The sequence below is a fragment of the Chionomys nivalis genome, chromosome 3 (genome assembly GCF_950005125.1).
Source record: "Chionomys nivalis chromosome 3, mChiNiv1.1, whole genome shotgun sequence".
NCBI lineage: Eukaryota > Metazoa > Chordata > Mammalia > Rodentia > Cricetidae > Chionomys > Chionomys nivalis.
In genome coordinates, this window is record NC_080088.1 from 31,489,623 (window position 1) to 31,561,711 (window position 72,089).

The 72,089-nt window shown below is 37.7% G+C and overlaps 1 protein-coding gene across 3 annotated transcripts; it reads right to left on the reverse strand.

The window, feature by feature from the left end:
- Window positions 1-9,135: 9,135 nt before the first annotated feature.
- Window positions 9,136-49,751, reverse strand: Vgll3 (vestigial like family member 3). 3 transcript variants are annotated; one of them, XM_057765868.1, is made up of 4 exons: window positions 49,239-49,751; window positions 37,297-37,414; window positions 27,665-28,192; window positions 9,136-11,046 (listed from the first exon to the last, which is right to left on the reverse strand). In XM_057765868.1, the coding sequence occupies exons 1-4, from the start codon at window positions 49,362-49,364 to the stop codon at window positions 11,003-11,005; spliced, it is 816 nt and encodes a 271-aa protein (XP_057621851.1). In that variant the 5' UTR covers window positions 49,365-49,751; the 3' UTR covers window positions 9,136-11,002. The 3 variants fall into 3 exon arrangements, with proteins under 3 accessions (XP_057621851.1, XP_057621850.1, XP_057621849.1); XM_057765867.1 differs by having other exon boundaries at window positions 37,297-37,579; XM_057765866.1 differs by having other exon boundaries at window positions 37,297-37,582.
- Between the last annotated feature and the right edge of the window lie 22,338 nt (window positions 49,752-72,089).

Consider the following 72,089-nt stretch of genomic DNA (forward strand, 5'->3'; position numbering starts at 1 on the left):
TGTTTCACCAAATACCTTCCAGGCCTTGGGATGAATGACTATCCATGTTATATGCATTACACATTAAAAAAAATTATCTGTATACCTTTAGCCTATCTCCATTTAAGAATATTGTATTTACCTTATCCTATGTACACTTTGGAATGTTTTCATTCCCGTTTCTCTGACAGGTTTTACCACATATTTTGAAAAAGTAGAAAAATTCATCAACTTTATGGCATAGGATAGTGCTAAAGAAATGTCACTTTAGTATAACTACGTGTAACTTTAGAGTTGAGGCAATAGTTGGCCATTTTCCAACTATATCCACATCTAATACAATAACCTACATCCTAGTATATGAATAGCTTCTGAGGACACTTGAGGACAAATGGAAAGTATCCAGATTTAGCTTGGCAAATGGAGAGACAGCATGATATAATGGAGAAGCAAGGAGCATAGAAATGATTTAGCCTGCGGAATTACCCAGTGCTAACTCTGTGTTACACAAGTTATTTAAGATCTCTACTCTTCAATTTCATTGCTTAAAATGGGAACTGGGGAACAGGCTTTGGGCAGTGCTGTTGAGGACTCAATGGGGCTTTGTAAAGTCCCAATCTGGGAATGCCTAACAAAGCCTATGATTCATAATAAGTCCATTGTTGAGCCAATTTTATGCATTGTCCTATTAAATTCACATATTCAGTCTGTAATATAGGTGTTTCCTTTTCATTCTGAATGATGAGAAAGTGCACCTTTTCCCCACAGCAAAAAATTAGCAAGTAAAAGACCCTATTGAAACTAAGTTATTTCACACCTGCTATGCTTTTGACAAACTGGGATCAGATGACTGTATACTTCTTAATTCTTTGTTTTAGTACATCATCTTACTGTAGTGTGTATTCACAGTGTGAGAAAAGAAAGGTCTTCAAAAGTATTTTCTTTAATATAAAAAACAGAATAAAAATGAATTTTTAAAAGATTTAACTTTGTTGTATGAATGATTTGTCTGTGTATATGTGTGCTTGTCTGGTGCCAGGGGAAGCTGGAAGTCGGTGTTGGATCCCTGGAACTAGAGTCACAGTTGTGAGCTACCATACCAATGTCCAGGAGGAAATATCTCCTCTGCAGAAGAGCAAATGCTTCTAATTGCTAGGCCATCTCTCTAGCCCCTAACTTTGTTGTATTTAATTGACGAGATTTTATTCATCAATTAAAGAGATCAGAGATTGGCAGTTTCAAATAAAAAAAAAAACTTCAACAAAAATAAGTTGCTTTTTAAAAATATTTGCGGTTGATCCTATAAGAAAAACAACCCTAAACTTTCAAACCAGAACGTTGAAGGAATTGGTTCTGCATCCCCAAATTAGAGAGAATGTTCTGCAATCCCAAAGTCTATTAGAAATCTAAGTGGCTCAGAAATGTCAGATTGCCCGTTCTCCCAAAGCATTGTGTACCCAGTTGTGCTTTAGCCCCTTGTATTAATACATCCTAACTTGCCATGCGGGTTGTTTTTTTAATGTCTCTGACAGCAAAGACATTCAAATGTGATGTTAGAAGGAACCAGGGGAAGCAGCATGGTGCTCTGGAGGTTTGCATTTGATCACATCTAGGTTGAGCCCTGGCTTTGTCACTTGCACTTGAATGCCCTTAAAGGCAATGACTTAACTGAAGATTTCCATAAGAGGGAAGCCCAGTTTAGGAAAGAGAGAAAGCAGCACACTGAACCATGGGCTTTTTTTCTTTTTTAAACTTTATAATTCTCCAAATAGTGACCCTTAATATCTTCATTTTCCAGATGACTGCATTAGCAGCTAAGAAAACTAACAAAGAATATTCAACTTCTAAATAAGTAACATTGTCTAAATTCAAATCTCCATTTTATTTCATTAAAATTCAATATCAATCTTCATAGTGCTATTTGTGAAGATTCCTTAGTTTCAAGTGGTACTCATTATTACAGACAAACTTGGGGTTATCTTATCTTATTTTTTTAGTTCTCCTCTCTTTGTATTTCTCAGTAGTCCCCCCCCCCCCCCGCCTCCCAAACTACTTAGTTTTCTTTCCATCAATTTTCCATGACATCTAAACTGAGGAAATACAGTGTTGTGATAGCAGCATACTGGCGTGGGCTCTGTTTCTAGGGTCTAACTGTCCCTCTTCAAAGTCGTAGCCTTTTCCTCCACCATCCTTCAACAAAATGCTTTAATAACAGACCCACATTTTACAGCTCCTCTGAGGTTCCCCCCCACACACCCCGCCCCCTGCTCTTCAGGTTCTCAGAGACAGGCACATGTTTACTTTCACAATCAGTTTAGTGTCTGATGTCACAGAAGGTGATGACACACTTAAAATGGCTATTCTGTGATCGAAAGTTTGGACCATCACTGCCGGAAGGCCACTCACAACAGGACTTTCTCACCCACTCTGTGCTGTGACAAGCCTTAATGGAATCTGGCCTGCGGAGTGTCTGGGTTCTGTGTGGGGTTGGTGTCAAAGCAAGTCCAAGCAAGTTCTCCAAAGTGCAGCCCTTACAACATCGCTAAACTCAAAAACATTCCTTCAAGGCACCGCCCACCTTTCCCAGCGGGAATCCAGGGAAATGATCCTCTTGGAATTAGCATGTAAGCGGGAGAGGGTGTTAGGTTTGTGCTGTGAGAAGATTCATGGGGGAAGGGCAAAGCCAAGATGGGAAAATGAATGCCATTACCACCAAAATATTCTTCCTAAGGTTGAGGGAGTACACCCTGCAGCTGTTGAACATGGCTGCACTCCTCAACATACTTTGCATATTTACACACACCAAGTATTTCCAAACAGGCTTGTGTTTGTTTAAAATCCCCCACTGAGATGTCTGGTAAATCTGTCATTGTAGAAAGCTATTTGTTTAGTGAAGTTTACAAAGCTGTGTTCAAAATCACACATGCACTCGCACGCACACACACACACACAGGCACACACACACTTGTGTACACTTCTATGTGTGTGTGCATGCATGTGTGAGCATGTAAGCTAGAGAGTCACTGTCATCAGCCACATTGTAAAGAGATTTGAACTAATCTACTTATCACCTCATACTTAGAAATGGAATGACATAGAACCGAAGACAAAAGAAATGGAGAAAATAATTAGTTGAAACTAATTCTTTTTTCAGATTAAAATTCTGTACAAAACAAAATATATATTAACATTATTGCGTAATTCTTGGTTTTCCTAAACTGTCAAAATTGAAGTTTCTTAATTGCTATTATCTTTATCTTTGATGTATAAGTTCTTTTATCCAACTTTCCTAATTGACAAAGTAAAAATTGTATATATTCTATGTATACAGGATAGTTTGATACACACATCAAATGGTAATTACTATGGTCAAATTCATTAGCACATCCATCATTAAAAGTGTTTTGGTTTTTGTAAGAAAACCCAACACTACATGGACTTCTCATGTAACTAATTTCTTTTGGAAATGTAAAACACCACAAAACCACACATAATCACATAACTCATTCGAAAAAGGCCAGGGAACTTTCAACAGAAGAAATCGAGCAGTTTAAAGCTGTATTTTGCTTTTAGTAAGATACACAAGAAAAGGATAAAGTATCGTGCTTAAAGGGGAACAGATTTTGTATTTTTTGGCAACATATTAAATCCTCTGCTGCTATATTTGGCTCTCTGTAAATAGCGGCTCGTACAAGGGCAAGGCAAGGATCAATGCTGGTGTTCTTCATTCAGCCACAGCCAAACTTGGTAGGAAAGTAGAGCACTCGTATTTGACTGTTGTTTCCAACAGACTTGCAGCTCATTTATTGATCAGCCACATACCAAAGTGTGGATTTCTACTTTGCTCATTAAAACTATCAAAACATGCTTGCTTTTCTGAAAAGTTTTCCACTGCTTAAGTGATAGCAGATGGAATGACTTTATCTAGACAGAAGTGTTAAGACTTCACCATGTCAATGCGGTTATCCGTCACTATTTCGTCAAGTGATATGCTTGGGGAATAGGCACAGGATGGGCCTAAGACCCGCCCCCAAGCAAAATAAACCGTTATTGGTTCTTAGAGAAAACCCTTCAGTAAGAAACTACCCTCACTCTAGGACTGTTTTCCACTCCTTTGAGCTCTAGTTGTGACCTTTTGGATTCATCAACTCCACAATATGTCCCCAAAACATGAAACATTTGAAGAAACAGCAGAAATGTCCCTGATATCCTATTATCTAAAGGGAAGACCATATCTCACACAAACACTGAAGCCAAGATTATGCTCTGTTAATTTCCGATGAAGTAGTAAGTCCTCTCTGGTTGCAAACTGATTTAAAGAAACCCACTGAAGACAATAATAATTGTGGTAGAATAAGATGTGTTTACATTCTTTCTCCCAAATTTGAGAACATTTATCTCATGCAGACATAGGGGCTATGAAATATCAAACACTCTCCTGAATTCTACCAGTAGAATTAATTTGCAACCACAACAGGACCTTACCTTGCAAAGAGGAGGTAGAAGAGAATGTGTGAGTAGCACCAGGTGAGGGGGACTGGTTTTGAGTAAGGAAGAATGGTCCAGGGCGGAAGGACTGCGGATACAGAAAGCAGATGTACAGATGTCCTCTCGGAGTATGGGAAAAGGCTGCAGTCTGTGCTTTGTAGCCCAAGACAAAACCTGTATTAGATTAGAAGCCCAACAGGTGCAGAACTGTAAAGCAATCTGTTTGTGTTGTCTTAAGTCATTATTTTTAGTTATGTTTTTGAGCAGCCGTAAATCGCTCTTATACTACCCTAGTCTAACTATGCCAAATGATTTGACCTGCGTTGCTGGAGGATACTGATTGCTTCCCAAATGTGCACTTCCATATTAAAAAACAATTAATAAGAAAAACGAGGGTCTATGCAGTGAGCATGAATAACTTCCTTCACAATACAAACTCTTAGAAACTTCTTCTCCAGGGCCACTTCTTCCATGTCAGTCAACTGTAGAAGAGTTTTGCTGTTGTTGTTGTTGATTTGTCCTCTGATATTGCTTACAGAAAGTTCTATGCTGACAAATGTGGAAACATGTTTCCCAAAGCGTCAAACAAATACCTTAGAAGCATCATACTGAAAAACTTCTCAAGACTCCTGCTGTTATGTCATTAATTCATTTCGCTTGCTCTTCCATTATAAACATCTGTTTCATAATCCACTCCAAACTGTAACAAATAAATGTCATGGCACTGGAAAGTAACCTCATAGTTTATAAAATCTAAGATGCAATTTTTGAATAATATCTACATGTTTTGAAAACACAGAGGAAACAGGTTTATTTACCAGAAGTGCAGACTCAATCATTAAAGTCACATTAAATTATTTATTAAGCAAATTAAAGAAAATGTCATCCATTTTTCTTACAAAGTCTTCCATGATTTTATATCAGTGACACAGATAGGAGTCCTGCATTTGAAGAATAACAGCAAAAAACCATATGGTTTTACAATAATAAAGTCAAAAGTTTTAAGAATTATACGTTATTCATTAGTTAACAACAGCATAGCCAAGATTGCTTGGCTTTTCTTTCTGGAAATGTGAAATCAAGGTGGAGTGATTTCTCTCAGAACAAATCTGGAATCTCACTGTATACCAATGCTGTAAGATATGAATTCTATTATCAGTTTTCAGTCTACATATCAAGTGATAAATATAAAGTTTATCATATTGTGTATCTTTTTCTTTACAAAAGTATTTCACCTTACCTAGGTATACATGATGAAAACAAAAGGAATCCATGTTTCCCTTTAAATATATGCATTCTTAAATGATACAAAGAAATCACATGAACATTACCCTATGTTGTACATTTTGAAAAGTACCTATATGGAATAGTATTCATAAATCAAATAGAATGTCCACAAGTATACATCTCCTACACATTAAACCAAGTGTGTAAAAATCAGTACCTTTGGCTCTAGCCACAGCACAGAACAACAACAAAATAAATTTACTTCTATCAGTATAAAGAGAAAAGTTCACATCTTAGGCCAAAAAGAAAACCTCATTAAGGAATTTTATATTCAAAAGGAACTAATCTTATTCTAAAATTTAGTAGTCAGAAACAATTCTAAAAGAAACTTCTTGGTGATGGTGTGCCCCTTTCCAGAAGAGGAGATGTCCCTGTTGTCTTTCACAACATAACAGAATTGGTAGATTACATTTAAGTCTATTAGAATTCCCTGCGGTTTAAAAGGCGGATTTAGAAAATATCATTGGATCAATATAAACTGGTCAAAACTTCAAGAGTATTTCCTTGATTAATCACTTCACATCACAAAAATGTTTCAAGCAAATAAAAGCTCATAGCAAAAATTTAAAAGTTAAGACATCTAACTATGACTAATTTTACAGTTTAAAATTCCCAGAAAGCACTACGAATAAAACTACTATGCAATATTCTACAAGTTGGATCTGTGACCTAGTTCTCGGACCATGTGACCATGGCGATTAGCATTGGGAAGCTATTTGAAACCAAGGTTCCCTTGCTGACTCCCTTCATCCCCCAAACACCAAAGTCATCCTTCTTTCATGGCTTGTATATGTGTGTTCAACTAGTTGCTGACACAAATAGCCTATTCTTTCTAAAATTATTTTAATCAAAGTTTTTGCCTTGTAACGGTGGATTGAAAGGATGCTTCAAACTGTAGATTTTTAAAGAGATTCGGTTTTAACTTGTCTCTCTAGCCTTAACATTATCTGAAAGATGTCCGTTATGCATTCTGAAGGGAAGGGTTTAGAAAAATAGACACCAAACAAGCTTAATCTTTGGTGTCTCTTGCACGTTAAAATCACAGTGACTTCATATTTGGTTCCATGCAGCTTCTGCTGTCCTCCCACAGTTGGGAAGGTGATCCATCACAGGGTCCCTGACTGCCGTCAATACCCCTTTGTAACTGCAAAGACTGAGTCAACTCTTCCCATCCTCAATAACCGACACAGTGTCAACATCTGCTTCCAATAACGTTGGTTCTTTTCCCTCGAATAAAGTAAATCCGCTGACTGAGATCGTAAAAGGGGTGCTCCCCCCTCCCTTTCCATGAGAGCAATTTTTTTCCACCATGTTGTGCAATTTTCCCTCCAAGGCAAGTAAAAACAAGGAGTGGGGGAGGGGGAGAATAATTGAAAGGAAACATTCTTAATCGAGTGCCACGGAAACACAATGTATATCTGACAAATACAAGTTAGGCAGCTTGAAGGCAAAAGGCACTGTCCTCCTCATTTCAGAGACAGCAATGTATGGAGTTGTGAATGACTATGACTCAGACTCATCCCACATACCACTAAATGTTTAATTAACTTTCCTTCTAAAACACCATATTAAAAATTCAGAGTTAATTAAGAACTCAGCAATTTTTTTTCTCCTGTAAAGAAGAGAAAAAGATTCTCTTTGCCATGACTCCTTAGAGAAAAGCAGCCACTGGTTTACTTGACTGCTGAAGAATGAATATGCAGCATGAAGAAAAAAGAAAGGATATTTAAGAGTTCAACTTAAAAACCAACTTGTTGAACTGATGTTCATTTGTGGAGGCTGTCAGTTACTTGAACTATACTATAAGTCAGGTACATCTGTATGTTTTCAAACTTTCACAGCCTTCCTTACTAGGTAGCATTATCCCAGCTTTATCATGAGGTAAATAAATGTCGTTCCAAATCACACAATAAGTCATGGCTAAGTCAGAATTCGGTGAAGAGCAAGTTTACACTAACTCATCCTGCTCCCCCACTCTCCTCTCAGTCGAAACAGTAACATGTGTCCTTGTCTTGTCCATCACTTACTGCCACTCCCACTGGCTAATTCAGCAAATACATTTCACACAGGATGCGTTTCATAAGGGACAGAATGCAATTTCTAACGATACAGTGTTTGTCACTTGAAATTACAGTTACAACCTTCAGCCACACAGTGAGCTTAAAACTACTTCCTTTCCCATTTTCTGTAAGCTTGGCAATGGACAAATAGTGTTTGTAAAATAAACAAGGAACTCATATAGGCATCCTATAGAACATTTTTAATCATATAAATTCAGGAAATGTATTCTTCAATATTTTTGCAATTCACTAATTCTCACTCTATACATTTTTGGGCAATGTTACTATTTTGTGGAGGTAATATAATGCAAATCTTAAAAAGAAATAGATACGAGAAAAGTTGAAAAAGTTAAAAAATTATCTTTCTTTGTTCATAAAAATTTTAGACTCTAAACTTTAGAGGCCCTTTACAAATTCACAAAGAAAGATCATATATCCTGTGTGGATTCATATAGACAACATTATGATGTTTCTTGGATTAGATAGTCCATTAATGGAGTAATAGATTATATATAGAATAATAAAGTTTTCCAGTGTCATGTTTACAGGCTTTCAGATAGACTGAAAGAAAAATAAGTTGTAAAATAGTCAAAGGTAGAGTGGGTTTAATGAAGTCAGAGGGACAGCTGGTACCCACCTTTCAACAAATCAGCCATACTTTGAAGTGAAAAATCCATATTCAGAGTATAATAGCACTTTACATGCAAATGAATTCAGATTATTTATTTTGCTATGTTATAACTCCCTTTACTATTTCTGGTTGTTAGAGTAACGTCAAAACGTTGAGTGATGCTGAGACATGTTTTCCTCTCCTTTCACTAGATTTTGATGTATATCTTTGGTGACAGTGTGCCACTCATACCCATGCCTACTCTTTAATGGAGGGAGAGCACACATCTTCGATGCATTTAGAAGATTCAGATTTTCCACTTTCCTTAGACCTCGAGACAAATAATGTTTGGCTCACAGTTTAGAGAGGATAAGAGCAAAAATCACTAACTGTCTGCTTTCTCTTTCCATCCAATTTGATGATAAAGAAAGAAAGAAGCAAAGAGTTAGCCCTCTTAACCTCACCTTAACTAGGAAAATCCAATGAAAGAAGCTCATTGAGTTCAAGTGTGGCACCGCTCTAAAAGGCTGCAATGTAAGTCAGTATGTTCCAAGACAAGATGAGACAATAGCCAATGAATCTCCTACCTGCGTGTTGCTGAGAGCTTGGGTCTCAAAACTCAGGAGGACTCAAGCCAAAATGAATTTGACAGATTCATTCAACTCTGTGGTCCACATGTCTGTGCAGATAACAAAATCTTTTTTTTAAAAAAAAAAAAAAATCAATGTCCAGACAAAAAGAACAGAATTTAATGAGGCTACTGTCTGGATATTTAAATTATATATCAGCAAGTGGAAGTTACTATAAGTCTAGACTCAAGTGGGAGGTGGGGGAATTTGAAGACTGTGTTAAAGAAAACCAAGATGAAGAAATGGTGGAGTCTGTAGATACAAGCAATGATATGGGATTATAATGCAAATACAGAAGGAGGAGAAACTAATGCATTTGATACAGCCAAGGAAAATGTTAGGAAAGGAGTTGTGAGGATTCTGCTGAACCACTTGTGTCGTTAATGTGTAAAGTATTCACACCCATGATGTACACAATTAAAAACAGAAAGTAGCACGTTTCTCAACATTCTGTTTTGTGTGGATTGAGAGAGATGAGAAAATTATCAAATACAAACATCTGTATCACACTCAGTTCCTATTTAACCAACGGCTGGGAGCAACTGAAAGGAACAAGAGACTGTGTCTTTGATTTGCCAGTCACCGCTATCTTCATAATCGTAATCTTGGCTTAATCTTCTCTCTAGGTTAATAATCCCAACACTTCACTTTTTTTGTGTGTGGCCCATGTGAGTTTCATTTCTCAAACTTTCAATTTTTAACTCAGTTTCTGCAATTAATTGAAGTATAAAATTAAATTCATTGCCACTCTGATTTTTCTGCAATTTTTCAAAACTAATTGTACTTAAAAGAAAATTAAAATCTTGCACCATGCTTCAATTAAATCATTACATATAGAATACATTAATTGTCAGTTTACAATGGAGAGGAACAGTCAGTACTTTGTCACGTGCCTTCATCCTTTCCTGAAGCTTCTCATTTGAATTCACTACAGGAAATAAATTCATTCAAAGTATGACTTTCAAAACTTCCATAAATGAATGGTTAGAAATTAGGAAAGATAGTCACTGGTATCCACAGGTATCATGGCTAAATGCATTGTTTTTCCTGTATTGAACAAAGGTGTGCATAAGCTCTTTTCCCAATTATAAAGATTGGATGGACTATAGAGAGATGACTTTTTGTTCATTAAGCTAAACTATCCTGTTAGTCAACCTCCAAGAACTCTTTGGGAGAAATAAAAGTAATAAAATATGCTATAATCTGTGGCCCTTTAAAAGAAACTGCCTTTTCAAACTGCATGTATATAACTGCAAACTAAGGGAGCTATAATGGAATTAAATCTTCACTGAGATTCAGTATAAACCCATTGCTGCACTAGTTTGTCTATGATAGCGCCACTGCTGAGAAAGGCTGAAACCCTTGAGGTACCCTCGGAAGCACAGACACAGAGTATCCCCGACACTTTAAAGAGCTGCACTTCAACACGGTTTTGACCAGTGCTTTTCTGAGAGCAAGTTCTTTAAACAGAACTCAACAATTGTTACAGTATTAAAAAAAAAAAATTACATCCCTCAAAAATATCCCCTCCATGCTAAACCAAAGTTTTTGTATTTCTACAAAAATAGAAGAGAAAGCTACAAAACGGTTTTCCTGAAGGAATGAGCATTTCATCTGTTGGCTCATCTTCTGACAATGTGGCTGGTTCAAACAGAAAAAAAGAGGAAACCAACAAAAACTAACGCAGGTTCTGGTAAAGGCGAGTAAAACGAGACGTTGCACAGCTGACAAAGGCTCAGATGAGGGAAAACAGACAAAATGCTTCTCTTCAATGATTAGGACCCACTCTGTTTTGTCCAGGAACAGTTCAAATCTAAAGACAATGGTCTTATACGTTCTCTTCTCCATCCATTTTTTCTGTGTCCCATTGCTGGATAGGAAATTGCAATGGCATCTTTTCCCAGTGTCCCTTGGATTCAGGTTGCAATATCACTTGCTAATACCATGATTCAGTACCAAGCTGATTCTTTGCTCTTGTCCTGATGCTGAAGACCTAAAAATGATGAGAATGGAAAATAATGAAGAACAAGCATACACACGAAGCATTCATAAATGTTCCTGACCTGCAATAAACTGATTACAGAAAGTGAACCCCTGGCAATCATGAGAAATGATTTAAGGACAACCTGCTCTCTAAAAAGGCCTAGGAGTACAAGATGTGGAAAGAACGAGTACTAGAACAATGCTGTTAATGCAATAGAAATTCTTTGCTTCTTTTTATTTTCTTGGATTAGGAGTGCATTATATTTAGAAACTGTACCTTAACTTCAAGAGGAAATGATAACGGAAGGGAAAACAGACATAAATAACTTGAGGAACATTTGAACAATCCTTCAGTTAAAACTTCCAGCAACCAGTGCAAGTAGACTTGTGGACTAATATTTTCAGGTGTTTTAAAATGTATTTCGCCGGGCGGTGGTGGCGCACGCCTTTAATCCCAGCACTTGGGAGGCAGAGGCAGGCGGATCTCTGTGAGTTCGAGACCAGCTTGGTCTACAGAGCTAGTTCCAGGACAGGCTCCAAAGCCACAGAGAAACCCTGTCTCGAAAAACAAACAAAAAAGAAAAAAATAAAATAAAAAATAAAATGTATTTCATTCAGAGGGACATCATTAAAGTCACATATAGCGAGTGGTTAAGTATGACTAAAGCATGGAGTTTAGTAGCATTGCTAAGCTAGTAGGCCCTAGTGTGACTAATACAACCTATAACCTATTTGCTAATTTACTTCTTTCAGCATTCTTCCCATCACAAATTCAGAGTGGCTCAGGAAAATCTCAGGGGCATTGCAAGCAAATGAGATTACATTAAGCATAAAGCAGATATGTGAAAATGTCAGAACTTGAACTGACAGGTAAAATAGGAAGTTGATGAAAGAGAACATTTAGAAAAATGTGAATCTGTCTTGGGACTACTACAGTCATTTAATTTCTGATACAGTCAATTAGCAGGGGATTTCCCTCCAAACTCACTGGACATCAAGTTTCATTTTGTATGGATTTTTAATTACTTTTTAAAATATAATTGATAAACACATACAAATATATTGAATATATTTATTAATATATTTTGATGTACATATATGTTGAAACAGTTACTATAGTCAGTTATCATGTCTATCACCTCTTTCAGCTTCCTGTATTTTTATATCTGAGGCAAATAATTTGGAAGAGTGAATACTGACTAAAGCTTCTTAGGTCATTCAGAACAAACTACCAAAATGTGAAGTGAGGCCTCAAAATGTGAATGTGGGTAGAAAGAAATGACAATTGTTATATTTGTGCCAGGATCTCTGGCTATTTTCCTGGCCCTTTGTTTAAAGGTGATATCAATTTGGACTGAATATTAGAAACTGAAAAAAAAAAAAAACAATGATCCAGGATAGTTTTACATTTTGATTGCTACTATAAACAATATTACTTGTCCCTCAAACTATCAAAAAATTTTTATCATATAAAGATATCATTATAAACACGGTCACTGGATGCAGATATTAAGACATCATTCTTAACATAATGTGACAGAATAAATAAAAGGAACACAAGAAGCACATCAGAATTACAAGGAACATTCTACACAGAAGAAAGAACTTGAGTATTGACTGAAGGCAACATGGGTTTCAAAAGAATGGTTTATCATTTTCTAAGATTACTGGCGTTTCACTTAATGCACAAATTTTACTCCCGTTACAAAGACGAGGAAGAGGATGATAAAAGAGAAAGAGGGAGGGAGGAAGAAAAAAAATAAAAAGATCAGGAATGTATCACAACCCTCATTTGATTTATTCATTTTCAAATAACGTTATGGGTAGAAAAATTTGCAAGCTGACATAGTCTCTGTGGGGTGACTTGTATAATCTAAGCCACCTTTACTGACAATTTGCTGACTACAGAAATATTTTTTTCATTATTAATACTTCTCATCTTCTACATGACATAGTATTTCCAGAGCTGAAGACTACATCAATCTATAGAATGTCAACACTGCAAGTCATGAATACTGCTGTAATCACTGAGTGGTCTAATTTTTTTTTCTTTTAAAATAAAGACAATCCCTAGTTTGATGTGCAAAAATATATGACTTCTTCAGATCATGCAAGCATTTTAAGCCAAGTATGGAATTACTTAAGACGGACTTCAAATTTTCAACCAGAAGATCAGGAATCATTTTCTCATTATAAGTGCATCTCTTCCATGTTTGATTCCATGTCTCTATGCCACTCCAGAGTACAGTTCTTTTTTAAAAAAAAAAAATCCATCTGCCAATTCATCTATAAACTCCCAGGTATTAAACAACCATTAGATCCTGGTGGGTTAGCTTCTTCTTAGTGGGAAGACATAAATCAAATCTTTGCTTTAATTTCCAGGCATCATTTTCTGTAAATTTCAAAATAAGCATAATTTTGCAAAGAAGAGTGACAAAAGCCCTACTAATATGCTGCACCATAAATGCCGGACCATTTTCCTAGTAAAGACAGTTACAGTGGTGATTTGGGACACTTAAGAACCAGCTACTTAGTCTTTGGCCAACAAAATGGAGAGAAAATTGTTATGATCCTTGTGTGGTCTACACACAAATCACAATTTTCCAAAAGCTTGTGAGAAGAGGCTCTCCTCTGCTACAAACTTGCTCCTATGTTGACTCCTTTGCTCCTCCAATGCCAATCAAATCTATATGGAATTAGGTCTTGATACTTTCTGAGACATTCACTGGCTGTCAGAAATCACCAGATTTTCCTTTCTTTGTGTTAGCAATGCCATTTTGGTTCTCTTCTTCAGTCCATACACTCTTTTAGTAGAAGGGAAAATAAAAAGCATGAGAACAAGGCTAGCTAACATTTTTAGGAGTTGGGTATGCCAAGCTTTGGGCAGGAAACTACACAATCTTCTCAGTCATGCTTTAACAATATGTATTTTACTCAATAAGAATGCAGTGTTGGGGAATATAATTTTAAGGTGTGTTACTTTTGTTTACATTGCATTTGTTTAACTCTGTGAAACCATGTTACTGTGCCTCTCTAAAACACATGATGGTCTAATAAAGAGCTGAACGGTCAATAGTGAGTCAGGAGAGAGGAATAGGCAGTGCTAGCCAGCAGAGAGGATAAATATGAAGAGAAAGCTTGGAGAGAGTTCTGGGAACAAGAAAAAAAGGAGAAAGACTTCAGAGGCGAACTACCCAGCCACCCAGCTACATAGCCAGACAGGGAGTAAGAAGGAAAGAAAAGGTATATAGGAATAGAGAAAAATCAAAAATACCAAAGCCTAAGATAAATGGGATAATTTAAGTTAAGAAAAATTGGCAAGAAACAAGCCAAGCTAAGGCCAGGCATTCATGACTAAAAATAAACCTCCGTGTGTGATTTATTTGGGAGCTGGGTGGTGCCCCTCCCGAAAGTCAAAAAACTAAAAGAGTAAAGAGTAAAATGTCACACAACAATGCAGAAACTAGGGGAAGTGATGGCCGCAGCAGGTTTGTAAGGAGGTCTTCTCATGTATCAGGGACTGTATGTAGTCTTAGTGACAGGATATATGTGCACCTAATGTGAACGGTATTGGTTACAAGCAATGGCAGTAGGACACTAGCCATAGTCTACCTAACCCCTAAGTAAACAGCATCTCACAAAATCAGAACACAAAAATGCTAAACAGTTCTTACATACCCCTTTGAACTCTTTAAATCCGCATATGCCCCAATTCTTCTGAACTGACATCAAGACTAAGATGAGGTTCTTTTAAACAACTACATTAACTTCACATTTGCCCCTAACACATAAGAATTACATTGTAGTTCGTCATGGTACAGATCATTTTGGTGTAATAGGCTGTGTGACATCAACTAATGGATTCTTCTGTGTTTATTTGTGGTGTAATTGTTCCAGATCCATCCACTTCCCTGGTGGGAACTTTTCAAAAATAGAAAACTTGTGACTTATGGCTTTTTGCTTGTTTATTACAAATCAGAAGTAAACCTGGAAACAAAAATATTACATTACTGACATCTGAGTTTGATTGTGAGATGTACTTAGGAAAAGAGCCTGAAAGAAACTAAAAACCCAGAAACACATTTTCTCACTTCAGTTCCAACACCAACACCACCTGATCACCACAGAAAAGAAGAAAATATCCATACCCAAGCAGAAAAATGGAGCAATTAAGAACTCGAGAGAAAAATGGTCATGATAGAGCATCGCAGTTTGCTTTTATTTCAACGTCTGTGAGTCTGGCAGTCTGTCTGTTCAGGATCTTAAAACAAATGCTACAAACTGGGCAGCTGATTGACAGCAGAAGTTCACCAACAGCATTCTAGAGAATCAGGTCTAAGACCAAGACACGAGAAGAGTAGGGGTCGAATAAAAGCTTCATTTCTGGTTTCTAGAGGTTCCATCTCACTGTATCCTAATGTGGACGTGTGTGCATGCATGCACACACATGCATGTGCCTATGCATGTGTATATGCATGTGTATATATGTGTGTTTTCTCAAGCCCTTCAAAAGAAAATGGATCCCATTCCTGAGGACTCAACATCTGTCACTTACTCTATCCTCCAAAGGCGCACCTGATACCAATACTGTAAGAATTATGATTTCAACACAAACTTTGGACAGGACACCAACATCCAAGTCCCAGTGCTAACTGAATCTTACAAGGAGGTTACTGGGACCAACATCCCCACAACTGGGAAAAATAAAAACTACTCTAAGTTTCAAGAGGTCACAGTTTCACAGGTTGGTGTGTGGCAAAGACTACGGATATAAGAAATCAGAACAGCAACTATGTGTGTGTGTGTGTGTTTGTCTGTCTGTCTGTGTGTGGTGTGTATGAATGTATATATGTAAGCATTAAATGTCTAAAGTCTTTCCTGCCCCAACTTCTTTTCAACTCCAAGGTATTTTATGAAAATATGCTGAAGCTTCCAACAACTCCCATGAAAAATACAGAAGTTGACTCAGAGGGGATCCTATTAAATCTACTGGAACTTCTACACCCTCCAGTGGAAGAAATGGATGAATGTCTTGAAGGGATCACAAATGCAAAGATGAGCTTGCTGCCAAGTTTAATAAACAATAGAGAATGCATAAAGGAAAGGGGGAGGGGGAAAGGTTTGAAATCGGGCAGAAGAGAAATGATGTGGCAACAATGAAGGGCAGATTGCAAATGACTAAGTAGATGTGTGCATAGCTTTCTGGAACTAAGAGCTAAAGCCCATGAAGAGGATGAAGGAGTAACTTGAAAATTTTCAACTGTAAACAAACTTTAAGTTGGAGAAACAGGAAGATCCCTAGATATTTAAAGAATAGCTAGGCTATGCAGCACAGAGTGTGGAGGTAGGCACAAATTTCCAGCCCTAGCAGAGGAACTATAGACAACTGATAGCTGCCCGAAGACGGTTAACTTCCTTTAATGGTGTGTCCTCTGGTGGTTGGTTCTGACACACTGCAGAGGATGACCATACAGCTCAGAGTGTGATGGTGGAATGAACAGGTACGAATTTTAAAAATGACAACACAAAGTTGGGTGGGTACTAAATGAGATGAATCTTGAAGGTGATGGAAGAGGGAAGTGAATATGGTCAAAATACAATGCATGAAAATAACAAAGAGTTAAAAAAATACTTAAAAGAATGTCTGGACGAAATAGGGTCTCTTTGTCCTACTGTTAGGAAGAAGTCATAATAAAATGAAGTGAAAAGTTTACACTGCTGCAGATCTGGGTTTTGGGAACTCTCCGACTGCCCGTCATACACACTAGATGGACATAGCCCACTTCAAAGGAAGCATGGACATTTGAAAATGCCATTAACCACACTTCTTTAAATAAAATGCTTCCATGTTTTTGTCGTCGTTTTTGCTAGAAATCAAAGAAATAACTATACAATGGAAAACACACTATTGAAAAGAGGAGAGAAATTAGATATAAAACCCAAAAATGGGGTAAAACATATTATGACCTTAAAAAGAAAGAATTTAAGTATAAACTGTTCATTTCACAGACATTAAGAGTTTACATACAAGTCATTTACATAATAATACTTGCTATTAGATTAACAAGCTGGCAACCTATTCCTGTATTTAAAAATAAAATAAACAGCCAGCTCTGCTATGCTAAAAGTAAATAATACTTATTACAAGCTTAAATACATACAACATTGTGTTGGATGCTGTGCCAAATACCCAACTTTCATCCAGTTGACAGAATGACAAATGACCACAGAGACATTCCAGAGACAGTCCTATGCATTTCTATGACTTTATAAAATTAACACTGTAAATGATAATACAACTGCATCTGTTTGCCTGGGGCTGGGGTAATCAGGTTAAATATAAGTTAAGACTTTCTAAATAAGATCTATGTGAACATAGCACCTTACTATTAACCTTGAGGAGAGATGGAGAATACAAGCTGGAGCTACCCATCTGGAGAACTGTAATGTGATTTCAGGTGGATAGCAAAACAGAGCTAGTCTCATCATTGTATTTCTTTTATAGCTTCTAAAACAAATCGTGTTCATCTTCAACCATCTCAGAATTCTTATTTTAAAATCATGATCAAAGGGATTTAACGAGTAAAAAGTCTAAGTAATAGTTTCTTCCACCGTTGTGCTCAATACACTGAAGGTATATTTACGATCTGTGAGATAGTCTTTACCAATCATCAGTCTTACACTGTGGTGCAGATTCCTGCAGCAGCAGCAGCAGCAGCATTATCTTGGGAAACTGCAGATATACCTTTACTCTATTCCTTTGGAGGCCTCATAATAATTATTCATCAGTGTCACAGTCCTCTGTAGACATACATCACTTACATACACATCGAGATATACATATAAACGCACATACATATACATAAACATATACATAAGCATGACTGTTTGCTATCTGCGTGAATTCTTAAGGAGTGGCAAACTTCTTGAAAACGTATTTGTTTTATTGCTGAAGCCACATATATAGACAGTAATAGTTGCATATTTTTAATTGTGGTGCCTAAATGTGTTCAGGATGATTATAACACACAATTTTAAAATATTTAAAATTTTAATCTATTACTACAGTAATTATTATAGATCCAACAAGACTAATTGTATTTGCCTTATTTCACTATTAATGAATATGAACACCATGTGATTATGACTTTCTCACCCTTTTTTTCTTAATCAAATTTTGTGCTTTTCAAATATTAAAGTTCTCCTTGATTTCTATGTACCTTTTGTGCATTCGATATGAGTACTTTTTCTCATGTGTTATATCTTTTTATCTATTTGATGATTAACTTCACACCTAAATACATAAATGATTGACAATGTTTTAAGCTGTAAAAAGGACTCATTCTTAAACCAGATATGTTACATTTATTCCTTATGACATTTCAATAGCATTTATCAACGTACAATTACAATTTTTGCACATGAACAATAAATGATACCTCAGTATGTACATAAAGGACTTACTGGCAAAAGGAGACTTTTCTACTTTTAGAGACATTTTCTGGAAGCACACTTACAAACTGCTTAAACTCTCCACAGAAACAGTATTGTGGGGAACAATGAGGTGAAAACTGCCCAAACTTGTCAAAATGTCTTGAAGTTCAGATTCAAAAGAAGAGTAGAAATGTAAAACCCACCAAACTTGAAGTTGCTCTCAGACAATAATTTACTATGCTATGGTAGGAAGGGCAACACCTGCACACCTGAGGCAAACGCTGTGGATGACAAGCCATTTACTGCCAGGTGTTTCCCATTGCTCTTGTTTTCCCAGGCCCAGACAATGAACCAAATTAGTCAATCTACCCTCATAGAGCCTTCCTTTCTCCAAAACCACAAGCTTTGCTGTAGAGGGGGCCTTCAGTCTTTGCCTTTGGGATCTGTTCCAGAGTCCACCTGGATGGAAATCTGGCAGAAACCATTGCAAATGTGAGACAATCTCTAAAAAACTAAACTTGTGACAAATGTAAGTTATACCGTACTAGGTAGTTTCCTTTTTCTAATAACAGGCATACACCTGTTCTAAGCTTGACTATCAGTGTGGCTGAGCACCTCCTGCGTGAGAAGATTTTGGGATTTGAGGCATGATATGGGATATAGACACTGTTTACCACTTCAGGAAACTCATTTCAAAAGCAGATATGAAGGCATCTTAAACATAGGGATGAAAATTAACAAAAGAAGAAAGAATGAAGTGAAATATATCCTTCTGCAAATTCTCTCCAAACTGCAGACTTTCTCCCAGAACTGAGAAAAGCAAGACCAAAGGGGGAAAATATTTGGATCACTTATTGTAACAAAAACCACACATTATAATGCTCTCGAGAGATTCTAAATATCCAGACATCTGTTGGATAACACATGCACATGCAGCCAAATGTGCATCTTTAAAGAGATTTCTAGGTTATGCCATGACAGCTTTACGATTCAAAAAATAGATCATCCAACCAGAAAAAGGGCTAATCTGAGGACATTGCTCGAGGTCCCACTCCTCCAAAAGAGAACACTTCTATCTGGGAATATGAACTGTTAAAAGAGTCAAAAATTTAAAATGACTTTAAAACTGCTTAAATACAAGTATATTTTAATATGAATTTGGTTTAAGTCATCAATCTCTCCACTGACAAAAAAAAATGTATTAGAAGAGACTCAGCAATGGAAGGCACTCAATGTATCAGTTCCTATTGGGCCATTAGTGGAGTTTTCTGCTTCGTGACCTGGATGCAAACTTGCTCTCTGGCATGTTCCAAAAGAGTTTATTCAACCCTAGTAAATGTAAATAGGGCTTCAGTAATACTGAAGATGGTAGGTGCCACTTGATACAGCACAAGCAAAGTCAGCATGAAATAAGCTTTAGAACGCATGCCTGTGGTTTCAAAAAAAATGAGCTTGAATCCCCCACATATCAGGTTGTTTTCCACAAGAAAAAATATGGCACATTTTGCCTCTCATCAGCCCTTTGCGAGACTTTTTTCAGCATGTCATCTTTTCACCAAGGAATTCAGAACATATTGGCCACAGACAACTGTTTGTGAAACTTTATATTGTTGATAAATAGAACAAGAAGAGAAAAGTACAGCAGCCTGAAAGGGAGTAAAGATAGCTGTAAATTCCTCAGGCCACAGAGAATTCGTTTCCAAAATCTTTGTAGTCTACTTGAAAGCTGATGAAAATTGCCAAAAAATGAATTCTAAAACACATTTCTTCATCTGAGCTATTCCTTTAGATGTTTTCCAATGTGAGCTTTTCAAATAGCAGACCAATAGTGAAAGGATTATTTACTGATACCCAAAATCCCTGGCCCATGAAACACATTTCAGAACATGCTTATTTTCCACTGAAACTCATGCAAGAATTATATAGTTTTGTTTTGTTTCGTTTTTTGCTTGTTTGTTTGCTTTGTTTTGAGTTTTTGATATATTTGGTTGTTTGCTTGCTTGTTTTGTTTGGTTTGGTTTTTGGTTTTGTTTTTTTACCTACATAGCTTCCTTTTGGTGAAGGAATAATTTCTCCTTAGAAACCATAATGATTTGAAAATTTTCCAAACTCCAAGCCACAGCTAGGTAAAACAATAGCTTACAAAAAAGAGTTTCTAAACATACAGAATTAGATATGCTAATTTCATTATTGATTAGTACCTGTTGATTGCCTGTCAAAATATCACATTGTACTCTATAGATGCGTACAATTATTTAAGCAAGCAAATTTTTATAATAAAAAGGTCAAAAGATGATGGTACTAATTTTGTTTGTAGTTTTGAGAAACTATGTTTCAGAAGCAAGAGATGCTATGTAATTTATATATCAATCCTTAAGGTGAATGAGTTTTGAAACTTAATTACAAAATTAATGTTAGGATGGAAAATGGATCAGTGAACATGAATTTAACATTTTCAGAGAACACCGTTTATATGTATATCTATACATACATATATACACACACATATATATGTATATATAATGTATAAATATTTAAGTTGGCTTTTATGAGGTTGGAGTAGTCTAGGAATGTCTCTCTCACACTGAAGAAGTTGAGATCCCAGAAGTTGCTCAGTCTATGAGACTGGGTATCTCAACACTCCCAATCTGACAGAACACAGTTAACCAATGGGAATGTTTTGACTCTACTTCATAGCCCAACTTTCTTGCTATAGATACAATTTTTGAGATCAATGAATGAATAGAATAAATATCTTTGCTGTGCATAAGCTCATAGCGGGAACAATGTGTTTATTCCTTCACATTCTATATGTAGAGTAAGAATACTAAAAGAAGAAAGTTATATATTAAAAATTTCTCAAAATGTACATGTTGATAACCTCCCAAATTCTTATGTTTTGTTTCTCTTTTCTTTGTTCCACCATTTTCATTTTCTGTATGAAAAAAAATCACTGATTCCTAAATTCTATTCTTGAGGAATTTGACTAACAACATCACAGCTAATTTTCTGGAGTATAAACAGATTTAATTAGATAGTCACAATGTCATAGAAGTATTCCAAACTTGCATCAGTTTCTCAAGACAATTCACACATTCAGTTTGAGTTTTTCAGTTTGAAGTGTTCCATCTTTATTATGTCTTTATTACATGAAAGAGTTCATTTCATATCACAGTCACCATCTGGAAACACAACCATGTTCCCTGAGTCACTGAGTTCCATAATCAGGTTAGGTCAGAAAAAGGAAGCAGTAAAACAAAACTATCTAATACTCAAAATTGTGAGTAATATTATTTCCAATGAAAAATCATGTAGTCTTAGGGTTGGCTTCTACATCAAAATTTGCTTTACTCAAATCGCTATGCTGAGATTGAATATTTAGAAATTGCCTCTGTAATTTTGATACAAATACTGAAGACAATTTTATAATTTCTTACGAATCATTTATAAAAATTACCATAACTTTAATAAAGGTGTCAATAAATTTCTTATCACTCAGAATCCAGATGATTAACATGTGTTTTTCAGGTTGAGGCGGAATGGAGTGAATGTTTTGAATGAAGCATCTACAATATTTGTCTCTTTGGTGCTTCCTATGCTCGAGGGTGAAGATATCACAGTGCCTCTGTTTTTCTGTTGTGTTATAGGGCTGTTATTACTCATGTAGTTCTTTGATAACTCCTCTCCAAACTTGCAATACTCCTCCTTTATTGTAAAGTTTTAATTTGAAGCATTGCAATTTCAACATATATTCAAGTGTCTTAGATGAGTAATGCTTGGTTATCTTTAATCCTTTCTGTAAATGGAACATTTTTTAAGAAGTTACTATTTTGATGTGGCTCAGATTAACTAGTAAGTCACTTGGGAAACAGTTTTCCAGTCTTTGTAGCTTAGGTCAGCTAGTACATGACTACCAGTTGCCAACAAGCAAGCATAGGTTCCAGGATGTATCTACAGATGCCAAATGTACAGAATTTATGGGGAAAGAATACAACCCGATTTCCCAATTTTTTCAATAGACAGAAGTTTCCTCATTTGTTTTTATAAACTATTTTCATCCTCATTTTCTGTTCTTTGTCTTTTATAAAAGCAGTGATATGCTAGGATTCATTTCACTGCAAGGCAACCTTGTAGTACTAACTACAGCAATCCTAGTCAGGGACACAGTTTAGCCTATTTAAAGGGATTAGAGAATCAGTATGACCCTAGGTATTGAGCTTTTTTTTACACACACTCAACACACAATGTCTTACTGAGTTCTTCCCCTAGTTTCAGAATATTATAATGTAGAGCAACAATAATTCCAACCTGAATTACATTAAAAGACATGTTGTCATTTGTGGACAAGATCCACTTTCATGAAGTATCCAGATTACAAAATTCATCTTAAATCAGAATTTTGTCATCAAATTTCATAAACATTTCAGAAAACTAATGTGACCATGTTTGTATGTTTTATCAGCTTTAGTACCTATGAAGAGAAATAAATAGATAAATGAAGACATTTGTCTACTATTTTGCAGTGGTACTCAATTCCTATCCATATGAAAATTTATGTTCTCAAAGAAACTATTTCCAGGTTTTCTTCTTTCTTTCTTTCTTTCTTTCTTTCTTTCTTTCTTTCTTTCTTTCTTTCTTTCTTTCTTTCTTTTTCTTTTTTTTTTAAACTAATGTGTCTTTGAGATGGGCTCCTTTTGTGCCCTGGATGACCTGAATAGAAGAAACTAGCTTCAAACTCACAGATATCCATGAGCATGCCCTCCTGAATGTTGGGATTAGAGACATGCATCTGATGGGTGTATTTCTATATGTATACATGCATAATTGCATATGAGTTTGTACGTGTGGATGCAGTGCCCACAGAGACCAAAAGAGAGCAGAAGAGAATGCATGCCACATTTGGAGGTAAACAGCCTTGGAGGAGTTGGTCCAGTACTTCCACCATGTTGGTTGTGGGGGTCAGACTCAGATCATCAGACTCAGGTAAGTGGCTTTTACCCAAATGATCCCATCTTACTGGCCTCAAGAAAGCTTCCTTCGGAAATAATCCAGTTTATGCCTTAAGATCTTGATGGTATCATAGAAATGGAGTGTTCTGTGTTTGCTGGAAACTTTACAGCTTTCATTTCACAAGTAATCTTTGCCTCTAATATCTAGAATAATTTTGTTTATCTGGCAAAAAAAAACTTCTGCCTTAAAACACACAATATTGATTTAAAATCTGAAGATATCTTGGTTACTGAGAGATGAATCAAATTTTAGCTCATTATCATTTGGGGAAGGCTCATCTAAAGATTCACTAAATCCAGATACTTAGCATTAATTTATATCAATTTATATCTAATGATCTTTAGATATATTTTAAGAAGTCAGAATAATATGTTCACATTACTTTTCATACATACCAGGTTTTATGAACATATGCTGTAGGACAGAATGTTGTCTTAATTTACTTGGAATTTTAATTTTAGATCACCTTCACAACACACACACACACACACTTATACAAGGTATTATGACATTCATCACAGAAAAAACAAAATCATAACAAACTTGTAGCAGAAATAACATGAGGTCTTGTAAGAGAAATAAATCTGTAGATCTACAGATGAAGACAAACTGAAGCCAGGAACAGCTTGTGTTTAGAGAGAAACTAAATCACAAAGCAAAACTCCTTTTAGCTGTGGTAAGTTCAAATGTAGAGAAAGACGTGAAAGCTACAAACGGAGTTGGCTTTGTATTTCAGTGAAGATGCCTCATTAGCTAAGCTTTACATAAAAAGTTAACATAGAATGACTAGGGATTTCAAAATCACACATCTTACCATAATTATGAAAACTGGACGTTAGATGCCAGTATTTCACTGAAAGGTGAGAATCATTGTGACCAGTGGAAGGTGAACAGATTAGTGTTGCACAGAGTCATCCCATGTACGTCTGATAATAAATACAAAGCAAACAGCTGTGCACTTCCAAGTTTAACTCCCCTTTACATAGAGAAACCCAGCGCAATCCTCTGAGTTTGCTTGAAGTTCATCCTCCTATCCTCTCTTCATCTTATCTTTCTTCATATTATCTTCAGTCTCCCTACGATTCCTAGCCTATCTTCACATCTTCTTAATGTAAACTGATCGTTATTCATGCAAATTGAAAAGGGTGATGTTTCGTATAAGAAAAAAAGTTAAATTAAGTGAAAGCTTCAAAGTACATTCTGAGAAAAGTATGCTTAAAATGCTGTGTGGTCCTAAAAAAGGAAAAGAAAAAAAAAAAAAACAAGGTGTGAAACTATCTGTCTACAAAAAAATCTTAACAGTTACTGAAGAAAAAATAAAAGCTTTCCAAATGTTGACATTAATAGTGATCACTAAGAGAATTACAAAATATTCTCTGTCAAAAGTTCATTTGACCATAGATCTTCCTTTCAGACAAACTTCCAATTTGGAAGTACTGTTCCACAGGACTTGAAGAACCCAGTTTTTAAATTGTCAATAAAAAGAGAAAAGACTAATGTAAGACTCATGATAACAGTCTCTGCATAAAGGCGGGGATTTTTCTAAGGAGGGCAGATACAGGTGACTTGTGATTATATCAGCACGCACTATGTGAAACCTGTTCAGCAGAGAGAACAGTGGGCCGAGGGTAAGCCAACTGTAACAGCAGTGCAAACATTAAGGATTTGCACAACACTGGTATTAAGAACTTTAATTGTATATTCTTTCAGAAAATATGGGGCCACCTCATTTCATTCTTATGGAAAATTTTCACCTACCAACCTCAGCCTCTATTATGGTATGCTATGATCAGTTTAAAATCTAAAACATAGTTTAAAACAAAAATTATTTCAAATATAGTAAATTATTTTTAAGCTCCACAAATACGGAAGCACATAAAAACTTTAAGCGTGGTTCTCTCAATATCACAAGTATACTCAAAATATTTCAAAATATATTCATACAGATATTTGTACGTGGTACCTCACAGCAATATTAATCATAGTAAATCAAATATAAGAGCACATCAATGTCCACCAACTAATAAATGGGCAAGTAAAAACATGATGATCCTGTCATGCAGTAAAATAAGATCAACTCCTGAAGAGAATGGAATTCTATGCTCACATAACATAGTTGGCACTTGAAAAACATCAGGTGAAGTGAAAGAAGGCACATATTTTCTGTGGGATGATCCTCATGTACACTGTGATTATATATATTCCTCATTGGTTAATAAAGAAGTTGCTTTGGCCTATAACAAGGCAGAATAAAGCTAGGCAGGAAAGCCAAACTGAATACAGGGAGAAAGAAGGGCAGAGTCGGAAGAGATGCAGTTAGCCAATGGGGAAGCAACAGGCTAGACCACAGGCAAATCCATGAGCCTCATGGTAATATGTAAATTAATAAAAATGGTCCAATTTGAGTTATAAGACCTAGTTAGTAATAAGCCTAAGCTATAGGCCAAACAGATTTTTCCTGGTGTTGATATAAATTTAGCTTGAGAAAATAAAAAGTCCATTTGTGGAAAGTGTTCTAATCAGATGATTAGAACTCAAATGAATATGCCAATGTTTTATCTTACTCTACTGAGTTGCTTTGTTTTTCCAGTTGGGTGAAAACGTAGACTAGAGATGGATCTTCTTTACTATCTAATTACTAAGCTCACACTGACCATGAGAATCCTTTCGTACATTCAATAAAGACAGCTTCCCTTCCAAATTACTAATCATTGCAACATCATTTATCATTTTGCTTGCTTACAGCACTGTTACTCTGACTACTGTATAGGGAATCATAGAACTTCTAGCTCAGAATTCTCTTGGATCAAATATAAAGATCTGTTTGGGAAATTTAAAACACTACATAGCAGCATGAGAAAGCTATCATATATATTACATAATGATATAAATATAGATAAATATATAAATGTGTTAATATGTCAGCATACATATACAAAGAAAACATGCTAATAGCATACAGTAAATGATTAATAAATGAAATTAAATCATGGATTAATAAACCAAAAGTGATCTTCTCAAGATATCCTAGTGAACAAAACCTTTCTTTTGTCTGCTTCTAAAAGCACAAAGCATGGCTTTTCATCTTGATGAGACATTTTCAGTCTACAATTCTGAAGGGGAAAATGTGTGTGCCAGACTAATTCCCAACTTCACAAGTAGAAAAGCAAGCAAAAGTAAACAGAGAATTTGAAACAGAAAGCAACAAGAAATCATGCCCATTTTCTCTTTATTGACAAAATATACAGAAGGAAAAGTCATCCCCTGCCTGTTAGGAGCACTGTTAGTGTGACCCCACAGAGGCCAAAGACGTGAAACAGAGCAAGCTTCCAACTGACACACAGCTCAATGTGGCTGCAAATATGTTGAGGATCCAACAATATCTTTCCCCAGATACTGAAAAGCATAAGCGTCTGTCTTCTGTGACAAAAGGTGGCCTGCAATGCTTAGCACCACGGAACACTGTTTATCACGCAGCCCTCACCATAGACTCAGCAGGAAATGAAAAAGGGTTGAGGAGGATAGGACAATGAAAACGAGAAAGCTAATACCATGATCTCCACAACTAGTGAACTCCAGAGACTAGTGTTCTACAAAAAAATATTTTCATGACTATTTCTAAGCATTTTGAATATAAATTTACAGTACTCATTGAAGTCATGTGTTACTTAAATCAGAGAGAATAACAACAGGAAGGAAGAAGAAAGAAAACAAAGAACAAGGAAGGAAGAGAGAAAAGAAAAAAGTCTGCTCTTAAAATATGGTCCCTATTTATTTAAGTCTGGACTGTAGACCACATTCCAAAAGACAATCTGTTTCACAGTGCATAACTGAAGCATACCACTACCTCTGAAATCTGGCGGGCAGAACACATGGTACAGAGTGCAGAGTCATGGGAGATTTAAAGAAGGGTTGAGTTATTTGTAAACATAAGGTATGAGAAATCCCGTTCAAAGTAACAGACTCCCCAGATAGGAGAGGCGAGAAACATGCTGAGTCCTTTCTTAGAAGAGATTTCATGAGCTAGTCATTCTACTTTCCACAGGAATGCAGGAATTATTGCAAAATGCCTCTGTTCTCCAAGCATATTAGCTTCAAGAGAAAACTTTGCAAAAACTATTTTCCAGAACCTTTGTCTTAACTTTTTCTTCTTTTTCTAGAAAGGAGGAAATCTGTTCACTCACCTGCATCAAAGCTCACACTTGGCATGATGTCCACTGTCCCATGAAAGGCTCCGGCCCATGCTGAGGTAGCAGTGGTGACTGTAGTCGGATCTGTCTTTGTGATGTCACACTGGGGAGCAGGAATCCTGGCAGTACGCACTGATGGCATTAGCAGGGGCCCATACGCGGGATCCAGAGCAGAACCAGCAGCTGGGTGGTGGTGGTGATGGTGGTGGCGGTGGTGCATGTGGGTGTGAGGATGGTGATGCCGCATGTACATGTCATGCATGTGGCTGTAGGATGGGCTCACCTGAGATGCCAGAGGATAGTGCCAGGACTCGGATGCAGTAGGGGGAGGGGCAGGGCCAGTCTGATGCAGACCATGTCCTGGCCAAGAGTTGGGGTCTGCTGTTGTAAAGGTGCCATGGGGTGCAGTGACTTGGAAGTCAGGATGAACTCCCCCCAAACAGGGTGCAGGTGGGGGCTGGTAAGAGCTGGTCCAAAAGGAAGTTGGGAAATTACTCCGCTGGCTTGAGAGAGCTGAGCTGTCTGAGAAGACAGAAAACACGTTATTTACATAAGATACAGTTCTGCTGTATATTTGCTTTTGCTTGTTCAGTAATGTTTTACAATCAAGAGGATTACTATGCATGTTTTATGTCTACAAAGAAGAATGAGCTGATACGGGTTTAGCCTCTGGGGTACCAAGTCCCGGCAATAAGGCAAGATTCAAAATGCGACCCCCTGCATTTGCTTTTGTGGGGCTTTCTCTATCTCAGTTTGAGACGAGGTTTTTGCTTCAATGTAATGACTGAAAGGCTTCATTTCCTGTTGGAACCGTGTGGCTCTTAGTTCTAAACAACATTCTATATATTTCTCTGGTGAAGAATATTCGTGCCATTATGTGTGTTTGTGTAGACTGGAAATAGTTGCACTCATATCTTTTATTCGACAACACAATTTTTTATTTAACCATACATTTCAATGAAAAAATTTAGAAATGGTAACAAGATAACATGTAATTGTTCCCACCAAATCATTGATCATTTAAAAGAATAATTTTATCTTTTTAACTTCTGTGGAAACCTAGGAATGCTGTGGTCTTGGAAATAACAATGGTTAACATTTAACGAGAGTAGCCAGATGTCCAACACCAGACTGAAGGCTGCTTGTGAGCTCATGGAATTCTCACTCCATTCCAGTAAGAAAATGGAGACAGGGTAAAAGACTAAGGTGTTGGCAAGCACAAGCCTACCCTGCAAAACAAGATACCCTTCCTCAATAGTCAAAGGATGGTAGGCTTCATAATGACCACTGGCAGAAACAATTATGACTGCAACCTGGTTACCTGGATTTGGAGATATTCTAGAATTGATAACCAGCATGGCTCAGGTTGAGTTATACTTTTTGGGTCATAATAGAAACTTCGGGGAAACTAAAGCTCACACTTGCAGGCAAGGAAGGAAGAAGCAACATCCCCCTCCATCAATTCCCTCAATTCACTGTCTCTCTCATCTTAATGTTTACAGGTGACATACATGGACTAGACTAGAGAAATTCAGAAACCTATAGACCACTGTCACTATTTATCACGTTACTGGGTGCACAAGGGAGGAAGACCTGCAAATATTTTCGAGAGCAAGCCCACAAAATGCGCCGGAAAAGTAAGAACCATGTCAAATTAGAATGGCTGAGTAGGAAATAGACTTATGAAGGGATGAGATAGAGTTCTAGACTGATGGTCTAACAGGCGAAATACTAACATAGTTCAGAGTCTACACAGGTACACCAAACACAACAATATCACCAGTATCAGTAGCATTTAATGGATAAAATTCAATAAGCAAAATTTGGTGAAAGAGAGAGATGGGAGGGAGAATGGAGATACAAAGGACTCAGAAGAGGGTGGGCATCTTGATCAGAGGATTAAAAGGGACTTTGTTATAAGCAACCTCCTAGGGAGCCTTGGGAGCTCTGCCCTGTGGATCTTCACTTTCATTACATACATTTCTCATAACCATAAGTGGACTTCTTGGTCTCTTTGTCACTTTTTTATATTAAAAATAATAAAGCATTTTAATTCATACTCTTTCAATTATCTTGCTCAATATTTTTTCATTCTTTCTGTTATATTGATTATTTCTGCTAAAGTTGGACATATGGTTGCAATTGGCATTACTTATGCATATGCATTATTGATATTTTTATGCCAGCTTCAACATAAAAAAATTTAGACTTTCCCATTGAACAAAGGATATCCTAAAAGGTGCTCATTGTTAGAAATATTTAATCTAACATGCTTATCACTTCTTATATCTTTGGGACATGAGCACAATTTTATTGCCTCAGTATAAAAATTTAAATAAACTATAACATGTATCATGACGTTAAGCAAATCAGTGTATCTCTGTCATATTTGGCATCTTCTCTAAGTTCCTTAATGATTTGGCATTATTAAAACAAGAACATCTATTCTCTTGCCTTCAGATCTGCACCAGTGTTGCCATGAATCACCCCCTCATCCTGTGGCAAGCAACCCACACTTTCTCAGCTTTGCTATGGAAATCAGAACCTTTGAAGAAACCTGTGAAATGATGCTCTTCAGTCAGGAAGGATAGAAACTGTTGCTGAAGCCTTCAGTCACTCCCAGTAAGCTCTTCCATAAATGACTGTTTCGTGACAATCACCACTGATTAAAAGACAGTGCTTACAAATCGGCCTTATGGGCACTATAGGGCAGCTTGCCAACCACAAATCTTCCTTTTTACTGACACACCTCCCATGGTACCATTCTGCTCATAATTTGTATCTCTTAGTTTCTATCTGCTCATAATTTATACAACCAGAACCTGGATATGAAAACTAACAATCTCTGATTCATAAGATTTCTCTTATTGAACCTCTTGAGGAAACTCTCCAAAGTACAGAAATAGTATTACACTATCTTCTTCTTGATGCTTACCAAGATGGGACCATTCTTATTTTCATAGTTGATTAAACACTGTATATATGCACACACAAATTCTCATAATTAACATCACTTACCAAAGTATTATTGTCCTATTTATGAAGCACTATAGTGTGATGAGTGAACATAGTATCACTGAAAGATGAAATATTTTTTAAAGGCACTCCATAAAAATTGAACCGCTCTTTAAAATTCCTCAACGAAAAATAAAATTAAAAGCAATTTAATATTTTCCCAGTCTATATAGGGTCTCCTGAGATTAATATAAAGTTTGTAGGTATCTATGCAGCCCTTTTCAACAAACACTGCAGCATTTTACAAGTAAGTGAAACAATATTGAACGGAAAATATACTCATGAAGAAATCTATGCTTCGGGATCTCTATTTGGTATCTTGCTTCTTTAAAAAAACATGTGACACAAAGAAACAGATGCTACACTGTGCTCTGTGCTGGAGAACCAGCCTGCTTATTTCATATGTATGTAAATTTTTTTCATTATGTGACTCTTTGCGAGTACTTAATCACAGCCACATTTGGTGTATAAGAAAGCAGATGAAAAGCTGCAGGAGCTGTTTCCATGCAATGTTACCTTTAAGGTTAGTAAAAATGATTCAAAACTGCATAATATTAAGACTCAATTGGGATTCTGGAGTACCATTATTCAACATTCATGCAATATTGGCATTCAGATGGTGCCAGCACTGATAGTCTCATACATAAAAATAACAACAAAAAAACCTAAATGTGATTTTTATTGAGTTCACTTTTAGGAACACATACACATTTGTTTCTAAAAACGAAAGATAAGGCAAAATTGATATGTTATCCAATACCATCTTTGAAACGTAACAGTAATCTCACCATCTGACTTTTAGGAAAAAAATGTTTCAAAGAGAAAGAGGAGTTGAACATAGATCATAGAGACCAAGCACTCCTTTTAAAATTGTATATAGTACTGGGGTACTTTATAACAATTCTTCACACACAAAAAGAGAGAGAGGGACAGAGAGAGAGAGAGAAGAAAGAAAAGAAAAAAGAAAGAGAGAGAGAAACAAGAACAAAAACTGTAAAACAGTTTAGGGAAGGTTCAAATTTTAGTTTTTTAGATAATAATGACAATACTAACGAAAATAAGACAAAGAAATGCTATCGTAAGTCATCTTTAGTAATCTCCTGCTGACTCATTCTGAGAGTAAATACAGATGAAAAGTATTAGAGTCCAACATAACATTTTCTTTTAAAATTCACAATAAAGAAAAAAACTATTTAGAGCATCGGGACACATGCTTGTGATTTAGCCCTCAAGTAGAGTCTGAATGAGCCTGAAGGAGTGTGCAAGTTCACTGGCAATCTGGGTTGGGAATCTCTACCAGATAAGGCAGACAGAGGAGCAAGCCCCTACCTCAGAAAGGAAGAGGAGGAGGAAGAGGAAGAAAAAAAAAAAAGGAAGAATACTATTTAAACTCAATGCTTAACAAAAAGGGTTCTTGATACTCTTGAAGGCCCATTCCCTGGTTCTTCCAATTCCTATAAAAACCAGTTGTCAAGTCCGAAAAGGAAGGAAATGTGCTTTGAACATCTCTGTCATCCAGAAATTAAGCATTGTCTTGGCATCCAAAGATTGTCCTCCAGTTACTTGGCTGCAGCATTGCTCAAAATCATCTCAGGACTGCAATGAGATCTAACCCTTGGGGCACTATCATAAGGTGAGTCATGCCTCATTTTCCTCTCACTGCCTTTTCTAACTTCCTGGAAACAGCAGCCTGGAGGGCCTCCTAGAGAGTCTGCTCAGAATCTTTATTCCCTCAGGATATAGCCCTTTCTTGCCTTTCTCCTTGGGTCTGCTAAGCCTGAAATGAGAGGTTGCTCCCACATGGCTGAGTTCCCAAGCAGACCCAAGCTGACAGATTCTTTTATTTTGAAGGTACAAGAAAAATAAATGGCAATTAGTGCCAGAGAGGCACGCTTTTAATTCAGAGGTCTATTATGTTCCATCTTACCTGACCATTGCTCTTCCTTACACACACAAACACACAGAGAGCAAGTCACACGCAGTCACACACACATACTGACCCCACATTTTCTGTAAATAAAGCATGCGTGTATCTGGAACTGATGTCTCAGTCTAGATGCTAGATGGGAATAAGTGGATAATCAGATTTGTTTTGTTCTTAACTGAAATGCAAAGTGAGGTGTGATATAATTCACAATATATTGTACCAGAACAAGGTGCAAAGCATTCTTCCCCTTAACTGTTTTTTCTAACAGATGCACCTGTCCAAAACCATTTTCTAGCCCTATCAAGAAGATATGAATTTCATTATGCCTATTTTTCTCTTAGCAGATACACCCTCTTTGTTTAAAAATTTACTATGGAAATAGATTGTTCAAACATAACCCAGTTGTAAGTTCTTATGTAGCACGTCAATAGGACTGGAATAACTGTTATTAGTCAGAGTGCTTAATGCAGGTGGGTTGGCCAGCAGCTTCTTTCAAAACTCCCTAACGACTCCATTAACATTATCAATAGTCTCGAGTCCCCACTATCTTGAAGACACTGCTTCCTGCTAAAAATCTGAGCTTTCAGAAAACAAGGTTTCTAGGTAAAGACTCTACATCAGTTTTCCATCCACAAGTAAGTGGAAATAGTTAAGGAAAAGAGAAGCATCTGCCTTGGTGATTCTGTTGGTTCAAGCTCTGCATGAAATCATTTATATATTCTTCAACACGTCTTTCTAATAACCCTAAAATAGGAATAGTAGTGAGAATATGCTATTGTTGGAGAAGCTGGTCACACAAAGATTTTAAATTGTTGCTCCAACACCACTTTTCAAACATCAAGGAATAAAGCAATGACCAGAGTCCAAAGATTGAACTGTCCAATCCTGTGTAGTTTTATCAATAATACTAATATTATGACTATTTCTCTTTATAGAATATGTGAATATCATTCATCATACCTCCTCTTTAAGAAGGTCTCTTCTTTAATAACGTTTTATGGCTTTCCCATGTATTTTAATCAAGTATTGTGGGTTGATTTGTTTGAAACTAGAAGCAACAATGGAACTACTCAGTTCACAAATGGAAAGTAAACAATGCCTTTTTGTCTGACCTTATATCAAAAATTACTTGATCCTATGCCTTAATTTTAAATAACAAAACTGCAATCAATATGGACACCTATAACCCAGCATTGTAGTGCAGACAGAAAGACTGCTGGACTTGCTGCCTGCCAGCCCAGCTCCAGTTTTAGACAGTAATCTTGTCACAAAGGAATAAGGCAGAACTTGATTTGATCTATCAAATCAGGGAACCCAAAATCATCTACCTCTGACCTCCACATGCAGGTACACAGGCTTGTGAACCAGCAGACACATGGACATGCTTGTCAGAGAACATATAACATACAGATGAAGAAAGGAAGGTAGAAAAAAGGGAAGAAAGGAAAGGAGGGAGGGAAGGAGAGAGGGAGAGAAGGAGAGAGGCAAGAATGAAAAAGGGAATGACAGAAACTGTTCCAAAAACTTCATATGACTGATTAATAAAAGATGCTTCTGTGAAGATTTTTTAAATATTTGATATGTAGTATGAACTTCATTCATATAATGCCACCCTTTAATCACTGAATTATGGTTATCTTAGAGTATTCATATATAAAAGTGTGACCTTGAGTTTTGAGGGAATTGATGTGAGACACACTATTTGTAGACTTGGTGGGAGGAGAGACAGAAAGACATGAGAAATTGGGTGGGCATACTATTCCACATACGTAAACATGCTACCTTCTCACTCACCCTTAGGGATGTTGCACTGGATATTCCTTCTGTGTAAATCATTTTTTCCCAGAAATATTCACATGAGGAATGCCCTCATTTCCTTCAGGTCTATGTTCAAATGTAATTATCTTTATGAAGGCATTCATTATCACTTTCAGTAAAATGACACCTTAAATGTCCTTGTTTTTTTACTTGTCTCAGCTATTAAAACAGTCTCCCATAACCCCACTGATTAATATCTTGCATATCACCATAGAACCTTCATCTGGTGATGGATGGAGATAGAGACAGAGACCCACATTGGAGCACTGGACTGAGCTCCCAAGGCCCAGATGAAGAGCAGAAGTAGGGAAAACATGAGCAAGGAAGTCAGGACTGCGAAGGGTGCGTCCACCCACGGAGATGGTGGGACTGATCTAATGGGAGCTCACCAAGGCCAGCTGGACTGGGTCTGAACGAGCATGTGATCAAACCGGACTCTCTGAATGTGGCTGACAATGAGGGCGGGCTGAGAAGTCAATGATAATGACACAGGATTTTGATTCTACTGCAAGTACTGGCTTTTTGGGAGCCTTGTCTGTTTGGATGCACACCTGCCTAGACCTGGATGGAGGGGGGGTGCACCTTGGACTTCCCACAGGGCAGGGCACCCTGACTTCTCTTAGGACTAGAGAGCGAGGGGGAGGGGGTGTGGGGAGAGTGGGAAGGAAATGGGAGGATGGGAGGAGGTGGAAATTTTTAATAAATAAATAGTCACTCCATGAATATAGAGCCCAGTACCTTGAAAATTACATAACACATAGTAGAACCTTAATAAACATCTGTGGCAAAATCAACTAATAAGTCAGCATACACATGGGAAGGTAAATCTAAGATGATATCAAGGCAAGGTTACCAATAACTATTAAAACATGGTTACCATTCTTGCATTCTGTTTAAAATTCAGACAGCTAGTCAGGCGGGGGTGGTGTAGGCCTTTAATCCCAGCACTCGGGAGACAGAGGTAGGTGGATCTCTGTGAGTTCGAGGTTAGCCTGGTCTACAAGAGCTAGTTCCAAGAGAGGCTCCAAAGCTACAGAGAAACCCTGTCTCAATTAAAAAAAAAAAAAAAATCAGAGAGTGAATCCAAGTTTTCCTCTGACAGCTGAATTGTTTTAGAGTCGTTACGTACACACTAAAGTCTTCTGGCTTAGTCACTATAGATGACCTTATGCTTCAGGTAATTTGGTATCCTTTCTCCTTTCCAGACAAAATCGTCCCAGGATTACAAATGCCAGTTGCTGAAAGAAGGACCCACTGTATCATTACTCTCCCAGAACTAATTGTACAGATGTGATTAATTATTGGTACATCAAATTGTTTACCTAAAACCATCTGAGTCACAAAAATTTTCTTCAAAGAATTCCCATAATTTCTCCTGAGCTATCAAACAGGATATTGGCTCCTCCTGTCAGCATTGTGAACTCTCAAGGGATCTCTGTTCATATACAAAATTCACAGCACGTACTTGTCAATTAAGCAGAAGTCACGTGGGTGACCTCAAGCATGCCTCTGTTATTTCAGTTCATATTCTATTGCCCCTTACAATGCCTGCTTCACATTGAATACGTTTGCTAAAAAGGAAGAGAAATAAGGAAGAAAAAAGAAAGGAGGGAAAGAAAAGAAAGAGAAAATAGAAGAATGAGGGACAGGAGGAAGGAAGGCCAAAGGGAGAGAATGACAAAATGAAGCACGGGGAGGAAGAGGAACCCTGTGTCTGTAGATAAGGCCCGTGCTGCCAGCTGAGGTCCTCTCCTGCAGCAGCAGAGCCATTCCTGAGACAATGATGTGGAAGGTCTTCCATCACAGGTACTACTCAGGACAGTTGTTGCTGTGTTTCCCTCAACCTTCCTGCAGACATTCATACTCTAGAGTCCTCACAAACCAGGACACCAGGTCACTGATTCCCAAACTTGAGCCTGCTTCTAAGCCCTGCCAGGGCTGGGTAAACACAAATTAACTCACACCAGTTTCCCATTCCTCAGGGCTTGGGAGAGGGGCCAGAAAATTGCTTTCTAAAAGGTTCTCTCGCGAGGCCCACAGTTTACAACCATTTTCCTAGACGCTTCTTGGAGCCAGGTGAGTTTGGAACAAAACATTTGTATCTAACACATTTCTCTGAAACTGTCTTCCGAGTGTACACTACTTTTCCTCTCCAGCCTTGACAATCACCGTTCTAAAGCCTTGACAATCACCGTTCTAACATGTCACTCGCCCACTGACTTTAAAACTAAAACATGGAAGCAAGCAGATCACTGTGCTTGCCTCAAAGAAGAAAATAAAGAAGAGTCCAGTCAGTCTGAAACTTTTTGTTTACTGAGGTAAAACAATGGCTTCAGTCATTGAAATACTAGCAGAGAGAGGACCATAACCTGTAAACGGTTCACAACAAGTCAGTAAAAAGAAAGCCACACAGAGAACACAGGCAGCTTTCAAAGTCTGTGTTACTGGGTCCGCATCAGAATTCAGCTATGCCACCACACAACACCTACTGGAGTGAGCAAGAATACAGTTTTGTTTTTTTTTTATAGCTGTTTTTTGGCACACCTCTTATTTAGAGAGCCACACTGGGCCACAGCGGCTTTCTGAAAGGAGCTTCGAGCTCTGTCTGGCCACTATAAACTGGGGCCACTTGTATCACTGCTTTTTCCATGAGGAATTTAAGGGGTGTGAGTGCATCCTTTCCAACCCTGCATTCCACATGTGACAAAACTGATCCAGCTGTTTGTCTGAAAGAAATTCCTTGCTGTCCTTAAAAATTAAAAAGCAAGTGGATATCCGTTCTCCAGGGGCAAGCCTCCAGCTGGAGCCTGGTAGAGGCAGTTGCAAAACAGCTTGCTCCGAAGGGCATCTGCTCTTGAATTCTTACCTCGCCATAAGGGGGTTAGCCCCATCTTGCTTTTTGAAATGGCAGATTCTGGATGCAAGGTGCTGGCTTGGCCCAAAGCTCTTGAGAAGTGTTCATCCACTACTGACCCAATGTCTCCCTGGAAATAAGTGAAAAGGACACAGCGAGAGTTAAGGTACTCCATCTCGGCAGGCTGGTCTTTCTCCTCCTCCTCATCCTCATCCTCCTCCTCCTCCTCCTCCTCTTGTTTGCTGGGAAGCGTGACTTCCAGAGAGTCCTGCATCTTGCTGTATACCGCTAACTTCTTCTGGGACAGAATAAACAAAACATAGTATCAAAGACAGTCTGTGGAAAAGCGTTAACTAGTTAACTTTTCACTTTTAAAAAAGAATCTCAATATTAACATATGTTTGCAAACTGATTCTCTGTCATCTGCTGTATTCCATCTTTTCCCTCCCCAAACCAGTTGCCTCCCTCCCACACTAAGAAAAAGTCTGTTACTCCAAATTTGGCAAAGAAAGGGGATTATTATCAAATTGTATGATTTCAGCATGTCAGGCAGCTTTTTCCTTTTTTTATTTTTATTTTTTTCCTTTTGCTTTTGTTTTAAACTCAGCTATAATAAATGAATGACTTTAAAAAAAAAAAAAACAGTAACAGATTCCTTCCAGACGTTTTAATGCTCAATTTTTATTTACATTTAAAGATTTAATGTACGGTAACATTCTACTTTAGGGCAGTGGAGGAGACGTGAGAACGAACTGTCCAGGACAGGGTGGAGAAGAAAAAAAAAATCTTTTCATAAATGAAATAAACTAAAATCAAAACAGGAATGTACCATCTTATAAAAGGATTTGGCAGATGGACTGAACTCATTTCTCAGAAATCAAACTGAAATGACGGAGTAAGGCTGTGTGAAGATCCATTTTACACGGACCACGTTTTTCGTATGTTCCACTCACCACTATTATCATAGGGGGAGAAAGAGTTTATTGTAGCTTACTGAAAATAAAACAAAATAATTGCAAGAATTAACTCTTCAAATAAAAAGGAGAAGACTTTGATATCTTTGAATATTTCAAAATTTGGTCATGCCTACAGTATAATCATTAATATGTATTATCCAAGAACCTTTCCTAAAACCTCACATATATGACCTGAGTTGATTTTTACATTCCTATTACATGGTTAGTGTTGCTGTGTGCATCTTAAAGAAAGTAAGGAACAGAGAAGTTAAGTAAGCTGCCAACAGTCATAAATTATATAACTGACAAAGACAATGCATAAGAAAGTAAGCAGCTGTAGATGTACATGACAACCATATTTGTAGGGAGGGAAACAATATCGACTATAGCAAAAAGGTCCCCAAGTAGTTATGATCAATATTGTTCTTCTAAACGGAAATTTGGTAGCTAGTTGTTGTTCTTCTCACACCTGCCTGTCATTCTTTCCTGACATTTTCACTGCACATTGATGATCTAACGATTACCAGCAACTTCACTGTAAGCGATGCATAAGTATACACTCCTGGTGGCCACATAAACATTCCATATGCACAGCCTAGGGCGAAAGTCAATTCCTTATTCTATCATTCTTCTTATTTCTGGGGAAATTATGCATATTGGCAGAATGAGCATGAATAGCAAAAGCAGATAAATCCAGAACCCTCAGTAGTTTTGCATGTGTTGGCAACATATAACAGATTTTATGTTTCTCATGTAATCACTAGTTTGGAAACCAATAACCACCAATAGTAAGTGCATCTTCAATTATTCAATCATTTTCTTCTAACAACAAATATATTGTTTTTAGTTTCTGAAATGGGTATATAATGAGGGGCTAATCATTACTTGGGAAATACTAATTACAAACATATATGTAGCATTTTGATTTAAAATTCACGTCAGTGTGGTTTGTATTTTCCTATGAGTAGATAATTTATTCCATGTGAATACATGTGTCTTATTGATGAATAGGTAGCTGTAATGCTGTCTGGCTATATTCCTTATGATCTGTTTTGTTCAAATACGAATTCAAAAGTAAAACATTACAATAGGTTATGCAAATGCAGAAATTTAGTTCAATGACTTCTAGTTTCAAATTTCATTATAAAATTAAACAAATGCTATGATTTATCCGATCAAATCACAGTGCTATTTTTCTGGAGGCATGCACATTTACTGAAAACCTACATGGTGATAGCTACTCATAACTCTGTCCTTGCTAGGCTGGCTTATTTGGAAGACCACTTTCAAAGGAAATGAAAACATGCACAGAGTAGTTTCTCTGCTCAGAGAGTTCACTGTCCTCCATGGAACTGAACAACTTCTCCTATCAATGTCCTTCACAGTCTCAGTTTGTGAGTGTGTGTTTTACACACACCTCTCCCATGTCTTTATTTTTAAAATTATGTTAACTACCCAAATAAAGATCACTGCTAGTTTACCAGCAATTACCTCTTAAATGAATTAAATCAAATCCAAGCAAAATATTGCAAAACTATGAAATGACATAAACAAAACAATGCTTTGTGGTAAGTGATAGCAATCTGAAACCATATCCAGATCAACTGCTGGCAGCTGGATTTAAACTATAGCTTTTCAATCTAAGGTTGCAGAACTCTGTAAATGCTGCATAATTCAGGGGAGCTCTTTCTACCAGCTAGGAAATGGCTAACTACAAATAAATTAACATTTTAAAGCCAGTACTTATCCATAGGCCATGCAGTAAGAAATAAACTGAGTCTTATGTCAAAAGAACCATCAATAGTCTAATTTGTCAAAACCATTCTTTTATTGGTACATTCTTTAATCGATTCCCTCCATTTTTATATTTCATACATAAACAACATGTCTCTACTTATATAACCATGCATGACAAAATATCCCCTTTTGACACTATGAATACTTGTAGCTCAATCAAAAGTGAGCTTATGGTTTATCAACAACAGGACACAAAAATGTTTATAATTCTACTTGGACTTCCTCTCCATATTTTGCTCAAATTTTCATACTCTGTAGAGAAACTATTTGGACATTCTCAACATATATTTAGCCTCAAGATATTCCTGGTTAAAGTAAGAATTTCAAAATGTCCAAATGATCTGATAGTTAATAAAACTATCAAGCTTGAATGTGCATAAGTGCTTTAATAACAGTGACAGCAGGAAGGGAACAGAAACACATCACTAAAACATCATGCAGCTTATATATACCATCACACCACCCAGCCTCTCAGACTTGAACACCAACCACTTTCTGACACCAATTCCTTATTCCTTTTCTTAAAACATAGTCCTCACATGCACGTTACCTATCTTCTATTCACACTTAGTCTTTATTCTTGTATGCCATTTCTCCTAGCGGTACATGTTTTTTTTTGGGGGGGGGAATATAAATAAATCTTAAGGTTGAGATGAAATCTCAAAGGGTCAGAACATAGATATGCAGAATCAAGATCAAAATGTCACCCAGTTTGTATATTTTTCAAAATGCAGTCAGTTCCTAGATTATATCCAAATATCTATTAAGTATCTGTACTCTTCTTACAAGATTGTGGAGAATTGTTACAACGAGTTGTGGCTAGAAAGATGGTTCCGTGAGTAAACATTTGCCAAGCAAGCCTAAAAAGCTGCATTCAGATTCCCAGTACCCATGTAAAAACTGGATAGGCTTAGTAACCCGCCTATAATCCCAGCACCAAGGAGGCAGTAACAGAAGATCATGGAGCAAGCTGACTGGCCTAGAGCTACCAGACACCAAATACATGAGCCCTGGTTCATGCAATAGCTTCTAACTCACCATTTAGGTGGGGGAAAATGGAGGAAGACATGCAAATTCAACATCTGGCGTCAACATGCACTTGCGCATATATGTAAACACCCATTTACACACATGTATATCAACAATCCTGCTAACACACATGCACATTTTTATAACACACGCACACTACAAGTTGGTATAGGTAATACACAAGTGTTTCAGTGCCATTACACAGTAGACGCCACTTTCCCCAGGTAATAAGATTCCAGTTTGGTGAAACAATGAGGGAGTTAGAAGCCAGAGTTGATGTCCGCTTACAAAAAAGAAGGGTAGAAAAAGGAAGGAAAGTTGGCTTAGGCAGTGTAAACCCTAGTGATCACCTCAGAGCCTGCCATCAGGCACACAGAAACAAACTTCAACAGGAATGTGCAGGGGAAGGATTTTGTCTGACAGGAGAAAGACTTCCAGGTCAGGAGCCAAATACCACTAAGTCCCCAAGGCTTAAGCCACAAAATGCCAAGTGCTTATTGTGCATGTGTGGAAAGTTTCTTCCTAAGGAAACAAAACTATTTTAATGAATCACTGAAATCACTGGATATTTAGAAAAGGGGTTGGAAAGTAAAATTCTATTGACTATCTCCTCTAAGTGAAGTGTTTTGTGTTTTAAAAGAAAGATTAGAATCTATAGAAAGAAACACTTGTCTATTTCCAAAGCATTAACTTCATAAGACCAACCCACTGATCTTTTATCAATTTTAGCAATTTACTTCTAAGACAGATCTTTAAATATATCTCGGAAATTTATTGAAACATCGGGGAAAATGTGGCTTGATTGGTTTAAAGAAAATATGCCACAGAACTTCTCTATCTTTATCAAAATTTTCAAGCAAGATTTTTTTCATTTGTGGGTCTAAGTGTGTGCATTTGTGGGTCTAAGTATGTGTTTGTTTGTATGTGTATGTATTCTCATGAATGTGTGCCATAATGTAATGTAAGTACCTTTAGATGCTAAGCTATCTCATGCCCCATCTATCTTTTGTTTTACTTAGTTTCTCAATGTGCAAATACTTCCCAGATTACTCACAATTTACAAATACAAAAACTTCTTTCCACGGCTAGAATTGCCTGACTAGTAAAGATCATGGGGTCTGAATCAATTTCTGTCTGTCTATACAGCATGTTCTGAGAAATCATGCCAGTGTTTTCTATAAGATAGTTATTCTGACTGAAGAAACAAATAGAAGCCAACAATATGGCATCACATGTTGACGAGGATAGCCTACAGTTTTTTTGCAACATTAAGAAACTAGAATTAAACACATCAGTAAGCTGGAGATGTAACTAGATAGAGCATCTGCCTAGGAGTCAGGATCCCCTAAGTTTGATTCCTGATAACAGAAAGGAAAAATAATTTTAACTTAGAAATCAGAGATATAGTTACTAAATAATACAATGACTTTAATATATTTTTTCTAGATGACAATTAATGTCTATTTTTATATAGACCATCTCTTAGGATAGATTTATGCTACACTTGTTTCCAGTTTTTCTGGAAATCCTATTTTGGAAATATGAACAGAGTCAGCCAATAAGGAACTGTCAGTCATACTTCAGGATTCTGTGTTTGTTGTATTTGCTTATTTTCTTTTTCAATTATTTTCTTCATAGCAGGAAAGAACGATCCAAAAACATTATTATTCAACCTGATAGAAATTGGACTCCAAAGCCCCAAATAAATCTAGCCATTATCAAAAATCTAACCTACCCACTCTAAGAATGAAAATTTTCTAGTTTTTACGATGTTCAAAAAAAAAAAAATGTGCCACAGGCTTAGAAGCAATTTCAAAATTTGCATTCCCAAAATATTTTAAACTGTGATCACATCATTAGGGAATGTGCTCTTTCTCAAAGCAACTACTTTGAATGAAAGAAGTTTCTGATGTAAAATTTCGCCTATATTTGTACAAACTTTTAACTAGGCTTAGGATATAATCTCGATTACAATTATTGTCATTCATTCGTTCGTTCATTCATTCTTACATTGTGTCAGTAACTTTGCAAACACTTCGCTATGCTGGGGCCAGAGCTGAATCTGACATAGTTGGAAAAGCCTTGCTAGCAAAGCAATAGAAACTGTCACTGTGGTTTATCCCTGTGGTAAACTGTATTATTTTTGCAAGTATCTAGTACTCCACAATTTGAAAATAAGACAAGCAAAGTAGCAACATTAGGCTAGCTATGAATTGTTTTCAGCTTTCTATGGAGGTTCACTTAGCAAAACAACGCTAGAAACCAAAAGGACAAAGATGACTTGACCAACAGTAATTCCAGAAGTCTGAGCAAGTAACCGAACCTGGGGAACCTTAGCTGCCACTATGAAGATGGGGAATTCTGACTTGATCAGTCTATAGGTCTCATAATAAACACATGTGCATATAATTAGAATGTATATTCTAATCAACAGCATGTTGAATCTTTAGACAATATTCACACTTGTTTATTTATTTTTTTTCTATATTGGCTACCTCTTCTGATTTTACAAGATACTAGCCAAAACACAAAATCTACAAACCATGGAAATCTCATTTGTTTCCAGCTGTCACCTAGCTAAGCTCCCAGGAATTAGCTATGGTGCTTCATTTATCTATAGTCACATAAACAAGAAAAGAATACATCTTTGTAGCCCTCCTCTAACTCTCAAGGAAAAGTGATCTGGAATTCACACACACACACACACACACACACACACACACAAACGATATAGATGGAAGAAGAAACACACCTGTTGAGTTTGGGTCATCATCTCTTTCTATTAATTTTGGGAAACAGGTAGAAAATAGTTGAGTTTCCCCTATTCAGACTATACTTGTAAATTACTGGCATAAATCTAGAATCCACTGAACTATCCACAAATAAGGCATTTATGAGTTTATCTAACAGCAGCTGTGTGGGTCTAGTAGTTCAAGGCACTTTTGGGGTCTGCCTAAATGAGTCGCCAAAGCACAAAACCAGCTGTTTAAAGAGGTGTGCTTTAAAAAATTCAGAGCACAGTCATGTCCCAGATGATATCATCTACTACAGAGTACTAGTTTTTGAAATGGCAATACTAAGAATCATCTTCTAGAGACAATACTCTTTTTGTTATTAACTCTATTTCTGGTTGTATGCATTCTGGGATTTAAAAAATCAAGAAACTCATTAGAAACAGGCCCTGTGGGGATGAGATTCAGCTCGGCACCACATTTTGGAATGACAGTCCTCTACCTGACAATTTTATTTCAGGACCTGCCCAAGGCATCACGTGCATAATTGCTTTTATCTCTTGGTAAATTCTCTTTGCACAGATGGTCCGACAGGGTTAGTTTAGTGTCTCACCTGCAGCACTGGCAAGAGATGTGAAGCAAAGGAGCAGGGCTCCCTCTCTGAACACCACTTCCCTTTATGTGAGACCTTCCCACACCGCTTCAAGCATTGTGGAGAATCTACCAAACTCTGGGTAAAACGGTGCTTCTTGCATACTGGGCAAATACATTTTTATTAGATTTCTAGCAATACTTAGTGGTTGACTTGTAGGTGAATACATGTTCAGTGTGTGTGACTTTGTGGCTTTCCATTCCACCCTCTCCGGTGTCTCTGTAATCTTCATTCTGAATCATTTTGCTCTGTCAATACTTTGGTTACTTTAAAGCTTAATTATTTCTCTCTCTGACTCTTTTTGCTGAGAAATTACTAGGAACATGAAACTCCAGACAACTTAAGCTTCTAAGGCTTTGCTGTCAAGTTAATTTGTGTATCATGGAATTATAGAGGCTGCTCCTTTTCAAAGAAGTCATGTATAAATCCTTACAAATATACTTAAGTCCTTGCTTACAGTTACAAAAAAAAAAATCCTAAGCCTTAAATAATTTGACTGTGTAATGAAGCTATTTGGGTTAAAATTGAATTCTTACCTCTGAATGAATCTATTGCTATGTTTGATTGCCAATAAAACTGAGGCACATTAACATGATAGTTAATGCCACTGGTTGTATTTTACTTTAAATAAACCAAAGTTCTTTGTTAAGTGGGTACACAATTTCGTTAAAAAGTATGTAACATGGAGAGGAAAACTCATTAGCAAAATACAATGGTTTACAAAAAGGCTTTGACATTTCTAAACTTTAAAAAGTACACTACCAAGGACTTGGAAAGAATATCAAGCTCCAAGGCCAAAGAATCCACTGCATATTAATCTTCTTTATCAAAAAAGTTGATTGGGGTACTAAAGACAAAAAATTAACCTGTTGTGCAATAAGAGGGGAAATGCATGGGACATTTCATGAATGGTAGGAGGATGTTACTCTAGGAAATGAGAGCTACTGGTTCTGACTCTGTTACCAACGAGCATGAAAATTTTAGCCTGGAATTTCAACCCTAAGGGCCTGAAATTTCCCATTTGCAATATGTTCCCCACCCTCTAGGATTTTTTCCATCTGAGAAACAGAATCTCAGAGTTATTTTGTAACTTAACCAAGGTGGCAGAAGACAGACAATGAGTTTGAAAACCTCCTTTCAAACATTACTGGAGTTTTGGCTCCCAAAGGAACTGTTTTCTTTTTTCACAGAGATGTCCTCTGAGCATTTTTGCCCAGCTGCTATCCTTGAAGAAAAGAGAGTAAACATGTTCTCACTTACAGGAAGCTGAAAATGAACATTAAAAAAAATCTATATAAAAGTGGAAATTCATCTACTGCTCTCTGTGTTTGTCATTTCTTCTGAAAGCCAGACTTTAAGGGTAGCCTGATTTAGCATTCTTAATATGGGAGAGGATTTAGGCAACACACTGTCTGCCTTTAAGATGAGAAGTCCACTGAGTATGAAGGGAATCTGTGATTTCAGATCGCTGCCCTCGATTTTTCCTGACACGTATTTCGAAACTTTGTGCTGTTTCCTACTGTCACTGCTAGAATACAAGCACATTCCTTTCTGCTCACGTTTTGCAGTGTCATCAGCCTAAGAGCATGTGCTGAGACTGAGTCAAGGCTTCTCCCAGGGAGATATGGAGGAGGGCTGTCTGGAGGCTATGGAGAGATGGTTAGGCTGGGGCTAGGCTGCTCAGAATCGCTCACAAAGTTCCGGCTTTGTAAAGTTCACTGGAAGACTCAAGTCCAGCCCACAGTTTCTAGGAATTAAGGCCAAGGATCATAAATTTAATCCTCAGACATTTGCAGATGGGCTGGATTGGTTTAAACGGGGTAACACACTGTAGGGCAGCAGATATATGCAGATTATTAGGCTTTTAAAACCCTCAACTCCTACCTCCCTACACCTACAATGGGTTCAATCAAAAAACCTAAACTTAAAGCTTTCCGATTTAGAGGGAAAGATGGTAATTCATATGGATTGAAAATAAATTTCTTTCGCTTCTAAAAGGAGTTTTCAGAAAGGGGAAATTTACCGAGCTCAAGATCAATCATAGCGAACTATTTTGATATACTAATGGGGTAGGGTATATGTAGTTTAGTGTCTACTGCTTGCACAGCACAGGTGAGACTCTGCATTTGATTCCCTTTCCTTCCAGAGAGGAGTAAAAACCAACATACAAGAACTTTAGATACCCAGTTTTGAAAAGAGAGAGCAACTAAGAGATACATAAAGGCAATTCGGTACACAAATGGCATAAAATATCAACAACCTCATTCCCAACACTTACTTCATGAATGACCATTATGTTTTATAGATTACACTGTCATTTTTTCCTGTTTTTGCTTTTCCTCCTCAATGAATCAGGTGTTGTTTGTTTTTGTTTTTGTTTTGTTTTTTGTTTTCATACAGTAAGAGTTGTAGTCCTCATTTTTGTCTCCCAAGCGAGATGCTATTAGGGGTCAAATCCCAAGTACGGAGAAAACAACCTTCATGGATAATAATGATAAAACCTTATGGAATGCAAAAACAACCAAAATATGTATTCTCAGATGACTGCATTAGAGCCAAGTCAATATTAGTCCCACTTCACCCACGCACTGCGTAGTCTAAAAATGTTGTCAGGCTGATAAGAATTTCCTGACTTATTCTTTCTTCCAATAGGAAATATAGGTCATCAAAATAAACTCCGACAGTGAACGAACAGTAGCGGCACTGTCGGCTTTCTCTGGTCCATTAGCCAATAAGAGTCAAGTAGTTTGTTTGCTGAAGAAAAATTTAAACATCAAATAAGCCAAATAGCCAAAGAATTATGAAAGTTCCTATATACACCTCTCAACTAAACCCTTACAGTAAACTCAACAAACGTCTACTTAAAAGACGTCTAGAGAAGTTCAGACTATAGCAGAAGCCGGGCATTGTGTGACTTCTTAACGCAGACAGTTTAGACTCTTCTGGTGTTTTATTTTTAATTTATTTGTCAACTTGTTGATAGTTTTACCAAAGGGATGGAATTTGGGGTTGAAACTTAAGGCTATCACAAAATAAGATAAGGTGCTTGGAACTGGTTCTCAGTGAAAACTAGCTTTCAATTTGTCTAAAACAGCCTTTGATTTTTCCCCCAGAAAGTGTATTACAATGCTGACCTCTACAACAGACTCCTATTTTAGTGGAATTTATTTTATAATTTCATAAGAGGCAACCTTATTCACAACTTCTCCTATTCCTGACTTTTTCAGAAGAGAAAGTTATCTTCCTGAATATTTAAAAACATCTCGGTCTGTTGCTCATCCACATTCCAACTGAGAATTGAAGGCCTCCACTGCCTCAGCGATGGAGCAATGGCTGTTAGTAATACCCAAAGTCTCTTTGCCTCCCTTGAATCTACAATAGCACTATTTTGTTTATGTCAAAGAAAATGTGAGCAGCCTCAATGTTTTCATTTGTCACCCGTGACCACAAAATAATAATAAAAAACTGCTTGTCCATCTCTCCCATCAAAGATCATTTGGTTGAAATGGTAAAGTTGTCAAATGTTAAAGTAAATAAATTAATTAATATTAGCAAAAAAGTGGGCTCTTCTCGCATGTCTCCTCTTGGTCTTCATTAAGATGGACTGTTTAGCAGTAAGTCCCGAATTTGTGCCCTTTCAGAGTTAGCTGAATTTGACAGCCCCTACATTTTAAACATAGAGTAATGTCTCTCTCTCAACAAGTAGCCCTGTACATGTAGAAAAGGGACATAGGCAAAGGAAAACTAGGAATTCAAAGGTCAGATTCCTCCAAGGACCAAACCCTGAAGGCCAGAATAAAACAAACAGTCCCTAAGAAATGAAAACAAGTCAATAAATTCTGTAAATCCTTATTTTTCTAACTATATCTAGCTTATTTTTAAGTATGAATGAAATTAGCCTACTCTAATCCCTGTAGTCCAGGAAGGCCTCTGTTTCAGTACAGTACCTGGCCACACACACACACACACACACACTCACACGGTTTACTGTTCTTAGGGTAGTGCTAACTAAATTTTGGTGCGCTTGCTATGTGGCCGAAGAGTACCATTCAAGGTTCCCTGGAGTCACGTTTCCAGTGTCTACTCTTTCTTGTCATCTCTTAGATGCCAGGTCCTTTTTACTGACAATTTAAATGTCCTCTCTGGGTGGAGCCCGGGAATGAGGATACTCAAAGCTACCTCTGGACCGAGAAACACAGGTCCGGTCCGCTGATGGACAACGACAAGCCCCGTGCTTTGTTGGGGAATGAATGAAGAGCCTTTTGGGCAACCACGCCATCTAAATCACAGTCCCGGTGAGAAACGCAATGGATAAATTCTAAAAACACTCAGTGTGTCTTCTATCAGACCAGAGATCCACCCTAAAAGTCTCAGAAAGAAAATTTCATGAGCTCACTGTTCAGGTAACTTCTGCTACCTTAGCGGTACACTTCCCCTTTTCCCAGAAAACAAAGTAGTCGGGTTAAAAGTTTACTCACGCAGTCCTAAAACAGATGTCTTTGGTGAGCTTCAAAGAACTGAGTCCTAAGGACCAGATCAGCTAGGAGCGACAGCCTCTGAGTCCAGGTGACACAGCTCAATGAAGCCCCCGGCCAGTTATTGCCTCTCCTGGCATCCTGGTCCTGCCACCCGCAGGTCTGCCCTTCTATCTTTTTCTTTCTGTGGCTCCCCACAGGTCCCAGAGCATCCTCCGTGCCTCGGGTCCCGGCCGGACAGGGCTAAAGCCCCACACCGATACCGGGTGCCCCTCGTCCCCGCCCCCGGAAGGCTGCCTGGCCGGTGACTCACCTGCTGGCCAGGTTGGGGCGCCGGATGATAGCAGGCTGTGGGGCAGGTTGCAGCTGCCACGGGGTTGGGCAGATACTGGGGCGCTCCATACGGCTGGGGGTGATACATCACCTCCGCACAACTCATGGCAGCGGGGCCAGCGGCGGCCCCGGAGTCGCCGCGGTTCTACGCGCTGGCGCGAGGGGCGCCACCGCCACCGCCGCCGCAGTTGCTGTCCGCGTTGCTGCTCCTGCTACTACTGCTGTGAAGGCGGGTCCTCGGCGGCCTCGGGCTCCACGCCGGGAGCGAGCTCGGGAGGGGTTGGCAATCAGCTGCGGCCCATGCGCGGGCACCTTCATTTTCAGCCCCTCCGGGTGCCCCCTCCACTTGCGCTTATATAGCGACGGGACGACGCTGCCGCCCGCCCCGCGGCAGGAGCATGACAGCGTTGGACTCAGTCTCTGGCGGCGGCACCAGTGGCAGCAGCAAGTACCGCAGCGCCAGTCACAGCCGCAGCAGCAGCCGAGCCACCGCTCGAGCTGCCCCAAGAGCCCGACGATGCTTTGCATACACACAATGCACACCCGGGGCTCGTCCTATCACCAGCGCGGGTGGCTGGGCGAGGACCGGGAGGCGGGGGAAGGAGAGCCGGAATGTGGGGAGGCGGGGAGCTTCCCTCCCCAACTCTCAGGAGCAGTTTATCAGCAAAGTTCCACCAACTCCAGTCCACAGCGGGCGAGTCGCCCAGCAGGGGGACCCTGGGGAGGGCAGCAGCGGATTGGAGCGAAGTTTGCTGCCCTCTCCGCCTCCCGGCGGAGCGATGGTGGTGGGAGGAGATTGGTATGCGAGAGGCTCCGCGCCCACAAAACTCTGCGGGTCCCCACCCAGTCTCGGTCACCTGGCTGGGCCAGGGTTGCCCAAGTCCTAGGAACTTTTTCACGGAGCACCAAGTCCGACGCTGATTGAACAAGATCAAAGAAAGGTCAAGGGTAAAGAGAGTTATAAAGCAGACCAGGGTTAAAATACAGAACTGGTTCCTACGTTAAAAAAAAATAAACCGAAGTGAAAGTTAGCATTGCCTTAAGTGCCCACAAGCCAACAAAATGTAATTCCCTTGCCTCATCTTCACTTGATAGGCATATCTTGGTGGCTTGTCATCCTGACAGGATGTGTGTCCTTTTCTAGCTTTTACCGACTGGCTTGCATGCAGCAAGAGAATAATTGGTGACTTATTTGACTGCGATTTAAAGGTGTTTGTGTGCAAATGGATTAAACCTTGCAAAAAATGGAATAAAAACTCCATTTTTCAGAATATTATTATACTCCAGTATAATCATAAAATCTAAGTCAATCTTTCTCTCTCTAGCAAACGGAACATTTTGTAAGAGAGACCAAAAGGCATAGTCCTTTTTAAAAGGAAATGTCCCATTGGGTGTCAAATGCATTAATGTTGTCATCAAGTAAAACACATACACACACCAAACCTACACTCTGAAGCCATTATACCCCGCCACCACCATCTCCGTATCTCGGACAGTTACTTAAAGAGGTGACACGTGCAATTATTTGTGTACACATACACTCACACAAACTATGATTGTGTTTGGTACTTTTACTATCCCATAACAGGTTTTCTTCATCCATTCATTATTTTATTAACGGAATCTTAAAATACAATTATTAAGAGGTTATGTAGTTTAGACTTCACACTGTGTTCTTTCCGGTAGGAGACTATGCCTATCAAGGAAATACAGAAGAACTTGCTTTATATGTTCATAACTCCTTTATCCCAAGTTGATATGCCTTGGTTAGACCCTTTTCCTGTGATCCACACTCATTGCTTCTGTCCAAGAAGCTTCACATAGTACAGAGCCATAAGAGCATTCATCTACCCACATCCCAATTTGAGCATCTTTTTCATGTCTACCATAAAGAGCAAAACTCCTGCCTCCTAGTTATATTAGGAGTACCAGGGAAGCTCCCAGCACTTGTCTTCTCAAAGTGCTTCCCCATGGGCTCTAACTTTAGTACATCCTAAATTTTACATTCCTTCTAATGTTCTTGCTCTCCTGCTCATCTCTGTTGCTGTAATCCTTAGTTCATTTAGACCCTCTCATTCAGACTCTCAGATGAGATTCATTACTGTTTTCCCAGACCCGTAGTCAGACATCTTCAGACCTAGTCTTCAGGACCCACATTCCAAGGATGATCTAGTCTCAGGAATCCAATGGAGGCCTGAAACTTTCTTACATTTTCAAAAGTAGTATCTCACATTCCATAGTCCCCATTCTGTAACGTCCACCTCTGACGCCTACTTTTGCCACCCTCTCTGCACTCAAACAGATCTCTGAATGGGTGAAACCCTCATTTTAAGAAAGAACATGTCTCTAAAACTCTGCATTTAGATTGGTTGTGATTTTCTGTACTGGTTTCCCGTGTGGGAAGTCCTTCTGTCTATGTGTTGCTTTTATTGGTTAATGAATAAAGAAGCTGCTTTCAGCCAATGGCTTAACAGAATATAGCCAGAGTGGAAGAGATCTATAGAGAGAGAGAGTAGGTGGAGTCAAGGAGCTGCCATGGAGCCACCAAAGGGGAAAGATGCAAGCTGCCAGCTGGAATTTTGCAGATAGGCCATGAGCCTTGTCGTAAAATATAAAATAATGGGAATGGGTTAGTTCTAGATGTAAGAGCTAGCTAGCAATATGCTTAAGCTATTGGCCAAAGAGTATTGCAAAGAATATAGTTTTTGTCTGATTATTTCTGGCCAGGGGAGCCGGGAAATGAACTAGTGACCTCTTACTACACATTTCAATATGTGGCAAAATTTGCTTGATGAGGGATAAAGACTGTACTTAACTGTGTATATAAGGACAAAATTTTATAGGTTGTTACTAGGGATTATGCTGGTTTAGTAAAGTAAGTGTTGTAGATTCTTCTCCAAGAACAATGGGTACATCTACAAAACACTCCTACAACTCTAGTTCAGGGAACATTTCAAAAGAAGGATCGGAAAGATTGTAAGAGTGTGAAGATCAGAGAGTTTGCACCCATAAAATCTCACCAATATGATTGCCTGGGCAGGAGCTGGGCATGGGTGACTATATGCCAAAATGGACAAGAAAACTCCGCAAGGCTTTGAGGCTTCAACCTTACACAAATAACCATAAGAAACAGGAAAGTGGGAGGCAGGAGAGGTGGTTTTCCCCAGAGAAAAACATACTGAATTGTTGTCCAGTATCAAATGGTTAGTCTTGAAAACATACATACAACTGAAGTTCTATGAACTGAGCAGGTTATTTAGGACCAGATAGATAGAAAGATAGATAGATAGATAGATAGATAGATAGATAGATAGATAGATAGATAGATAATAGATAGGTAGATAAATAGATGATAGATAGATAGATAGATAGATAGATAGATAGATAGATAGATAGCAGATAGATAGATGTGTGTGTGTGTGTGTGTGTGTGTGTGTGTGTGTGTGTGTGTGTGTGTGCATGAAATAGCAATTAGTGGAAAGAAGAGGCCATGAATTTGAAAGAGACTGGGAAGGGCATATGGGAGATATGGAAGGAGAGGGGAAATGCAATTGTGTTATAACCTTAAAGTGAGGGAGGGGTGAAAAAGGAGCTTGGTGTATCCTACTACCATTTCTCTTCTGCAATCAATAGCCATCCACCCCCATCTTCCACACTTGCTAACTCTTCCTAGTTCTCAAAGGATTCGTATCTTAAAATAGTCACTGCTGAACAGTTTTAATGTCTCCCCATCGCAGCCACGGCTGCTTCAGTGCAAGAACACATGGATCCCAAAAATGCAATGGTTGGCTTAATAAGCATCTATTGTATAAGGTATTTAAGACAGAAAAAAGAACTTCAGAATAAGTTATAAATTAGAGAGAGAGATCAGAGGGCACAGGGGATCAGTGAAGATTATAATGTGGAGCATGGCTTCAGATTGTTCAAGTTTTCTCTTATGTGAAAAATAAGAGAAAGTCTTTATATTGTGAGAAATTTTAAGACCAAGAGGACCAAGTGACTGAAGTAGAGAAAGAAGCTTGCATTCAAGAGCATCTTTCCCTCAAGGTCAGACATCCTGCCCAGCAATCTGAACAGCTCCAACTTCTACTTCAATGCCATGGTGTACCTTAGTTTTTTTCAAAGTTATATGCTAAATATCTGTTTCTTCTACAGGGAAACTACTGAAGCCGATTGACTCATTTACCCGAAAATGAAAATTTAAATGTGTTCAGCATATGTGTTTTCTAATAATATAAAACCAGAATATATTTCAAACTGCTATGCCTTTTGTGTGCTTTAGTACATTTGGTGGCTTGAATGTTCAGTCAACGAGGAGAGGAATTATTTGAAACAATTGGGATTAAGAGATGTGTCCTTTTGGGGGGAAGTATGTCACTGCGATTGGGCTTTGAGATATAAAGTCCATGCTGGGTCAAGTGGCTCTATTTGCCTTGCGGATCTGAATGTAGCTCTCAGCTACTGCTCCAGCACCATGCCTGCCTTCATGCTTCCATGCTCCCCACCTTGAGGATAATGGACTAAACCTCAAAAACTGTAAGCTCCCAATTAAATACTTTCTTTTTTAAGAATTGCCATGGTCATGGTGTCTCTTCACAGCAATAGAACACGGACTCAAGACTGTGCTATAAATATTCACCACGGGAAAGGATACTTTTTGGTACTAAAAAAGGCAATTGCTGGATGTGTTTGCCAAATATTCGTGCAAGGAAATAACTCTTTGGTGATATTTTATTTCTATTTTCTAGTGATAGCAGAGAAAATTAGTATAAAAGTAAATTATGTCCAGAATTAGAATTTAGACGAATAATGGATCAGGAAGTAAGAAAGAGAAATAAGCTGAGCAAACTGGTAGTCTTCACTGGCTTGTTAGTAAAATAAATGAATGAATGAATGAATGAGGTGATTCCGGTTAAGAAATTCAAAGTGTCATTGGTTTATATCAATTTCTTTCATAGATTGACAAGGCTGTGGTCTGATGCAGGTCTTCTAGGGGCTGGGAGCAGAACTGACACCAAAAGAGGCCGAGAACTCTGAGTGCTTGTGTCAACTGCTTTCCACCATTGTACAGTGAAGTGCCTGAATAAATAAAACATACATGATTTATATGGCTGTGTACATTACAGGTGACCACACACATTCAGAGATGTTAATTCATGCAAAAGCATGAGGGATAAATACATCTAAATCAGGCTTCTGATATGCTCAGGCCAAAGGTAGGTAGTTTACCGAGTTATTCAGAAAAGAGAATTCAGCCTGATCACTGGGGTACAGATTTTCATCACTATTATATACAGCTGTCATAATTAGATAAAAAACACAGAATAGAGTGTGATCGTATAGACTTCTAGCTAATTATATTACTAGTTTACTTTTCTGTTTTCTCACCTTCGGTGGACATTACTACCCAGGCTTCTCCTTGAGTTCTGATGTAGCATCCCATCCCAGCTATCTGAATCTCCCCCAGCCTTTTCATATTCCAGGCACTGCAGTGCTCATAAAGATAAATGACTATAAACGTTTCCAAATTTTCTTATTTGACACCCATACACTTTTAAGTTTATTAAATTTCTAGAAATTTTTTTAGCTGCATCTTATTAAGATATATCCCCAAACAGATTTGAGGAGGAGAGCAAGCTGTCATGGATTTCCCCAATATCTTTGGGGATAAATTAGCATAAAGAGTAGGGGGACATTTTGTCTTAGTAATGACAACCAGCCCTGCCTTGTTTGATACCTCACATTGGTTTGAAACATGAGCTCCTCTTGCCTTGGTCTCCAGGGTTTCTAATGCCATGCCTAACTAGAGTATGTTATTTTATACAGCAAAGGGCAGCCAAGATTGTAGGAAAATTAGCTTGCTAATGAGTAGGTCCTAAAATAAGATAACCCTGACCATCTGTGTAGAACCCATATAATTACCAGAGGTCTCAAAAGAGGGAAGCAGGGCATAGGAGTTAATATCATATTCATGAAAACTAGGGGAAAAAAAACACTCTACATGCAGTTACTGACTTTGAAGGCAGAATGGACTCAAGAACCAAAGATTATAAGCATTCTGCAGAATCTGAAAAGGCAAAGAAATGGACTCCCCTAAAAGCTCCAGAAAGAATGAAGACATTCTGACACCAATGGTAAACAGGAACTCTGGACTTCTAACCTCTGAAATAAAAAATAAAAGCATACATTATTTGATGTTACTATGTTTATAGTAATTGCTTATAGCAGCAATGGGAGAATAATATAATAATTTCATGGGGCAGGAGATGCTTAAAGGAATGGCCATGGATAGGCACAATAAGAAAAGGATTAGTAAGGGGAAGTCTAAGAGTGGTGGAATCATAATAGCAGAAAAATAAAAATTTGTATGTAAAGCAATAAGACCATTTAGTCCGTTGTCTTTCAGAGCACATACCTTAAGAGTTCTTGGTAATGTTCAGCAACTAAGACAATTCTCCATTGATTTCTGCTCCTTTTTAAGGATTGCCTCTGTCTTCACCATTTTCATACCCTTCAATTTCACTTTTCTCTTTCTCTATTTCCATTTACTCTTCTATAACATCTCACTACCAAGTGTGTAATTGACACATTGAAAAACACAGAGTTCACTGTTTGAACCCCATCTAAATTCATGGATCCTGGTATAGAAAAGTAATCTATCCTTCAGTTTCTCTTCCCCTCACGTACCTCCATGACAGTTTGCTGTCTTACTCTTGTTTTCTCATATGTTAGCTAGTCTTCCTCAGTTTTCTGTTATTCACTGCTTTTAAACGTTGCAAGTTGGATTCCTTAGTGTTTCTTCCTTTCTCATCTTACTCTACATTTTTATGAGATTTCAGTCATATTACAACCACTATTCCACTCAAATCACTTACAAAATACTCTTCATGTCCAGAATATTTCTTTTGGTCGATGATTTGTGAGGATGCATTTTAGATGGTTTCACAAATTAATAGCTAAAACAAGTGAGGGCATACATATTCTAAATTACTATTTTAATTTCTTTTGCATAGTACTATTGTATTTTGGATTCTTATTCTGCATTTGTTTTAAATTAACACTGACTCTCCCCATCTCCCCTTACCCCCATCACACCCCACCCCCCAGTTCCCAATTTTTGCTCAGCAATCTTGTCTACTTCCAATATCCAGGAGGATAACTATATGTTTTTCTTTGGGTTCATCTTCTTATTTAGCTTCTCTAGGATCACAAATTATAGGCTCAATGTCCTATATTTATGACTAAAAACCAATTATGAGTGAGTACATCCCATGTTTATCTTTTTTGGGTCTGGGTTACCTCACTCAGGATAGTGTTTTCTGTTTCCATCCATTTGCATGCAAAATTCAAGAAATCATTGTTTTTTTTACCGCTGAGTAGTACTCTAATGTGTATATATTCCACACTTTCTTCATTCATTCTTTCATGGAAGGGCATCTAGGTTGTTTCCAGGTTCTGGCTATTACAAATAATGCTGCTATGAACATAGCTGAACAAATACTTTTGTAGTATGATAGGGCATCTCTTGGGTATATTCCCAAGAGTGGTATTGCTGGGTCTTGGGGTAGGTTGATCCCAACTTTCCTGAGAAACCATCACACTGCTTTCCATAGTGGTTGCACAAGTTTGCATTCCCACCAGCAATGGATGAATGTACCCCTTACTCCACATCCTCTCCAGCAAAGGCTATCATTGGTGTTTTTGATTTTAGCCATTCTGACAGGTGTAAGATGGTATCTCAAAGTTGTTTTGATTTGCATTTCCCTGATCGCTAAGGCAGTTGAGCATGGCCTTAAGTGTAATTTGGCCATTTGAACTTCTTCTGTTGAGAATTCTCTGTTCAGTTCAGTGCCCCATTTTTTAATGGGATGGTTGGGATAACGAAAGGATGGATATGGGAGCACGGAAGTACGTATCTTAATTAAGGCAGCCATTTTAGGGTTGGCAAGAGCCTTGACTCTAGAGGGGTTCCCAGGGGTCCAGAGAGATGTCCCCAACTAGGTCCTTGGGCAGCAGAGGAGAGAGAGCCTGAAATGGCCCGATTCTATAGCCATACTAATGAATATCTTGCATATCACCATAGAACCTTCATCTGGCGATGGATGGAGATAGAGACAGAGACCAACATTGGAGCAATGGACTGAGCTCGCAAGGTCCAAATGAGGAACAGAAGGAGGGAGAACATGAGCAAGGAAGTCAAGACCACGAGGGGGGCACCCACCCACTGAGATCGTGGGGCTGATCTATTGGGAGATCACCAAGGCCAGCTGGACTGGGACTGAAAAAGCATGGGATAAAACCAGACTCTCTGAATATGGGGGACAATGTGGGCTGCTGAGAAGCCAAGGACAATGGCACTGGGTTTTGATCCTACTGTATGTACTGGCTTTGTGGGAGCCTAGCCTGTTTGGATGCTCACCTTCCTAGACCTGGATGGAGCGGGGAGGTCCTTGGACTTCCCACAAGGCAGGTAACCCTGACTGCTCTTTGGACTGGAGAGGGAGGGGGAGGGGAGGAGCCGTGGGGAGGGGGGGAGGGAAAAGGGAGGCAGGGAGGAGGCAGAAATTTTTAATAAAAAAATAAAATAAACTGAAAAAAATTAATTAATTAACATTGAAACTTTCCTTACGTTCTACCAACAAACTGAATATGCATTTACTATATTCCCACAAGTACAGCACCTCATATAACAGCTAGTATTGAAAAGAAATGTCCTGTTGAGTTGATGACTAGTTCAAGCATTTATTCTTGTTAAGAAACCATGTGCTAATTAAATATTCAAATTACAAAGTCACACCAGATTTGTAAGATCAAAGGACAATGTAAGAGAACTAAAGGGAAATTTAGGTCCTTTATTTCAATCTTTGATGGTTGTAAATCTATTAATACAGTATTTCTTGTCATTTCCAATACCTTCTTATAACTTAGTGGTCGCAGTAATATTATGAAAACCTCAGCCGGGCGGTGGTGGCGCACGCCTTTAATCCCAGCACTTGGGAGGCAGAGGCAGGCGGATCTCGGTGAGTTCGAGACCAGCCTGGTCTACAAGAGCTAGTTCCAGGACAGGCTCCAAAACCACAGAGAAACCCTGTCTCGAAAAACCAAAAAAAAAAAAAAAAAAAAGAAAACCTCAGTGTGAATTAATGTGCAGTGTTACCAAAACTAATAGAGTAAAATCTAATTAAGATTGAACATCAAAATATCAGGGTATTTTCCTGTCACAAGTCTAGCTTAGAAATTTCTGTAATATGCAAAAGTCTAAACTAAGATCTATCCTAGAATACCTAAAACCTATTTTAAAGGTAATTTTCAAGGTTTTTAAAATGTTCTGAAATGTTGAAAATCCATAAGTCACCCACACAGACCAGTGATTTGAATGGCATTCCAGTCTTTAGAAGATGTAAGAATCAATATGGCCCACCTGCTGTGATCTGCATTATTCTGGTCTCTTCCTCCTAGTAAAATTTAATATTTCAGTCTGTAACATTTTAGAACATTTATGCTAGCGTTTCTGAGACAAGCTTTTCTGAAAAGATTCTATTTGTATTTTGAGTTGGGCTGGTGTGTTTTGCCTGATGACTTTAACACACTGAAATTCCTTTTTCTTACTGACTTCTCATGAAATGCTAAAAAAAAGTACAACACAGGTAGCAGTTCTTACTTTAAGTCCCATGCTAAACTTGAATTTCCTCATTAATTAATCCTCAATAATTAATAAAGGTACTTTTAATCCTTATTTGTTTTACTTGTTAACTGAGAAGTTAATCTTTAAATATTTCTGCTTGGCCCAGCAGAAGCATGCAATTACCAACATTGCACACTGCCATTGACACATTTGGGTGTTCAGCCAAAGCTTATGCCTATCCTCCCATTGTACCTCTGTTTATTACTGAAGGAGCTTCATAAAACACAATTTATCATCTCTGCTAAGTGTAAATATATATATATGTATACACACATATATATATGGAAATTTTATTAGAGTTGAATGATTCCACAGCCCTTTTCGTCTGATATGGTTTGCAGATATTTAGCTGGCCTGGGTCTGAAAAAGCATGGGATAAAACTGGACTTGCTGAACATAATGGACAATGAGGACTACTGAGAACTCAAGAACAATGGCAATGGGTTTTTGATCCTACTGCACGTACTGGCTTTGTGGGAGCCTAGGCAGTTTGGATGCTCAACTTACTAGACCTGGATGGAGGTGGGTGGTCTTTGGTCTTCCCACAGGGCAGGAAACCCGGATTACTCTTAGGGATGATGAGGGAGGGGGACTTGATGGGGGAGGGGGGGAATGGGAGGTGGTGGCAGGGAGAAGGCAGAAATCTTTAATAAAAAAATTAAAAAAAAAAGAAATAGAAGAGTCTAAGATGGAGAATAGTATCTAAGATAAATGAATATCAGATACAACTCAGCCTGTGTATGAGAAGGCAAGCAAAGAATAAGAGATTGGCCATGTGGATTAACCTGATTAAACAGTTTCACAATTAAAAACATTTAAAAACGCAAATCTATCTAATGAATATTTAGTTATCGTCCTTTTTTTATATGCTGTCAAAACTTACATGTGAACAAAGATTAGTCCAAACAATCACTTCTTCACTACGTAACAAATCTTTAGTTCCATGCCCACCTTGAGATTGTTGCTTGTTCCTTTAGTAGTAATGACAAATCTAGACTAATTCAGTGACATTCTTCATGCTGTCTCTGATAAGTAGATGTATTCACATGAAGCCTGGACGGGTATGAGCCTGGTTCTGCCGGTGGAATGGAACAAAGCTAAGTAGGCCAGGGAGGATTAAACCCTTGATCTTGGCATCATTAACACTATGTTCTAACCCACCAGGCTAACTAACCACAGACAAAGACCAATTGAACTAATAAATCGCAGCAGCCAGAGGGATCTGGTTTGAATTTATTTCTCATTTTTAATACATTAGTTTTATAATTTGATTTAAATATTTTAGAATAAATGAAGCCAAAGGTCTATGCTGCTGTCATTCAGAAGAGAGAAAACAGAGAGAAAAACTACCCACACTGATTCTTACCAGGCTGTTGGACAAGGTGACACTAGGAGCTGCACTCTGACTTTGCACAGATGTCAAGATAGTACAGAGAGAAAAATCATAATCTTTTAAAAAATGTTAAGCACAAAACAAACTTTGTATTTAGAGAAAACTTCCTAAATTGACTCTGAAATTCAATAACTTTTATGGAAATAAATTAACATTCCTAGCAATTTCCAGATTTTCTTGTGTTGTGTTTGTGTGTTTTATAAGAGAAAGTGTGTATGTATCTTCAGGTTCTAATTTCACCCCAGTCACTCTCTTCATCTTCAGTATAAAGATAGGACACAGAAAGGAAACTTTAACATCACTGTTGCGATGCCTTTGAATACTTGATAGATGTTCAGAACCCTGCCTACTTCCAGTAGCCCATTTAAAGTTGCACTTTCTGTAGCAGAGAATTTTAACCTTGGAAAACAGGCTTCCTCTTTATCATCATAGGCTCTTTTGCCTGCACCTTATATTTAAATGCTTAATTGTATGAAATTAATGTAATTGTTCTTTATGTTGCTCTGATCGTTTCAATTATGATAGCTGCCTCCCTTATGAAAAGGAAAATTCCATGAGGGAAAAAAATAGAGTTAGATACTTTGTTAGTGACTCGCACGGCACTACACGTAGGTAACGATTATAAACCTGCCAAGTTTCATTTGAATTTACTATGATGTCTAATCTGTGGAATTGTTACTCCATAAATGGTTGTATGATGCTCTTGCCTCAGTCTTTTGACCAAATAATAGCATGGATGTCAAGCAATTTCTATGTTAACTTTACATGAATTAGATTCAGGATAATTTTAGTCTCTGGTAAGGAAATTTTATAGGACATTAGATAGATACTTTTTTTTCTTTAGAATAATGTCTGCATTCGGATACTTGGGGTAATTATTCTGAATTTTGCTATTCCCTAGGCAGTTACGACAGTAACCTCTTTAATAAAATGCAGTTCAGAGCACAACATAAAGAAAGAACATTTACTAGAATTGTAGGAAGTATACATGAATGATAGTAGTTCATCATTCAGAGAGTAGCATCTTGTTGATGGCAAACTCAAGTTCATGCTGGTGCCACGATAAAGGGCAAATGCATTTGATTATCTGACTGTCACATTAATATGAGCAAGACAAGGAAACAAAGCAAAAGCCTTAATAACGATGCTTAAAATGAATCATAATTAACCCTTAAAGTACCTAAAATAATTCAGGTAAGTCTTAATGTGCTTTGTTAACTCATTTCCACAGTATCTCATTAAATGAAAGCAATAATTATCTCCATTATACAGATTAGAAAATAGAGGCACTGTATAATTTTTCACCATTATCCACCCAGGAAATGATTTGTTCACCATTATCCACTCAGGAAATGATTTGTTCACCATTATCCACACAGAAAATCTGTTTTCTCTGCATATCTCCTATCCTATATGTACATTTCTTCTAAGGAAGGAAAGAAAAACTGGTGTGTAACTGAGGCCAATCCAGGTCATTTTGCCTGGGTACAAGAACCCACAAGTTCTTATCTACAACTTTGTCTTTTCTTTTCAGCAGACAATATCAACTCGAAAGTCTGCAGTGGTGTTGGATACTCTAGATGTCAAGGGACTTTACCAGTGGAGCAAGGCAATACCCTACAATATAACCTCTTGAAATTCCAAAGAGACAAGCAGTACTCACTCATTTTGCTTGCAGATAAGTAGTAAAGTACAATACTTCTCCTACTTCAATATTTCCCTAGTTCTTTTACTTGGAGTATTCAAATATAAATTTCATTTTCTTCTTAAAAACGGATAACTGAAATAATGACATGTTGATGCCAGCTCCACAGAATCAAAGTTTTATAAATTCTTAAAGACTGTACTGCTTGTTTATATTTTTTCCTGGAAGCACACCATGTTCTGTGTGGATAATAACCAATGTATTTTCAAAAACCTAAAAGTAATTTCAGATATTGATAACCAGGTCATAACACTTCAGATAGGCTGAGAATATGAGAAACCTAGTGGGAACAGATGGGAGACAAGAAATGGGGAAGCTATTCTTGGGCAATGTGAGATGTGCTATTAAATATTAATTGTTACTTCAAGGTCCATAACTATACAGAAACTGATCATTAACTAAAGCAAAGCTGCTTAACGTTTGGTCTGTGGTGCTCCAGGATTGTTATCCTATATGTTAGAAGTAGATAATCTTGGGACTGATGGCTCATTGGTTAAGCACACTGACTATTCATCCAGAGGACCTGGAATCATTTCCTAACACCCAAATGGCAGCTCACAATTATCTGTAACTCAAGCTCCAAGGGCTGCAACACCCTCACACAGACGTACATGACAAACATGCAGGAAAAACAATTCGCATAAAATAAAAATCAATTAATCATTAAAAAAGTAGATAATCTCCGACAGAATTTGGCAAATATCCATCTGTGTTTGAGAAAGTTTTCTAGATGTTCCTTATGCACACTAAAATTTGAGAATCGGCCGGGAGGTGGTGGCACACGCCTTTAATTCCAGCACTCGAGAGGCAGAGGCAGGCGGATCTCTGTGAGTTCGAGGCCAGTCTGGTCTACAAGTACTAGTTCCAGGACAGGAACCAAAAGCTACAGAGAAACCCTGTCTTGAAAAATCCAAAATAATAATAATAATAATAATAATAATAATAATAATAATAATGATAATAATAATAATAATAAATAAATAAATAAAATTTGAGAATCACTGGACTGCAATGTCCTTATTTACATTTAGAATCATAATGCAGTATCAAATCATTTATTCTAAAGTTTTTGGTCATGCCACTTGATAAACTACCATAGATAAGATAGTAACTTAAATGTAGATATTCAAATTAATGTCTTTTATATCCATGGCAAATGATCAGTTGTAAGAATAACATTTATATATTCTCTATTTTAAAGTCTACACTTCCTGAAGACATGAAAAGTAATTTTAGCAAAGTACTAATTAACTTAGTCAACTCAAAATTTTCTCAGTTTACTTGGGTAAACTTAATGATATAGTATTAACCAAGACATTGTAGGTTTTCCTTGCTCACAGGTCTTCATAGGTTGCTAACACTCAGGAACCAGGGTACAGATGCTCCTTTCAGTTTTAGAAAGAGCTTCTGCTGGGCAGTGGAGGCACAAGTCATTAATGCCAGCATTCGGTGAGGCAGATCTCTGTAAGTTCCAGGCCAGCCTGGTCTACAAGAGCTAGTTCCAGGACAGCTAGGGCTGTTAAGCAGAAAAAAACCCTGTTTCAAAGAGAGAGAGAGAGAGAGAGAGAGAGAGAGAGAGAGAGAGAGTTTTTAATGCTTCTGTTCATCTCCAAGAAGCTGACTGTTCCAAGGGGAAGCAGCCCAGAAGGAGACTATTTCCTAACTCTCTTTAGCATCAAGGCTCTACTTCTGCTCCAACTCCCTCATAGGAGATACAGATCTTCAGGCCCCAGAGAATTCTTATCTCTTTAAGGTGGAAAAAAAAAAAAAGAAAGAAATGGCAAAGAAACCTGCTCTTCAAGTAGCCTTCTTTATTGTTCTTTTAAGCTTCGAAACTGGGAATTTCGTGCGTTTATTCTCCAGCTTCCAGCAGCCACTTTGCCTTGGGGGAGTGGGGGCAAGGCCTGTTTGAACCCTGGAAGGCCTCAGTGGAGGAGAAGCAACAAGGTGAGATGGAATGGAGAGAGGATAGCATGGGCGACTACAACAAGCCCCTTCCTGGTGACTTCTAATTCTCACTAGGTAATATGAAGGCCCAGAGGAATTGTCCTCTCTGGAACTTAAATCATGAGAAAATAAGGTTATTTTAGTTTCTTTATCTGACACGATGTGAGGTACCAAATTCCATGCATATTGCTATCCTTTACAAGCCATTAAAAACCGACAGGACGCTCAGAAGGAAAGAATCAAAATGGCATGGCCATTTGCGATGGTTTAATGAGGTCTTCGTACTCGACGTGTAGTATTCAGCTCAGAAAATAAGGGAGATAAACACATAAGCATTTGGAGAGGGAGTATCAGTTTTCTTTAAGGGTATGGCCCCTGGTAGGTCATTCCTGCTGCAATGGAAGGCCCTTCATCTAAGAACATATGGATAGCACAAATTGGACTTAATAAGTTTACAAAACAAAAAGAAGAAACAAAGTTGAGTGAGTAGGGAAGCCGGAATGGATCTAGATAGTGTTGGGGCTGAGGGGGTAATTATTATCAAGATACATTGTACATAATTCTCAAACAGCTAATATTATTCAATTATAAATACTTATCAAACATGTAGAAAAGCTAACGATAATGTTGTCATTTATCCCAATGGAAGGATGGGAATGAAAGGCTTAATATTAAGGAATCAAACTTTAGCTCGTTAAGTAGGGTGGTGAATATGTTGCCATTTTCATTGTACTTCTCTAGAGTGCAGCATTTGAAAAGGACACAGATTTTTTTAGTCATCTCTTGAAAGAAAGACACAAGAGATGAGACTCCTAAGATATCAAACTGTAACATCTGCTCTGGCAATAAGATACATTGCAAAAGAGGAATCCCAAATTCAGGAAACCACAGTGCATTAATAGAAGCTTCAAGCAAGTCTGCATACACACTCTTCCTGGGAAAGACACTACTGTCATATGTACTTTTAAATATGTGCGTGAAAAAGTAGATATAGTGATATTTTATTTGTTTTTAATAAATAAATTTTGTCTGAAGATCAAAGTGCAGAGCTAAGCCACTAGAGGCCAGGGCACACATTTTTAATCCCAGGATGCAAGGCCACACTGCGCTACACAAGATTGAATCTGTCTAAAAAGAGGAATAAAACTCACACAGAGGCACTCCCAGCACTCAGGGAATCAGACACCTTTAATCCTAGCACTAGGGAGGTGGAGACAGGAGTGATATGGCTGGGTAGAGAGAGGCATATAAGGCAGGAGGAAAAAAGAGCTCATTGCAGTCTGAGGTTTGCTGAAGAGCCTTGCAATCTGCAGCCACACTGAGGATAGAATCATCCCTTTGTCTGAGCCTTAGTAGAAGTAAGAACTCTCTAGTAGCTTGAATCCTCCTTTGGTTTTCTGATCTTCAGCTTGAACCTCAATATCTGTCTCTGGGTTTTTTTTTTTTTTAATTGTGCTACAAGTGTGTGCACGGATATATGTGATAGTAAGCATACCCATTCTTTGTAGTAAAAGAAGACATTATCTTCGAAGATTACTTTCTACGTGAATCTTACTGTCGCCTGAAAAAGTTGTACTACCATTATCAGTTAAGCTGTTTATCAGGCAAGCAGAAATATGGGTGACCCATATGGAACTGCCTTGAAGTAATGCTACCCACTATGTTTCAAGATACCATGGAGTAAGTCCTACCTTTTTCATCACCACACGTTCAATTCCTGGTCCACAGCCCAGTCAGTTAAAAGAAGGGTACCACTTACTGAGGTTGTACCTTATTCCCAGACTTTAAAACACTGCATGTGTTAATTTGTTTAATTCTAGCAACTCTTATGAGATAGGTAGAGGCATCACTTCCATTTTATGTATGAGGACATTGAAGTAAAAAAGAATTTAGAAACTTATCCAAGACCATAACATTCATAAGTGATGGAACCCAAATATGCATTTCTTGAGCACATAATTGAGTGAATTGGTTCATGGATAATTACAAACAGGAAGACACATCTGTGAATTTAAATGCATAAGGCTGAAATTAAGAGTTTGACAGAGGCTGGAGTATTGACTCAGTGGTTAAGAACATTTGTTACTCTTGCACATGACCCAGATTTGATTTCCAGCACCCACGTGGTAGCTCACAATGGTCTGTAACTCCACAAAGACCTGATGTTCTCTTCTGACCTCTATGGATACCAGGAACACACATATGCACACATGCAGATAAAGCACTCACATACATAAAATAATAAAGTAAATAAATCTAAAAGTAAAAATTTAAAAAGTTTGACTGGCTTGCATTCCATCTATAGACCTCTCAGGATTCTAAAAGCAGACTGAGGTCTGAGGTCAACGTATATGTTGTAGTATCTAGTGTGTGTGTGTGTGTGTGTGTGCGGTGTGTGTGTAACTTGTGGGCATGCTTATTTTTATGTATATTGCTGCATGTGTTTACACTTGCATGTTGAGATCTGAGGTTGATGTCAGGTGTCTTCTTCAATTGCTCTCTCGATCTTATGTGTTAAGGTGGGGTCTTTAAGTCAAACCCAGTGCCTTGTCGAACTAGCTAGATGGCTAGTGATCTCCTATCTCTGCCTTTTTCACTCTAGGGTTACCATCAGGTCACAGCACCCAACCAGCATTCACATTGATTCTGGGGACCCAAACTCAGATTCTCCTGCTCATGTAAGAGGCAATTTATCTGCCGAGCCATCTTCCCAGACTAGGCATGGATTTCTGAAATAGCTCATCAAGAGCATCTATGTTACATTGTACCCAACTCAAGCTTTCAGTGTAAGCTTAATTGGCCTAACTTGGCTAAACTTCATTGTAAGAACTAATTTCCTCTGGAAAAAAAAAAGCATTTCATACTTATTGTTCTTAGCAGTATGTTCATTGGCAGAACATTAAAAAAAGTGAAGCTGCCCTGTTTTATTAGCTATGGAATAAATGTACAATGGAAAAACTAGCTCATGACTAAGCCAGAAAAGAAGTCATTCCTGGGCTATGTTGCTGTCCCTGGACAGAGACAGGACTGTAGCTGCACAAAATTCATGCTGCCTTATGTCTTAAATTTTGTTTTCAATAAGTGCAGTCTGGTTTCTTGTATTGTATAATCTCCATATTCATCAAATAATCTATTTTGCCAAGTTTCCAAAAATAAGCTGGCATACACTTAGGTAGAATAAAACTAAAAAAAATGAATGCTGCTGTATATTAATAGAAAAAATATATAGAAAGAGGTGGGGCAGGAAGGAAAATTTCAAAAACTAAAAACAAATGCCTCTACTCAGAGTTCTACTTAAAGGCATGGAACCACACTCTCATTTAATGTTTGTTTTGTGTGATCAATCAGTATCTCATTCTGATATATATATGAGAGGGGGGGTACTTACTTGCACAGTGTGTAAAGGGCTCAGTATATGGCAATGCGCAGGCTGAGATAGATGCTCAGGTACATCTTAGACATGCCTTTTAAGACAATGCATATCACATTCTCAAACTTCATATTTGTAGTCATTTCCTAGGTTACCCTTGGCTTTATAATCATTGCGTTTAAGTAGTGAATTCTCTTAGCTGAGTTGTGAGGGATTTAAGAAAGTTTTGCATGGTTACTATATTTGTTACCAATTATGTTTTCTTTCTTGATTTTATCCCCTTCCACCCCATCCCTTTCTTCCTTCTTTCCTTTTATCTCTTTCCTAAAGCACTCATATGGAACATCTTGAGAGATTAAAATTTTCTTCATGTTCTATGAAAGTGTGTTTTCAACTCATATTTCCTCTGGAATTGTGCAGATAGCCTTGGGACACATTTTTGCTCTAGCATTGGGAAGAGTCACATTATGGAATCTGAATGTTAATGCTGAATTTTCTGCCAGTGTAATCATCTTTGAATAATTTCAGAAGTGCCTTAGAGTGATTTTTCCCAAATTCTGCATCTTTAGATTAGGTTACAAATTTGAAAGTTAGAATTCAATCTTGATTCTCTTTTGACATTTATATACCATTACAGTGATAGAATCTTGCATGGTTATGAAACCTGTACCTTTATAAGAATTAGGAAGACTATTGACATGATTAGAACATAAGAAGGAATCAGTGGATTTCAAGTACCATGTGTCATAAAGTGTAACAAATACATTTCATAGAGAGACATCATTTGATAGTTGAATGCTAGATAAATAGATATTGATGATAGATAGATGTAGATTGATCTCACTAAATATGATCCATATTTGTATATATGAACTGAATATCTTGATTTACCTTTTTATGTAATAGTTAGCAAGGCATTATCTGATATTAAACAATTCTCTCTATGTATAAACATGCTCTATTTGTCTGGGTAAAGGAGTCTGTATAAATCTCATTATTGCAGAACTGTAGCTGTCTGGAGGCAATAGAAAAAGTATATTTTTCATGTGGTCAGAATGTTAGAATGATTGAGGCTAACAAAACTTTGAGGAAGGGGTTAGTTCATAAACTGTGAGTACAGTAACCTCTTAATAATAAACATTCTTGATTTTCAAATGAAAAACCTGAAGACTAAAGAAACAGACAAAATTTTCTTTCATCTATAGCTTACTGCTTGTATACAATTAGATATTTTATAGTAGCTTTAGACAAAGTCTAAGCTTTTTCATATTTAAGAAGGGAGAAGAAATATGTAGATGATCCTTAGTATTTTTTTCTTTTGATATCTAATCTTGACTAAAATTACACCATTTCGTACTTCTTTCTCCTTATTACAACCCTTCCAATTTTGCCATATTTTTCTGTTAAATTCAATATATATATATATATATATATATATACATATATATATATACATATATATATAATCTGTCTAGTGTTGTTTAACATATATATGTATATATAATGTTTTAGGGGGCTGATCATTTGGTATTGGATAACCAATTGGAAAGCCTCTTCCCTATGAAAGACTTTCTTCTCTCAACACTCATTAAGCACCTATAGCTTTTTGCCTAGGGTTGGGACCTCTTGAGACTGTTTCTTTCCAAATTAGCATATCTATTGGCCTTGTACTTGATCATGTCTTCTCCAGATGCCCATAATGCTGTGATGTCATTTGTGTTGCTTCTTTGCTGATCTAGAAGACACAAATTCATCAGATTTTTGGTCTTCTAGCTCTTGCATTTTTTTTCCTACCTTTGCTTTGTGACATTCCCTGAGGCTTAAGTACAAGCTTATATTGTAGATCAGTTGGGATCAGAAGTCAATGATGAGTTGTTTCTCTATTTTGACCAGTTGTGACTTTCTGTAATGGTCTGTCTACAGCAAAAACAAGCTTCTTTGAAGAAGAGCAAGAGCTACATCCATCTATAGATACAAGAATATATATTTAGAATGTAAATAAAAATTATACTAGTATAGAAGTTAGAAACATCATGTTCTTCTCTAAGATCCATGTTCTCACTGGTAATGAGTAGTTGGATAGGTTTACAGTACTAGGCATGATTTTCCTCCTCTTTAGTGACATTCAAGTTCAATTAAACACCAAATATACATGCCACTGTTACTCTTAGGGATATTTTGCTATCATAGTCTTTGTTGTGGTTCATAGGCATCAAAGCTGGGTAAGACTATTGATTGCTTTCTGCTTTTGATAGCCTACATAGCAGCATCTTCTAGTACTGAGAAAACTAGTCTTCCTTGAGAGGTCAGATTTAGCTCCTTTCCTCCAAATCATATGTATTGGTCTGCTATGAATATTTTTGTGGTGATCACTAAATGCAAGAAGATGTTTTGTTATTATTATTTAACTCTTTATTAATATTTCATCTAGTTCTCAAAACTTTTGCAACTTAGGAGGTAAATAGTTAGAAAGCCTTGGGTGCCTGCATAAAATAGACACTACCAAACATGTAACTGTTGGTAAGCATCCTCAGCAAGGCTACTTGAGGAAAGTTTAATGGCAGTATAGAAAGAGTCTTGATATTCCACATGACTCTCTTATAGACTCAAATTGTAAAGATCAAAACTATCTCCCCCCCCTCCAGATATTTTGAAATCCTAGGAACCTTTACAGAATCAAGAAAGGAATTCAGAGCATAGGACAGAGGCACCTTGACAGCTTAGAGTCATTAGAAAACAAGATGGGTAGAACCTGAGGCTGATATAGAAAAAAAAAGGGCTACGAACAGTAAGTTCTTCATGATGACACAAAGTTGGATAGCCCATAGAAATGTATCTATACGGAGTCTTAGAAATGTCTAATCCTGTGTAATAGCTCTTGTTAATTTTTACCTCCACACTACCTTCTTAGAAAATACACAAATAAAGATTAGTATTTGTTCTTTAATAATGTATGTCAGTTGAATTTTCGTATGTTCATATAATTTATAAACTGCCAGACACAGTTTTGCAAAATTGCCAAATTAAAATATTGTGCCCGTCACATATAACATTCTTTATTTAGATTATGCAGTATTTCATGTGGAATGAGAATGACTCAAAAGTGTTTTTTGCATTTACTGATGCCAACATCTTTTATGAAATATACAGACCATAAAATCTCTAATAGACTTTTGGGAACCAGCCTCAACAAAAAATACCTCTTGTCAGGGTAAGGGAGTGGTATTAGGAATATAGTAGAGAATATGAAGATGCAAATAAAAATAATAAAATGGTAAAATATTTAGGATAGTACCAGAAGGGAATTTTTCAGTAGGTACTGAAAATTCACCAGTGTTTAATTTGCAACTGCTTAAAATACCCATGATCCCAAAAGGTAGGAGTAAGACAAAAGACTGCATTAACATGATACGAGAAAATGAACATGCCAATTGAAAGTCACGGGCTACATTTATAGTTAAACATTCTGTTGCTAGAACAAAATAAGTAACCAAGTCATGCTCATTCCCCAGACCTATACACTCTGTAGGCAAACCAAGTTATTTCCATAAAGGGAACTGGAACTTAGTTGGATCCTTAGACTTTTGTCTGATGTAGGAACAAACTACTTTCTTATTTCACTAGCACAAGGTCTGGCCATTAGCCACACCTGTTGACAATAACCTTGAGCAAGCAAAACTCTCTGATTTATAACTAGGTGGGACTTTTGTCTAAGGTAGAAGCACAATAGCCTTGAAAGAACTAGAAACAAGTCCCAACTCTCTGACCTTTGGTCAGTGTGGAAATAGGTGTTTTGGGGCCTCCACAACTGCTCCTTTTTTATTAATCTTAATAAAGCCTGTGCTTCTGTAACAGGAAAGATGATCGCGTCTATCTTGGGTTGAACAGATGATCACATCTGCCTTGGGAAGAAGCGTGCTTCTTCAATAAGCGCTTAAAAGAAATCCCACACTAGCTCAAAACTGAGAAATAGATGGCTATCTATTTAGGGGTAGACTCACAAATCAGAATCCTCTGCTGAAATGGAGATCAGTAACCGAATCCCACAGCTGGAAAACAGGCTGAACGCATGTTCTACATCACCATAAATAGTATAAGAGGCCATGCCCTAGTGGGCGGGTAACCACTGGCTGTAAGACTACCTACAGCATTCCATTTCCCAGCCTTACCTGACTTCAGAATGTGCATTCTAACCATGCAAGTACTGCTTTAGGCACCTGGGGGAAAAGGATCAAAACCCATCTCTAACTGCCAACTTCTGTAATCAAAATGTTAAGGGAGAAAGTACTGGGCTCTGTGTCTTTGAGCCAAGTTTCTGTCAAGAGAATTTATCAGAAATTAGCTAATGGTAAGCAAGCAGATAATACCTTGTGCTGTTTATACTTCAATAGCTAATATATCTCCTTATTAAAGGTATGTAGGATCACCAGGGTTGGGAATGCCCACTTTTGAATTGGTCTAGAGTATTCAACTGTATCAAACTTTAAATTTCTCTTATCAAACAAGTAAAATTCAAGAATTCATTGCTAGTGTCAAACTTTCCTTAGACAGGTTCTAATCATTCTCTAACCATTAACATCTTATAGTGAACTAAAGCATTAACAGGTCAACAACATAACAAGATTTAACAAGTCAATACCATAACACAACTTTAGCAATTCACAATTCTCTTAATTCCATTCTAACTAAAATACAAGAGCTAGTTCCAGGACATGAACCAAAAGCTACAGA

Excerpts from the sequence above, each read along its gene's own strand:
- Vgll3 (XM_057765866.1), bottom strand. The coding sequence starts at position 49,364 with ATGAGTTGTGCGGAGGTGATGTATCACCCCCAGCCGTATGGAGCGCCC. Across the intron at positions 37,583-49,238 it reads CGCCCCAACCTGGCCAGCAG|AAGAAGTTAGCGGTATACAG; the intron begins GTGAGTCACCGG and ends ATTCTGTCCCAG. Across the intron at positions 11,047-27,664 it reads AAGTGTGAGCTTTGATGCAG|GTCTTCAGCATCAGGACAAG; the intron begins GTGAGTGAACAG and ends CATCATTTTTAG.